The sequence below is a fragment of the Alosa sapidissima genome, chromosome 10, assembly GCF_018492685.1.
Source record: "Alosa sapidissima isolate fAloSap1 chromosome 10, fAloSap1.pri, whole genome shotgun sequence".
NCBI lineage: Eukaryota > Metazoa > Chordata > Actinopteri > Clupeiformes > Clupeidae > Alosa > Alosa sapidissima.
This window is the reverse complement of record NC_055966.1, coordinates 17,344,528-17,412,027: the sequence shown is the minus strand read 5'-3', so window position 1 is coordinate 17,412,027 and position 67,500 is coordinate 17,344,528. Positions and strand designations below refer to the sequence as shown.

The 67,500-nt window shown below is 43.6% G+C and overlaps 2 protein-coding genes and 1 long non-coding RNA gene across 7 annotated transcripts; 2 read left to right on the top strand and 1 right to left on the bottom strand.

Moving 5' to 3' along the window:
* Positions 1-11,584: 11,584 nt before the first annotated feature.
* LOC121720483 (polycomb protein SCMH1-like) lies at positions 11,585-50,797 on the top strand. 5 transcript variants are annotated; one of them, XM_042106584.1, is made up of 17 exons: positions 11,585-11,692; positions 12,322-12,449; positions 13,106-13,167; positions 13,365-13,442; positions 13,810-13,883; positions 21,600-21,834; positions 22,065-22,153; positions 23,097-23,343; positions 38,285-38,538; positions 38,739-38,921; positions 40,453-40,579; positions 41,837-42,037; positions 42,649-42,816; positions 43,078-43,203; positions 46,854-47,003; positions 49,340-49,482; positions 49,762-50,797. In XM_042106584.1, exons 3-17 carry the CDS (start codon positions 13,143-13,145, stop codon positions 49,885-49,887), a joined length of 2,226 nt encoding a protein of 741 aa, XP_041962518.1. In that variant the 5' UTR covers positions 11,585-11,692; positions 12,322-12,449; positions 13,106-13,142; the 3' UTR covers positions 49,888-50,797. The 5 variants fall into 5 exon arrangements, with proteins under 5 accessions (XP_041962518.1, XP_041962519.1, XP_041962520.1 ...); XM_042106585.1 differs by having other exon boundaries at positions 11,591-11,692; positions 12,319-12,449; positions 13,813-13,883; XM_042106586.1 differs by having other exon boundaries at positions 11,591-11,692; positions 12,319-12,449; positions 23,100-23,343.
* LOC121720485 lies at positions 24,394-37,392 on the top strand. Its single transcript, XR_006034565.1, has 3 exons — positions 24,394-24,405; positions 32,419-32,423; positions 37,054-37,392. It is a non-coding gene; the product is annotated as an uncharacterized LOC121720485 (long non-coding RNA).
* Positions 50,798-60,739: 9,942 nt separating the features above from the next.
* Positions 60,740-65,531, bottom strand: cited4b (Cbp/p300-interacting transactivator, with Glu/Asp-rich carboxy-terminal domain, 4b). Its single transcript, XM_042106587.1, has 2 exons — positions 65,309-65,531; positions 60,740-64,170 (listed from the first exon to the last, which is right to left on the bottom strand). The coding sequence occupies exon 2, from the start codon at positions 64,147-64,149 to the stop codon at positions 63,277-63,279; it is 873 nt and encodes a 290-aa protein (XP_041962521.1). The 5' UTR covers positions 64,150-64,170; positions 65,309-65,531; the 3' UTR covers positions 60,740-63,276.
* Positions 65,532-67,500: the final 1,969 nt, after the last annotated feature.

The window sequence follows — 67,500 nt, the reverse complement described above, 5'->3', positions numbered from 1 at the left end:
AGGAAGAGAGAGGGAGAAAGAGAGGAAGAGAGGGAGAAAGAGGAAGAGAGAGGGAGAAAGAGAGGAAGAGAGTGTGAGGGTGAAGAGAAAAAAATCTGAGAATCAGCAGTGGAGATGTTTGAAGCAGGGATCAGTGCAGAGATGCTTTTGAGCGAAGCCTTGGCTAGATGAACAGACCAAACTCATCTCAGATCATCTCCCCCACCCCCCTTCCTCTCTTCTGGACTGTCTCATCCTCTCTCTTTCTCTCTCTCAGTCTCTCTCGCTCTAGCTCTCTTTTCCTCTCTCTCTTTCTATCTCTCCCGAGGGATATCACCTCAAAGTGTCAGCGTCTCTCTTTGAAAAGTTGGTCCACAGCACCCAGCCAGCCATCCCGCCTGTGACCGTTTCCCTCCTCTCCCATGCTGTTTGGACGTGGCAGGAAATGCTAAGTCAGGCAAGACACTTCTGAGAATGTTTCTCAGTTTCTCCTCTCCCTCCCTCTTTCTCTCTCTCTGAAACACATGCTGAACCCCCTGACAGAGGACACTGGACATCTCATACACTTTCTCCTGTTGCCCCCCCCCCCCTCTCTTACCCATTTGTCCCATCACTTTATTCTTCTTTATCTCTGGTGTTCTCTCTCTCTCTCTCTCTCTCTCTCTCTCTCTCTCTTTCTGCTTTCATGAATTCCCTATTCCAAATGCTCAAGTTGTGAATGTGAAGTTTGTAACTCTGCTGCAACTCCAGTGCTCTGTGTCCTTCAGCCGAGTCTTAGGGCCTGTCCACATGGAGACGCTTTTTAGGTTAAACGCAGAGGTTTTGCTTCGTCTTGGCCGAGCGTCCAAACGAATCCTGTAAACGCAGTGCCCGAAACCGCACTTTTCTGAAACCTGGTCCCAGAGTAGAGAAATCTGAAACCGTAGCCCGTTTGAGTTCGTTTAGACAGCGAAACCGCACATCCTGCTTGCGTATCGATGATGTCATCGCCACACCTCAGCTGCCCTGGACTTGCACTTATAGTATTGCCTAACAATACTAGTTTTCATACATGACATTACCTACGATTACACTCCGTTAAGATAAATATCACAACTGATGCTGCGCAGCGCCGATAGCTTATGACTTGGTGGACTGAACACTGTTTTTCCCGGTGTTTTTTTATGCATTCTAGCTACTGTCAGTGACGCGAGAGAACTTAAGTGCCAGTGTCATTCATTTATTTTACATGTCTTACAACATATATACATGCATTCACAGTCGAGTGAAATCAGATATAAGCATACAAAGACGCTTAAAACTCACGTTAAGCCGATGGTAGCACACCGAATGCGAATGCACGATTTGATGCAGGCAAAAGTATTGACTGTTACTAACGAAGGTTTTATAGCAATATTATAAATGTGGCGACAGAATAGCCTAGAACTTGGGTAAGCCTTGCGTTTAGTAGCCTAATTGCGGTGAAGGCCAAAACTAATGTGAATCACGGACTATCCTACAACCAAAGAAAGTAAAGGTGATTAGTAGGCCTACCTGCGTTAGCCAAATAAACGACGGGACTGCACCCTTCACAAACCGTAAAAAAAAAGTTTATTAGTTTTACAGTTGACTACAGTTGACAGGTCACCATCAGTACACACAAACAATTCTGGTTTCCTTGCACTAGCCATTTCGCCATAGCCTATTTTGTCTGTTTTTAAAGCGCAAGTTTTGCAAGTTTTGGTGAATTTCTGTAAAGACACAGTGCCACCTATAGGCCTGGGGTATGAAGTAACGTGTTGAGTCGTGTTGAGATGGATCCGTTTGGACGCAAATATTCTTAATACGGTTCCAGGGAAGACGGAGGAAAAAAAGATCGGTTTGGTACGTGTGGACTAGGCCTTAGTTCTTGCTTGCACCTGTAAATGGCAGAGGACAGGTGGAACAGAGACAGGTTAAGAGTTAAAGGTCATGTGAATGTGAATTCCTGAGCTGTCAAACGTGTGTGTGTGTGTGTGTTTGTGTTGTGCATGTGTGTGTGTCTGTGTGTTTGTATCTGTGTGTGACTACTGTGTAGAGAGCAGAACAGCTATTACGCGATTACAAGGGTGTGGACTACTGAGAAAGAATGAAAGAAAGAAAGAAAGAAAGAAAGGAAAATAAAGAAAGAAATAGAAAGAGATTTTTAAGCAGACCAATAGTCAGTGGTCTTTATGGGCCGCTGACCCCTTCTCGTCCCCTCCAGCTCCACTTCTTCACTCTTCCGTCTCTCACACCCTTTTCCTTTCTTTTTAGTCCTTTACAGCCTTACCTCCCACTTTTGTTAAGATGTCTGTTGACACTGTTGAGATGAGACTGTGTTTTGCCCTCTCTCATGCAGACAGCCTCTTTATATGTTTCCCTCTTCAGTGCTCCTCTCCTGAACCCTGTCAGACTCTGTCTGCTGCTCCCTGTCTCTTCTGATCCAAAGCGAAACATTTAACGTGTGAAAGGTTTAATGGGGGAGTGGAGGTAGACTCAGGAAACTGGTTCACATAAAAAGAAAACCCCCTTTGAAGAATAATTCCTCTCTCAACCTCCCATGGAATATTGTCTTAGCACTGTCCTACCATGCTACTACACCAACGCTCGAATGTTGAGTGCCCTTGGGAGTTCATGACTCTGTGAACTTTGTTGTACATCTGGTATTTGACATTAATGATGATGACAAATAAGTGTGTTGGAGAGGACAAAAATAAAAATGTTCAAAGGTAAAAAATAAAAGAAATACCCAAAAGTTGTGTAATTAAAACCGATGACACATTTCTTGCTAACTTGCTAGCTGCCTGCGACTCCAAAGTTCTTCACCCAGAGATTTTGCCTTTGAAGATATGCATCTGTCTCAGCCAAGCTGGGGTAATGATAGGCTGTCTGCGCTGGAGTTGTAATAACCACAGTTCAAAGGTACGAACAAAATGATGAATTATCCAGGTTTGTTACCTTCAGCTCAACTTGGGAAGGCGTCCCTCAACCACACGGCTGGGAATAGATTCAAACCGACTCGTGACAGTTGCACCTATTATTTGACGATGCTTGGAGGGGCTCTCTGCCGCTCTCAAATTGGATGGCGTCTCTGGGAATGAATTATCAAAGGCGGTGGCGGAGATTAATAAATCATCAGCCAGTTTTCTCAGCTGTGTTATGTTTATTTCACAAACTCTTCTTCTGACTCCTTTTTCTCTCTTCCTTTCTCTCCCTCTCTCCATCTCTCTCTCCCTGTGTCTCTGTATCACCCCATCTCTTAGTGTTTGAGTCTCCTCTATATTCCCTCTGCCCAGATCTCCACTGTCTGAGACAACGATGACGCATGAAAGTATAGGAAGCACTGAGGTAGTAGTTCCCGTGTGTGTGTGTGTGTGTGTGTTAGATGGCATGGGTCCTCCCCCTCCAGACACCACTGCCCTACTGCCACCTTCCTTCCTGTGTGCCTGTGTGCCTGTGTGTGTGTGTGAGTGTGCTAGCCCAACAGCTCCTCTGATTAGCAGTCTGTAATTCCCTCATGGTAAACAAGGTCACTGGAGACTGAAGGTCGATAAAGTGCAGAGAGGGAGAGAGAGAGAGGAAAGGGAGAGAAAGAGAAAGAGAGAGAGAGTTTAATATTCAGACTCACAGTGCATCTTAAATATTTTATTACTTCCAGCTGTTTGATGTTAAGGAGGCTCACTGGAGACGATATACCCCCCCACCACACACACAGACAGACAGACACACACATACATATAAACACAAACAGCCATACACACAAGGAAACACACACACACACACACACACAGAAAGAAACATACCCTTTTGCTGGAGTACTGTGCATGTCTGATTTGAATATATGATTTCTCCTTTCATTATTAACTGTATTTATTTATTAATTTGTTAGCCTCAGAGTTAATTATCTGTGCGGTCTTTATTGCTTGTGTGGCCTGGGTGCTCTTCTCCCTCTCGACCTCACGGGAGCTGAGAGAAGACATTCATCCCTGGGTGAGCGCTGTCCTTCATTTTTTCTTTCTCTGTTCTGCTGTTTATTTATTTGTTTTTTTGTCCCTTTCCATTTTCGTTGTTATTTTCTTTAGTTCTTTCTTCATTCATCCTTTTTTGTCTCCTTATGTATCTATCTGTGCTTGACTCTCTTCTCTCCTCAGAGAGAGAGAGAGAGAGAGAGAGAGAGAGAGAGATGTGGTCAAGAAGATGGGGTCAAAATATGAGAGTGAGAGTGCAAAAGCCTGAATAAATGAACTCCTGAATGATCTGGTCACTCCTCAACACTTAAACACAAGTCCAGATTCTATCCCTCTCAACCTCATCTGAAGTCCTACTCAGCTTCTACCACTCATTCCTGGCATTTCATAAGAAAATGTTTTGCTAATGTTTTTCTAACTCTCTCTTGAACGTGATTGTTATGAGGAGCCCCCTTTCCAAATGTATGGCTCACCACCACACAGCATGTTTGTATAGGCCTACTCCATGTGGCTGCATGTGTGAATGGGCATCTGAATGCGTCGCTACTCAAAGGTCCCTGCTGAGGCCTTTGTGAGGACTCCCTTTAGTAGCGTGCATGAACTCTCCTATAAACCCTGTCTTTGTGAAGGCTCCTTTTGTGTAGAGTGGAAAAATGTGTTTATATGCTCTCCGAATCGCTCCTCCTCAGTTGGAACAGGGCGGGTTTGTGTGACTTGCACTCTTCTCTTCCATCTCTCTCTCATTCTTTCTCTCTCCTCTCCTTCTCTCATCTCCCTCCTTCCTCATTGCCTCTGTCTACCCCAGAAGTTCAATCAGCATCAGAGCTTGCCCAATTAATTCTGTGTGAATGCAGTGTGCGATGACATAATTAACAGTTATTATAAGCTTAAATTAAATATGAATAAATATTCATTGATGATCAGTCAAGAGGAGAGAAGAATAATCCACTTTGGAAGGAAGCGTACTCTTTCACAGTCCATCGCAAGACAAAGCAGCCATTCTTTTGCACCCCCATAATCTTTCCATAATAATTAGACTCTTCTATTTCTCTTATAAACTGTGGGGTATTCAGTTTAGAGGATAGTCTCATAATTAATAAAAACAATGAACATATATTAGTCTCACACTCTTGAAATACTGGCATCTCATTATTGCAAATGGTGGCGATATTAGTGCTAGAGAATTTTCTACCTGTGGATAGTGTGTGTGTGTGTGAGAAAGAGAGAGAGAGAGAGAGAGAGATAAAATGCAAAGATGTCTAATATGTCTAATATGTATGTAGTCTCACAATTGTCCTTTCTCTGTCTACCCCTTACACACATACAGTACACATTTTATTCTCTTGCGTTCACACACACACACATCTATCTATCTATCTATCTATCTATCTATAGATAGCTTAATGAGCACGTGTGTGAAAGTCTGAACACAACAGAGGCAACAAAGGAACTGAATGCCGACTGAGGCTGCCAAAAGTGTAAGTGTAAAAGTGCAGAGGAGCACGGTGTGTAGAGAGGGAAAGACTGATTTAGTGAGAATGATTAGTGGACAGAGAGACTGCATTGAGAGATGGATAGAATAAAAGGGTGTTTGTCAGAGAAAGATAGAAAGAAGTAGGAAGAGGCAGAAGACTGGTTGAAGAGTGGATCATGGTGTCTGGATCAAAACGATATGCATGCATGCACTGCAGACTATGAGGCAGGCTGCCTTCCAACAATGTACTGGAATGTTTGTGTGAGTGTGTACAAGTATATGTGTGTGAGTGAGTGTATGTGTGTGTGAGTGAGTGTATGTGTGAGTGAGTGTATGTGTGTGTGAGTGTGTGTATGTGTGTGTGTGCGTGTGTTTGTGTGTGAGTGAGTGTATGTGTGTATGTGTGTGTGTGAGTGAGTGTATGTGTGTGTGCGTGTGTTTGTGCCTCTCCAGCAGGACCCTAGATCAAAACCATGCCGCCCCTCCTTCTCCCCCTCTCCATGACTTTCTCTCTCCTCCCCCTCTCTCATTAAAATCTGTGGGCTCTGGTTTCTAATTAAATCCCACTTGAAAAGTCTTAAAAGTCAGCCTCAGATTGATTCAATTTGCATTTCTGAACAGGGAACATTGCCTATAAGGATTAATAAATTGGTCGAAAAAATGCCTCTTTCTTCCCCGTGTCATCACAGCTCCTAAGACAACATCCAAGAAAAAATATCCTTGCAACACAGAACACACACATGAACACATGCTTACACACATGCACAGGCACAAAGCCATGAGATGATGCATATACACACACACACACACACTATTGTGTGACTAGTTTGAGTCATGATGGCTCTGCCATACCCTGTTCATTTTTATGCTTCAAGGTACTTGATTGAAAATGATTGCAAAACATGAGTTGTCTTTGAGTTCAGTTAAAATTACTTTTACATCAATCTATTGACAGCCAACCATAAAGAATATTGCAACATTGCTTACAGCTTCGCAGATGTCTCATGTTTGAGATTTTTAGAATGAACAGAATGATTGACACCTCACCATGTGCTTGGTTGTCTATAGCTATGGAGGGAGAAAAAAACGTATGAATGTTTGGGTAACTTACTACCTGTGCTATTTATGGTGCTGCCACATCCCTTCAACCTTTATAAAAATATCTGTGCAAATATTATGGATCAACATTAATTGCCGACTTCATTAATTGCCGTTTCTGAAGCTACACATGCACATACTTTTATGAATTATGCATTTTGTCTCACAATATTATTTTGACTCTTCACAAACAAATATTTCTAGAGGTCTACTGGTACATAAAAACTGTTCTTCAGTACAACAGATGTATTACTGTTATCTTTATTGTATATATGTAACGCCAACATGTGCTGATTGCATTGATTAGATACAGACACACAGACATATGAACATGGAGTGTGTTGCTTTCCATTCAAGCCATGTAGACCAAAGTAAGTGAAACCTGCATGATCTCTCTCTCACTCAAGACTACTGAGAGAAATAAATGTGTACTGTATATCAATTGCACTTCACTTGCAATGCACAGCTGTAGGCCTACTGGAAACAGAACAACACTGACACCCAGTGTAAGTGATGATTACAGCAAAAACAAAGAATATACACCCGTCTCTTCTTTCATTTGACTGAACTGCAATTTTTTATTTTCATTGAAATTTCACTTTGCAAAAAAAAAAATGCTATTCTTCACCACCTTCAGCAGCAACATAGCCTATAGTAGACCCATTTTAGGTCAAACTATTTACATACAATTTATATGTTCAATCAAGCTAATGTTATTAGGACTGGAATACAACTCCACAAAGCAATCACAGGTGCTTGTGTGTTTCTGAGTGTGCTTTGTGTAGGCCTACGTGAGTGACTCCCGCTGGACTGAGGCCTCTTTTGATGCGATGCGGTTCGACAGCCGTGAAGCAGCTCAAATCAAGCGAGTGGGCGGCTGCAATTAACCCCCTCTCGCCGCGTGAGTCCACTCATCATTGCCTGGAGTGGAGGGGGCTGTTTGCCCACACTGGACGTGTCGCGGTCGACCATGTGCTTTCGCTCTGCGGAGTCCCCTCCTCTGCCGTACACTAAGAGGACTCTCAGCGATGCCTTTGTGGAAAATGGGCGTCACCAAACCAATTGGCCTGGGCAGCTCTGATTTCTTCGCTCATTCTCTCCTGATACAGCCTAAACATTCTTGTTATTAAAGAACAGAGACGTGTGTACGATCATTCGTCACTGCCATTTGTGTGGTTACTGTAGCTTGGATCAGAATGTGGCGCCTTACAGCAGGCTCAAACCGCACACGCACAATTTCATGAAGGACGCAGAAGAATTTAGATGCAAGAGTTGTTTGGGAATCAAGTTTTGAATGCATTTGACTAAATACTGGACTGGACGAAACCATGTTTTGCTTATTTCACTGAAATAGGCTATTGTACTCTTTAATTACATTGTAATTGACGGAACATGTTAATGTTGTCAAATGAACAACAGAAATCGTATCTTTCTTCACTGATATTGTACCTCTACAGCTCTGTGGTACCTCCAAATGTTAAATATTTTTAGTTTTACTAAATCAGTGCACTTACCTCGATGGTCATAAGCCATTTTGGCAACTTCATGTCAGTAAGTACTTCAGATTCACTGAGTTTCAAGCAGTTCAGTACTACAGATTCAAGCAGTTTTGGTGCACAAACAGTTTACATACTTTACAGTGTCATTCCTGTCACATCTATCAAATGACAATGGTTTATCTATAAAAACTGTAAAAAAAAAATCTCCAGGAAGAATAGCAGGCCACATATTTCGATTTGTTGCAATAGACAACTTATAAGTGTTGGATCTAACTTCTCTCTCTTACTGTCAACTCGGGACATGTGGGTCAGGTGGCATGGAGCTGAAAATGTAATAGGATAGAGATAAGATGTTCCTCTTGCACATATATACAATTTGGAAGGGTAAAATCATCACCCAGAGATTTATAGTGCAAAACTCTTAAAGGGACACTAGGCAACGTTTTCGTGTTAATTACTCATCTTCGTAAGTCGGTATATGGTTAAATGACTCATTACAGGGCGAATGAAGACTCTCTCGCCCGCCCCTATACTACTTGTAGGAAGAATATCCCGCTTGCAAGTTCAGTTACACATTTCAGTTACACATTTCAACCTTCAGCTTGCTTCTGTATGGAAATCTTATATTACATAACTGCAGAAATGATGAAAATGTTATTGACAAATTATTTTGCTCAAACAAGTCAGCGCTGAAATGTGTGTAAGAGTGTGCGTAAGTTTGTACCTATAAGAACAAATCCCAGATAAGAAAACACTGATGCATGTCAGACTCTTCATGACGGTAGGAGTGGTTGGGGAATTAGGCCCACCGACCCCACACTAGGGGATCAATACAAACCAAGTAGGTGTTACAGTGCAGGCCACAAGCAAGAAAGATAACAACAATGTACACAAACAACAAACAAACAGCATCCAAAAGTACACAACTGTTTTTAAAGCTGCAGTTGGCAAGATTTTTTTGACCATATTCACTGAAACCGACACTATGCTCCGACAGAACAACATAAATCAGCCGGTTTTAGAAAAAAAAACCCGCACTTCTACCTCCACCTAGAGCCTGTTATTTGTTTTGCAAAAATCCATAGCTCCCGGTTCTTCTGGTCCAATCAGAGCAGGGCTGTGTGAGATCTGACTGTCAATCACAGTCTGGTGCAGTCTGGTGCGCACTGACGAGCACAAACTCGATGAGAGGGTGCTCGGTGGTAGTGGGGGAGGGGCATGAGAGTTGTAAACATTCAAAATTTTGGCTAAGTCCCCTCAATCTGTCAGACTTGCCAACTGCAGCTTTAAGAGACAAGTGTACTCGGACGCTAGGGTATCCATACCCATACACAGAACAGTGAAGTGTGGACACATGTTCTGTAATGCATTATTATGACAATCTGCAATGCGTTATTATGACAATGACTCTGGCGCCATCTTCTGGAAGACAACAAGAATCTCCATTCTATTTATTCTATCGTTCCATCCTATCTTTACCCAGTTTGACTAAAGCAGCAGTAGAGTTTTGGCTGCTGCAGACGATGATTGCCCAGGAGAGTGATTATGTGTGATCAGCAGATTAAGTGTGAAAAGGCTTGTAGAGCTGTGACGAAGTGGAGAAAACATTTTGGCAACCACAAGCAGCTTTCTCTACACTTGTGTGCCAAATGACGATGCCAAAAGCTCATCATTCGGTCATTGTGGGAAATGTAATCAGCATATGCAATGCATATACATAAGCAAGGTGCAAAGACATACAGACAAACAAGGAGACACATAATCTTTTAACAGAATCAAATCAAATTTACTGCCTTGCACAACAGACAAGGAAGGAGGAAGTCATTTGTCCCCAGGGCCATTGAACTGTTCAATGCTTCACTTAAGGGAAGAGGAGAGATAGACTTCTCTGCATAGTCTGTCTGCCTCTTCACCCCCTTCATGTTTGAATACTGTCTGTCCACTAGCCGCTTTTTACCACTGTCTTTCTGCCTCACTGTTTGCGTACTATATTAGCACATTAGCACATATGCATAACCCCTCCCTCCATGCCATAGCCAAACTGTGGCCACACGTATACCTTTTCTTAAAATAGTTATATATATATATAGATATATAGACTCTATTCTTGCACTGTTGAACTGTTGGACTTACTCATTTGCACTATCACCATGACCACTATCACCATTGCACTATCACCATGACACTCACTCACACAGAGCACCTACTATGCACAGAGAATCACAGGCTCAGTCCCTGCCTCAGTCATTGCAAGCGCCTCTTGATTGATTAATCACCACTATGTGGATACTGTTTTTAGAATTGATTTAGATTAAGTGTTAGTTAGTATAATTTGTATTTTAGTATATTCTTTATCTTCTACTGTCCTTATTGCTTAGTTGTGTTTTTATATTATATACTTTTAATTACTTTTTCTGCTGTTAGTGAATGTGTGTGTGTTGTCTGTATGCTACTGAGACCTTGAATTTCCCCTGGGGATCAATAAAGTATCTATCTATCTAGGTGTTTTTGAATACATAATTGTTTATGCTCCTTACCAGAGTTCATGGATAGATGAGCTGGGGCCCCCTGTCAGTGCTGGGCCCGCAAAAGTGCCCTTGCTCAACTGTACATCACCCAACAGGAGCAGGATGCACTCTAAATCTAATTCTGTTTCTATTGCATTTCTAATTTGAGCTTGCTTCAGCTTCGGAGAGCAAGCTACACTCTGGGGGCTAGAGTGGGTGCTTTCTTGATCAGCTGGGTGATGCTAGCCTACATGTCCACATGAGGTCACCACTGAGGTGGACACCGAGGTATTTAAAGGTGCTCTCCACCTCACACTCCCAGATTCCTCATATCCACAATCAAGCCTTTCAGTTGGGTTACTACGTCCAGGACGGTACGGTATGGTGGCCAATTCATGTGTGAAAATGCTTCCTTGTCCTCCCTGAAGCACTCTTTCAGTTTGTTAATTAATTAATCAATTAATTAAATTAATCCTGGTGTGGTCATGTTGTCTAATAACTTCGGATTTACTCTATTCCAAAGTGAAGGGCAGGCCAAGAGTATGAAATACATAAAGAGATGCACTCATCATACATAGTGCCCGCTGCACAAGCCTCGGGCAGTTTAATAATCTGGAGTTGTCTCAGCTGGACTAGTGTAGTGGGCCCAGCAAAGTTAGCCTGCCAAATGAAGTCCTACCTGAATTGAATGACCAGGTAATCTCATCAATGGATTTTTGAAAATGTTAAAGAAGTTGAAATGCCTTGATATTTAATTCGAAATGGAGATCATATAGGAGGGTCAAGATATGGTGACCCTCTACCTGATTGGACATTTTTGTTATGTGAGCACACAAACAATCCTATGAGGTGAGGGGGGGGGTAAATCATAGGTCAAGCGTTTGCTATGGCTGAATTATAACAGCCAAAAGTGATACCAAATGAGAGATGTGCTGCGACTTTTTTCTTTGGCCAGGCAGTCTACATGTTCGCCTGTTGGCCGACAGGAGGCATACTTTCCCAACATTTCAGTCTAACCAAATCCCCCCATCTAGCTCCGAGTAGGCTACTGGTTCGTGGCTCGGCTGGCAACCCCATTCGTCTCGTCTCTACACACACAAGCACATTCGAAACATGGCGGATAGGCACTACTAACCCACATCAGAAAATACACAAACCCACCTCAAGGTAAACCCACTTCTGGAGCATGCAAGTGATTATAATCAGTTCCACTCCCAGTCTCTTCGTTGCACATGAACGTTCTGCGTTCTAGGCGATTTCCCGGTGCATGTTTCAAACACGCTGTCACATTTGTTTGGTAGTTCGCAACATTATGGCTCATGGCTAAGAAAACAATGTTAGCTGGGTTCCCGCTATCACGTAGCTTAGCTTATTAAAGCGTAATAGCTGCTGTGAAGCATGCTCGGCGTATTCGTTTTGTGTTGAAGCGCGCCGTTGTATTTATTGTTCTTGGGTGCCCAAGTTATTTACGCACAAACTGAACACGACGCGTGACTCAACCCTCCCTGGTCAGCTCCCCATTATAACATTAGTCCAGTGTTCGGGCTTTGTGTTTTGAAACGGTAGCCTACAGCTCACGCTTTCTTTTAGGTAACCTCAATTCAAAATATTTTTTTATTTTTTTTTATAATTCATGACCTCTTTGATACTACTGTGACTTTTTGTTACCTGCTTCAGGAAATCAGATTGCTGTTCCATCTTAATCTGACGCTAGCTAATCAGTTAGCTGCGAATGGGATAACTGTCCCAGGAATATAACGTTGCTCGCTCCTGTCAATTTTTTTCTTGGGAAGAAGGAAGAGGGAGGGAACTGCTCGCCTATGTTTGGACGCAATCCCTTGAGTTGGCGCAAGAAAAAGGCGCAATTCTTTTGAAAGAAATCACAACTGAAGGCGGCACATTTCAACAGTTATGCAAGATTGAGGTAGGTAACATTTTTTAATCACCGATGTTGTTTGTCTTTCAGTTGTAATTCAGCCTTCAAATGTTGTAAAATAACGTCGTTTTTCATTATTATCCTTCGCCCATGCACGCTTCTTATTTAATCAACTAACGCTACGATTGTTAAAACGGAATCTGTAATCAGATAACATTACTTCTTTCGTATCTCACTGACTGTTCATAATAAACAATCACAGACTAGCCATGTCCCCCCCCCCCCCCCCCCCTTAGCTTCGGTAGTTCGAAGATTTACTCTTCTCCAGACAAAACAAATGTTCCCTCTCGGATGAACTGTCTATGACACCCTCTAATTGTCTGACCTGTTGACCCACACGTCTGAATATAGAATTGAATTGACTGACAATAACTCCTTTGGGGACAGACACACCTCTATCTCCGGTGTGGTGTCGGCATTCCATTGCTTACTAGACCTAAAGAGCGAGAGGGGAAATTAATTTCCATGTTTATTTTTGCTATGCAAATATCTTCTTATGTTCAGCTCTCTTGTATGACTGACCTCCTGTTCACTGGGACAAGAGGGGTTGGGGATGACCAGTGTTTGCCCTTAAGCCTGTGGCTGTGCATTGGCATACGGGGAAAAATCCCCTCATCACTTTCTCTATTGCTTTCTACTCTCAGGGTGCATCTCTGTTCAGGGATTGGTTATAGCTGGACAATGAAGAAGCCAGTACCACAAAAAGGTAAGATCATGCTTACTTTAGTCTAACAAGTTCAACATGAACAAATGTTAATGATGGTGAAATAGTTGTGAATATCTTTCATGTCATACCATCTTTCATCAGATAAGAGATAATAAAAACATCTCTAATTATCAAATGACAGAGAGTTTCTACATTGCATAGTAGGGGTAGACTAAGTTCTCACCATCTCTGCACAGCTATTGAGTGGAAGGATGGAAGACGAATCAAACATCCACGCAGCGGCCGACCGTCGCGGGTGCCATCTCAATACCAAGGTACAAACCACCATAACATAATATCAGTGACAGGCTGGAATCACAAAATATGCTCATCACATTTCCTCTCGACTGCATTCATTTATTGTAAATAAACAAACAGGTTAACTCTCCTGTTTAACAACAGTTTGTGTACTTTTCCCATCAGGAAATATCTCCACTCAAAAAAGCAACCCTTTTTATCAAGTCAGATACAGTAGTCTCTGTCTGTGGATTTTGAGTATGAAACACAAAATGATTAGTGACATGCAGCCATCCAACTTAATTCAGTACCTGAGACAACTAGCTGTGTGTTGGTTACAGACCCTGCAGTTTTGTTCTTGTAAATGGACTGCATTAATTGTCTCTTCTCCTGATGTCCAATCAGCAGGCCACTTTAGCTGGGACAAATACCTGAAGGAGACGGGTGCTACTGCTGCTCCAGCCCACTGCTTCAGACAGGTTAGTGTCAACCACTCGCTACTCACCAAAACCACAGGGTTTCCATGATGCTGTGGACCAAACGTGAAAAGAACTGGAGCCGGTTCCCTGATAACGCTCACTCTTAGCGCGCTAAGAAGACTCGAAAGATATATCTTACCAAAGTTGTTCATGTTCCTAAATGTGTTCCCCGAAGTGTCCCTTAGGAAGCTTCTTAACATGCTGCCTCTTACGTTCGACGTTACAAAGGCGCTGTCCCAAGTGAAGGTGCTGAATTAGTTGGCATCGATTGCTCAGGAGTCGATTTTCCACTTCACGCGAAGGTGCATGATGGCGTTAAGAAAGACAACACGTTCTATGCAAATGAAACATTCCTCAAATTATTCCAGTAACATTTATTTTAACATAGTTTAAGTTATCAGTAAAATATACACTATTAATTAAATTAATTCAATTAAATTGTCAGTAATATGTTCACACGATATGTTGTGACCTGCACGTTTATGGCCGCGTATCCCTTTCGCAATATGTACGCCTGATCAATCACTGATGGATTGGCGATAGGGATGAGTGTGCCATCCACCAGGCCCAAGACTCAGGGGATGCCAGCAATGGCATGACAGCCCTGGTGCACCTCCTGGACCTCCTGACGTGTTGCCAGCAGCCGGATGTAATCCCCGGCATGGCGCAGAAGGGCGTTGGTGACATTGTGGATGCACCTCCACACCGAGGTCTTGCTTAAGCCGTAGCCCTCTCCCACGACCACGATGAAGCTCCCTGTAGCAAAAAACCTTAGCGCTGCAAGCAGCTGGACTTCAGGGCTTAAAGCAAAATTCTGTCGCGTTAGCCTGGCAAGCGCATGTTTGAGAAGGTCCAGCAGCTCCATAATGAGTTGTCTTGGGAGGCGAACATTTTTTAATATAGCCACGGCAGGCAAAATGTCAAAAGGGCTTAAGTTTTGCCGAATAAAACAATTGACATGGACTAAACGGCTCTGCCGGCTCCTTTTTACGTTACTCGTTACTTTTACGTTACGTTGCAGACGTACGTCTGTTCCTAAATGTGTAGGCCTACATAAAGTTCTACTATGGAGGACATAACAGGTATTTCTTTTGTGCTCTTTATTATAAAAAAAATGCCACAAACAGAGCACTTGACAAGAAAACATTGGGCTTATAGGCTTCAACACCACCACTAAAGCCCTATGAAACAATATCAAATAACATAGCCTCGCTACATCTTGGGCATATAGGTGAACACAAAATGTATGAGGGCTTATTTTATAGCCTTATACTCTTTCATTAAACAGGCGCTCCTCCGAAATTTGGTGCAAAGCTAGTGCAAATCGTATCAATAGGCTGGCAGTTGAGTTAACGGCAGAAGACAGAATCAGGGGACCGTGTAGGCTAGGCTACAACTAACACTTACATTCCTCCCCTTAGTTTCAACGAGTTCGAAGTAATGTGAATAGGCTACCTCCATCCCTCAGAAGTTAGCGTTGGCTTCGTCTCGCTTTGTATGATTGCTTTTCATTGCCACCAGCCTCTGTCACGTACCGTGTGGAGATATAATTGCACTTCATGCTACCAGCCTCTGTCACGTAGGCTGCCGTGTGGAGCTTGTGCCTATTGCGCAAGCGTGCAGCTGAGAAAGCAGCGTCGCTGTCAAATCTGTCCCTGGGAAAAGTAACGTTGCACCGATATGAAAAAGGAACTACGTTACGTTACCAAATTTTCAGTAGTAACGGGTTACACAACTTTTTACTCGAAAAAACAGTTACGTTACTGTAACTTGTTACTTTGTAACGCGTTACACACAAGACTGCTTCTGATACAAAATATTGTAAAGTAAACTTCATAAATAGGCCTGTATCTGATTGCAAACATATTTTATTATTAGTCTTATGTCCATAACATAAAATCATCGTTGAGCCACAACATTGTCAACATACCATAGTTTGACTTGTACTGCGCTGCGCTGATTTCTAAAGACTGCTGCACAGTGGCGGCAACTAGCGTCTTGAGCTCAAACAACGCTAAGAGAGACAGGGCTTAAATTTCACTGCGGGATTGCGGGTATTGCGCATAATTTGTTCAAGTCCCGCAACTCTAGCCATCATAATGCGAGAAATTCCCGCATACACTTTTACAGCCTGTCTGATGACGTTAATATAGCCTAATCATTAAGTGGCGAGTTGAATTGAACATAGCCTCATGCAGACGCACACACACACGGAGAGAGAGAGAGAGAGAGAGAGAGAGAGAGAGAGAACCACTTTGCGCTTACGCAAATAGGCTACGCTACCATGGCAAACTTTTACATCTGGAAAGAGCTCCTTGGTAACGATCCTGCTAGCTCAGGTCACGTCAACACTTCATCCCAGAAAGATTGTCTTCGACATGTTAGTTTTTTGAACATTTATTGTATCTAATGACATAGAAAACATAATAATTTGCATACACATACCGCACTATGCACAACTTTTATTCACTAGCGACTATAGCCTAAAACCGTCAGGTTGAAGGGGGGCTAATTACTCCATAGAATTACTCTCACGTATTTTCAGTGAGTAAGTGACAGGCACTCAATTACACCTACTCATCAGCAATGTGCACTCAATTGGACCTACACACCACATTAAAGATATGCCTAAGTGTTATAGGTTAAACGTCAATATGAGGCATTCAAATTACTAAATATGTTTAGCTACTAGTAATTACTAGTAAAATGCTAAATGCATTATTAAATAAATACACTCTATATGAATTCAAAAATATATGATAGAAACATATCACATAAGCTATCATTTTCAGTGTGTGTTTGTGTGTGTGGAGAGAGTCAAGCAGAATCTAGGATGTACACTGTTGTGAATGATCCCACTACAGTATATATTACTGATGACGTCAGGGTGGTGGGGGCCCCAAAATCAAACACTTTTTTTAAAAAAGTATCGAAGTATTGAAATCGCAATTCTTGACTTGGTATCAGAATCGACCCCCCCTCCCCCCCAAATTGTGTAAATCCCCCCTACATGAATAACCTAAGGGGGGAATTCCCCCCCATTTTGAAAAATGAATTTTAAGCCCTGAGAGAGCTTACGAATGGTCCAGACCAACCTTATAAACGTGTGACTTACAGAATATACTGTATACTTTACGTACGAACGCGTACGAACGTGTCGTAAATCGTGCCATAACGTTAAGAGAGAGATTAAGGAATAGGTTAAGAACTACTTAGCGATAAGAACGTTTTGGGGAACCGGCCCCTGATCCATCTTACTATGTTGGTGGACGTGTTCTGTAGAGAGACATCGTTGACTTTGCTGCTCGGGCTGTGATTGGGTCCCTGTAGGCTTAATGATCTGGTGAAATCACACCTGTAAAGGTTTTTAGTTATTGTACAGTATGCCCTTATGTGTTGATAGATAGATAGATAGATACTTTATTGATCCCCAGCCCCCAGGAGAAATTCAAGGTCTCAGTAGCATACAGACATCACACACGCATTCACTAACAGCAGAAAAAAGTAATTAAATGTATATAATATAAAATACACAACTAAGCAATAAGGACAGTAGAAGATAAAGAATATACTAAAATACAAATTATACTAAATAACACTTCATCTAAATCAATTCTAAAAACAGTATCCACATAGTGGGTGATTAATCAAGAGGCGCTTGCAAAGACTGTGATTCTCTGTGCATAGTAAGGTAAGGTAAGGTGCTCCGTGTGAGTGAGTGTCGTGGTGATGGTGCAAATGAGTAAGTCAAACAGTGCAAGAATAAAGTGATAAATAGAGACCAGCATAAAATAAATATGGACATATCAGCGCGTAGGCAAGGTAATATAAGAAAAAAACTATATCTATATATATCTATATATCTATATATATATATATATATATATATATCTACAACCCCAAAACAGAAAAAGTTGGGACATTGTGTAAAATGCAAATAAAAACAGAATGTGGTAATATACAAGTCTTGTAAACCAATATTTATGAGCAAAAAGAACATAGACAATATATCAAATGTTGAAAATGAAAAGTTGGACTATTTCATGGAAAATATATGTTAATTTTGAATTTGATGCCAGCAACATGTTTCAAAAAAAGTTGGGACGGGAGCATGTTTACCACTGTGCTACTTCAACTCTTCAATAAACAAAATTTTGTAAATGTTTAGGAACTGAGGAGACCAGTTGCTAGAGTTTTGAGAATGAAATGTTGTCCCATTACTCCCCGATATAGGATTTCAGTTTCTCAACAGTATGTTGTATTCTAAGTCATGTTTTTCATTCCATTATGCACCTAATTTAACATATCTGGACTGCAGACAGGCCATTTTAGCACCTGGACTCATCATTTATGGAGAAATACTATTTAAATATCTGTAGAATTAATTTTGCTATTTTTTTCCTGAAATATTCAAGGTCTTCCCTGGAACATACATTGCCTGGATGGGAGTATATGTTGCTCAAAACCTGTATACATCATTCAGAATTGATTGTGCTTTGCCAAATGTGCAAGATGCCCATGCTGTACGCACTAATGCTCCTCCACACCATCTTAGATGTTGGGTTTTGAACTGAACACTAAAAGAAGTTGGATAGGTTGTATACTTGGATAGGCCCTCTCCTCTTTAGCCCAGATGAGTCCATGACTTTCAAAAAGAATGGCAAATTTTGATTGGTCTAAACACAGGACCTTTTTCCATGTTACCTCAGTCCATTTTAGGCCCAGATAAGAAGACCACAGCCATCCAATTTGTTTTTCAGCTCTTTCCCTTGTTTGCGAATTTTCTCTGGATTCTCTGAATGTTCTAATAATATTATGTCCTGTAGATGATGAACTGCCCAAATACTTCACAATTGCATCTTAAGAAACATTAAAATTACATTGTTTCATCATTTGTGCACACAGGTTTACACAGAGTGATAAATACCCCTACATCTTTACTTCTAAGAGACCCGGCCTCTCTGGGTTGCTCTTTTTCATACTCAATCGTGTTGCCAGTTACCTTAATTAGTTGTGAAATATTCCTCCTTTTGTTTTATTTATCATTACACAACTTTTCCAGCATTTTGTTAGCCCCGTCCCAACTTTTTTTGAAACATGTTGCTGGTATCAAATTCGAAATTAACATATATTTTCCATGAAATAGTCAAATTTGTCATTTTCAACATTTGATATGTCTATATGAGTTTAAGAAAGTTGCAGATTATTACAATCTGTTTTTATTCACATTTTACACAATGTCCCAACTTTTTCTGTTTTGGGGTTGTATATATATATATATATCACTATATTAAGAAAAGGTATAAGTGTGGCCATAATTCAGCTGTGGCATGGAGGGAGGGGTTGTGCATATGTGCTAATATAGCACGCAAACAGTGAGGCAGAAAAACAGTGGTAAAAAGTGGCTTGAGGACAGACAGTATCCAAACATGGAGGGGGTAAAGAGGCAGACAGACTATGCGGAGAAGTCTATCTCTCCTCTTCCCTTAAGTGAAGCAACGAACAGTTCAATGGCCCTGGGGACAAATTACTTCCTCAGTCTGTCTGTTGTGCAAGGCAGTGAGCGAAGTCTCCAGCTGATCCGGCTCTTCTGGTTTACAATAGTGCTGTGGAGTGGATGACACTCATTGTCCAAGATGTTGATCAGTTTGTTCAGGGTCCTTTTGTCAGATATTGAAGTAATGCAATCCAGTTCAGCTCCCACTACAGAGCCAGCTTTCCTTACCAGCCTGTCAAGTCGCCCCACATCCTTCTTTGTGCTTCCTCCCCAGCATACCACTGCATAGAAGAGGACGCTGGCAACAACAGACTGGTAGAACATCCTGAGGAGCTTGCTGCACACATTGAAGGACCGCAGCCTCCTCATGAAGTACAGCCTGCTCTGCCCTTTCTTGTAGAGTGCGTCAGTGTTGGCTGACCAGTCCAGTTGTCCAGGTGGAGACCCAGATACTTGTAGGTGCTTACCACCTCCACATTGCCCCCATCAATGGAGACTGGTAGCGTGTCAGGGAGACAGTGTCAGGGAGACAGTTCTTCAGTCTGACGAACTGTGGTCGCTCGGTCAGGTAATCTGTAATCCAGGTTACCAGGTGAGCGTCCACACCCATCTGCAAGAGCTTGTCTCCCAGTCTGAGGGGTTGGATGGTGTTAAAAGCACTTGAGCAATCAAAGAACATGATTCTCACAGCACTTTTCCCCTTGTCTAGGTGAGAATGTGTCCTGTGTAGAAGATAAGTGATGGCATCGTCCACGCCCACTTTCTCCTGGTATGCAAACTGTAACGGGTCTAGTGCATGGCGTACCTGGGGTCTGAGCATACCTAACACCAGTCGCTCCATTGTCTTCATCACATGGAATGTTAGAGCGACAGGTCTGTAGCCATTAAGCTCACTAGGGTGTGGCTTCTTAGGGACGGGGTTGAGACATGATGTCTTCCACAATGTTGGAACTAGTCTTGGCGTAGACTCAAATTGAAGATGTGTTTCAGTGGCTCCCCCAGTTCAGCAGCACAGGCCTTGAGTAGCCTTGGACACAGTCTGTCAGGCCCTGCTGCCTTATTGAGGTGAAGTTTAGTTGAGCTCTTACTTGATCTGCTGTGATGATGGGGGGTGTGAGGGGAGGGGGAGGGGTGCATCTGGGATCTGTGTGTCTGATGGCTGTTGACTGAGGTCGTTGTCACCTCTTTGTTCGTGATAGCCATGTGTGTGTGTGTGTGTGTGGGGGGGGGGGGGGGTACGATAGCCAGTGATGGTGGAGGTGAGTGTTGCACTGGTATTGAGGGGGTGTGGGGGCTGGGGGATGACCACCTCCTTGATGTCCCTGTCAAGGCTGCCAGAGTCATGGACACCTCAACAGGCACAGGCAAGGAGGCACAAAGAGTGATGCACTGGCAATGTCGATCAAATCCGCTTATCCTCTCTGATAAGCAAAGAACAAGTGAAATAGGTATAGACTGTCTCTGACTGTGTCTCTGTCTGCTTTCTGTCATGGGATGCCAGTCTCTCTGGCAATATATTGATCCGTTGTCAGGATCATGTATCTTATTTATTACTCTTTATTTTACTTATCAAACATTTCCTGGACGGCAACACAACTGTGTGTGTGTGTGTTTGAACCAAAAGCCAACAGATATGCTAGAATCACAAAGAATTGGATGGGCTGTATCCCTTTAAAGGTGTCTGCCAGGTTTATTGGGTAGACTGTGTCAGATGGTAGAGCCAGTATTCCAAGGAAACCTGTTCAGGGTTTGCTCATGCAGCCAATAGCTTTGAAGGGACTTAATCACACCGAGTCTACACCAGTCATGTAACTAAAGCGTTGCATTCGCAAAGTATCTGCTGCAACAATTTAGACCAGTCTTCTAAAACTGTTTTACGCTCTGCAAATGGAGCGCTTCAGTTGTGGAGCCAGCGTAGCCTGGATGTCAGGGTTTTTCCTTTCTGGAGATGATTAATGAGTTCTAGTCTGTTGAGGAGTGAATTATTTTCCTAGTTATAATTAACTGGAATGCTAACCATACTTTGCTTTTGACTCTTCATTCAACAAAATATTTTAGGTTATAAAACAAATGAAAATGGCATGGACAAAAATGTACCCTTTACCTAATAGTGTGTTGCACAACCTTCAGGGGCGATAGGTAGCTTTTAATGAGACTTCGACATCTGCCAACAGGTAGTTTGGCCCCCCCAATCATCCTTATACCCCCTCTCCCTGCAGAGCACCACCCCTCCGCTGAACGAGTTCAAAGCGGGCATGAAGCTGGAGGCACAGGACCCGCGGAACACCACCTCCACCTGCATCGCCACAGTGGTGGGGCTGACGGGCGCTCGCCTCCGCCTCCGGCTCGATGGCAGCGACAATAAGAACGACTTTTGGCGCCTTGTGGACTCGTCTGAGATCCAGCCCATCGGCAGCTGCGAGAAGAATGGAGGCATGCTTCAGCCCCCTCTGGGTGAGTTCATTTACAACAACAAACATCTCATCGTTTTAAAAAATATTCGTCACTCATGATTTTTTGATTGTGTAGTTTGGGTTATATCACTCCAGTGAGGTCAGAACAGGAGGGAGGTCCTGAGAAATAGGCTCTCAGAAATGTCCTCGAGGTGTCACTCATAAGACATGTATTTTTTGTAAACATGATACACAACAAAGCTGTGTTTGTTTTGAATGTGTTGTGTTTAGGCTTTCGCCTGAACGCCTCGTCGTGGCCCATGTTCCTGCTGAAAACCCTCAATGGAGCTGAGATGGCCCCGGCACGTATCTTTCACAAGGTACCTGTCCCACACACTAATCAACCAGTTCCATTGATAATAGTGTAAGCTAATTATGTACGGGTCAACGGCCGCCATGACGGAGGCAAAGAACTCCATGACGCGTAGCTGAGTCCATTCATTCACTTCTTTATAGCACACAAAGGAAACAAGCGGTTCAGTATAAAAAAGAAGCCGACTTGTTCAGTTTGTTGTTCTTTGGTCCTGATCGTGATAACAGTGGGCGGTTAGCTTGTTTACAGTTGATTCTACTGTTCCGTAACCTGTTTCCAGGTTCAACCATCGTTTACTATGGTTCTTACAGTTACCATTCAAATGAGAATTGATATGAAATGGTGATTCAACTTTTTAACCAGAAGGAACTAATACAGAATTAATAACCACCCTACCAGCCAATATGAAAAGAGTATTTCTTCTCTCTGGGTCTCTGTGAATGGAACGCATCAGTTACGTGCCTGCTGTAGCCTGCCTGTGAGACAGGAATCCAAAGCCTTTGTCTACAAAATTTAGTACCAGAGGCTTCTAGAATTTTATACCAACCATCAAATGCAATGACATGAATCAATTTGATGGGTGATATGTTTTGCATTATTCATTACCATATGATAATATTAATAATAATAATGATAATAGTAGTAGTAATGATAATAAGCTTTATTTGTATAGCACCTTCATACACAGAATGCAGCTTAAAGTGCTTTACATTTGGAGCAAATAACACAATAATAGAGAAAAAGAAAAAAGAAGAAACATAAAATAATAAAACTGTAACAATCAGCTTTTTCAAAAGTGACTATTACTAATAAACACGGGTATTATCCTGATCCTCCTACTGGATTATATTTAAATAAGTTATTGAAAAAAAACAAGTTCTCTCTCTTTCCCCCTCTCTCCTCCTCTTCCACCACCTTCCTCCTCTGTCTCCCGATTGGTTGGTTCCCAGCAGGAGCCGCCCGTCCCAGAGCAGAACTCCTTCCAGGTGGGCATGAAGCTGGAGGCAGTGGACCGCAAGAACCCGCACTTCATCTGCCCCGCCACCGTTGGGGCACTGCGCGGCGTGGAGGTGCTGGTCACCTTCGACGGCTGGCGCGGCGCCTTCGACTACTACTGCCGCTACGACTCACGCGACATCTTCCCTGTGGGCTGGTGCGCCATGACTGGAGACAACCTGCAGCCGCCCGGCACCAAAGGTCAGCCACCCCCCCCCCGCTATCTGCTCCTCATGTTTGTGGATGTGTTTTCTTGGTCTTTGTGTCTTGTCTGTCGCTTACTGTCACTCATATTGAATTAATCAATCAATTGCAATGGCCTTGGTTATGGTAAGTTAAAAAGCCATAGATGTACTTCACTATGGAAAAGACTCTTCTGTACTCAGACTTTGCTCATCAGATCTCTATAGAGATCTGCTCCATTCTCATCTGTCAGAGGTGACTGCTCCTGTACTGAGAATATGTCACCTAAATTGTGGGAGTGACATCACACTTCTTATTGTAATGTAAATAGCGACCCCTGCTGGTGAGTCAGGTTAATACAAGTATTATCAGAGAGGGTACTGTTCTCTGACTCCTGACTCGTCCTCCTCTCTCTGTAGGGTACGTTTGAGTGAGTGCTTGGGCAGAAGCTATACACTGGGAGGACCAACTAGCTAATAAGATGTGATCTCTGGCTCCACAGGGGGCTTGGCATTGTTAAATTGGGGTGTTTGTTTGTTTGTTTAATTGAATTAATTAAGGCAACTAAGGCTATTTAATGGCCAGAGCATTGTGTGTTATAGAAACTTAAATATGTTTCTTAAAATATATGCTAATAACATATTCTAAAACCTTCAAAGGTGGGACCTTACTAAAAGCATCAGCAATAGAATTTTATCTTGAATTTTAATGTTATCTTTTGGTTGTCAAGGCAGGGCAACAGATCAACATATGTCTCACTGACAAGGGCGTCTTGCAAAATTGGCATAATGGAGGATCTTCACCACTCAATAGAAAGCCATGAGTGAATCTTGAATGTCCTATACAGCATCTGGTATAGACTATTTGATCGTGTCTGGATTGAAAAGAAAAAAATAGTCTCTTCCTTACAGTAGGATACATTTAGAATAGCTTGTTGTTGGTACATTGGTCCCATTCAGATTGCCTTAAATTGGGGTGAAAGAAGTTTCTTACTGAGGGTAAAATGTTCCCTGTTTTGTTGTTTAGTTAATTTCTTGGTCTGTAAGACCTCTGGTCGAGGTGTAGGACTACAACACTTAGGTGATAGGGCTCTGTGTGCATGGTATTCAAGGAGCAATGCCAAACCTGCTTCATATAATATTGGTTTAGATGGCAGACTTGAGGGTGAGAAATCGGGGGCCCTTGAGGAGAGGCAATGATAGTGTAAATAAAGTTTGGAAAAGCATGAAATAATTTGAGCGGGAAATGTATAAGGGAGGCAGGTGAGAAGGGAGAGAGAGAAGGAGAAATGGAGAGAAATGGGGTGGAAAAGAGAGGGAGTAGAGAGTTGGGGAGGGAGAGAGAGAGGGTTAAATAGGGAGAGAAGGTGGAAACATAGGGAAAGAGTGGTGGATTTGGGCAGGCTTTTTTTTTTTACAGTTTTGCTTCGTAAGGACCTGGCACCGGACCAGCTGGCATCGCTCTGCCCCGTCACACTCTGTGCTCAGCGATGGGCCTCATACGGGCACTCACACACTCACTCACACTCAAGGGCCATCAGGGGCATGCTGAGAGGTGGAGATGAATGGTGTATTTGTGTGTGTTTCTGTGTGTGAGCAGAAAGACTAAAGCAGGGGTTCTCAATGTTTTTGGTTCCAAGGACCCCTTTTGGAGGGAGAACATTTTCCGAGGACCCCCTCATAACCGTAACATTTAAGTTTGCCATTTGTATTTTCTGAAGTTGTGGCCAGGTCCATTATCCCATGTTTTTTGCCAGATGTGCAACTTCGTCTTTTGTCAGTTTTGGATTTTACGTCACTTTACAACATGGACTGACTCAAACATTTCTACACATTCATCAGCTAGCTGGCTAACAAATAAGCCAAGCTAAGCAGTAGTTGGAATGGTTCTTCATGACCTAAGAAAGGTGAAATGTGGGTAGGAGCAAATAGACACAATTTGCTTGTTTTATGGGTGAAAAGGGGCATTATCTGTAGATATTAATTTTTAAAATAATAAAACTCAACTTTATAATTTTAAGCAAATTATTTTGCGGACCCCCTGGCTATGGGTGGCTATGGGTTTATTGCTTTCTCTAATAGATACGTTGGAAAATGTAATTTTTTATTCAGGCTAATGACATTAATTTCGAGATACCAAAAACTGTGAATGTTTGCCAGACAGACTGTTTTTGTGTGAGTCACGTTGGTGTGGAACTAGATAGGGATGCACAATATTAGAGACACTGATTGAGGGTGATGGAGAGAGTGACTGGGGGAAGGGGGGAGGGAGAGAGAGAGAGACAGAAAGGGAGGGAGAGAGAGATAGTGGTTGAGGGAGAGGGGGAGAGAGAGAAAGAGAGAGAGAGAGAGGAAAGAGTGAAAGGAGGAGCTGTGAGTGTGCGGCGAGGGTAAGCAAAGGACATGAGGACGGGGTGATTCCCAGGACAGCTGGGCCGCAGGAAGACCACTCTCCTCTTCCTCTCCACTGCACGTGGACCGTAGACACAGAGAGAGAGAGAGAGAGAGAGTGTGTGTGAGAGAGAGAGAGGGAAATAAGTAGAAAATGAAAGGAAGGACAGGAGGATGAGTCACTGGAGAAAAGCTTCCATTCTCAAAAGACTGTGAACTGGAGCCTCATCTGAACTTGGTAAGCTTTTTGGTGTGTGTGTGTGTGTGTTTGTTAGATTGTTGTTATAAAGGGTTGTGCATGTTGACCCATTTGTCTCTGAAGAAATGTTAATACGTACAGAAGCTTCAAGTGTTCTCCCTACAAGCTGTGTGTGTGTGTGTTGGTGTATCAAAAAGATGTATGTGTACCTGTAGGAGTATGCAGGGCCGGGCTAGAAATGGTGGCATTATCCACAGGCTCTGAGCTAGTGTGTGCATGTGTCTGTCTCTATGTGCATGCATGTCTTCTATAGCTTTCTGTGCATGCAAGCATGTGTGTGGGTGTGGGTGTCATGCTGTTGTGGTTGCAAGGCCTTCACATGCAAAATCATCAGGGGGCCCTCTCAAGAAAAAGGGGGCATGTAAACTGCAGAGCATGTGCACACACATATACATGCGGTGTGCGCGCACACAAACACACACACACACACACACATTTATATGCACACATTTGTAGACATATTTTTGATTGTTATTTAAAAGCAACCATGTCTGCTTATTATGTGCTGACAATAGTTTTGCTGTGTGATCTGTGAGGTGTGGCGAGAATTTCTAGACATTGTTTTTGAGTCCTCAACTCCACAACTGTGTGAGATACCAAACCACAGGCAGGAAGGAAGCATTGTTAAGGGAAAAAAAGTGACTCGCACTGACTCTCACACGCACACACACAGACCTCCTACTCACACTGAACCGTAGATTGTCCGAGGGTTAGCCTAGAGTGCGTGTGGCTCATCCCTCTCCAACTGACCAAAACTGACCTTTAAAGCCGCAGAGCAGACTGTCCAGCAGCATCCCAGTACCTGCAGGTATTACACTCTTCTGCCTCTATCTGCTTTATTTGTTTATTTATATATTTTGAAAAAGTTCCGTCTCTGAAAGAACTGCTGGAGTAGCTTTCACTCTTGAGTGCAGCAGAGTAAGCTATTGTGTTTTGCTGATCGGATCGCTGTTGGTTATTAGTGTGGATTTCTATAGTAAGAGTAAGCTTTGTTTATCTGGCTCTGTCCTTTTTCTCATCTCGGCGCTTCGCTCTCTCTGTCGACTGAAGCCATCCGTTTAGTGCCCAGCCTGGAGGAATGTGTAACACAAGTTGTCTCTTTGTTGAGAAGTGAAATGGGTCAGTTTGGCTTGGAACAAAAAAAAAAAGCCTACTCAGTCCGCTGTCTGGCCATCTGTGTGCATAGTGTGTGTGTGTGTGTGTGCGCGTGCGTGCGTGTGTGTGTGTGTGAGTGCATGCGTTTGACATTGGGATTAGGAAGACTGTGTGTGAATGCACAGTATACGCTTCTATCTTTGAAGCAATATTGTAGTGACACATACCCATGGACTCGTTAGCAATACTTATCAAGAACAGCTAAATGCTGGCATTCTAGATTTTGTACTGTGTGCAGCCATCATGTCATCGTGTTACCATGTGTTACACCATTACCCATCATGCCTTGTTCAAGCCATTAAGTTCTCTTGGCCATGTACCTATTTCTTTTCTGTCATGGGATTTTTTTAACTGCCATTTGATCAAATGCTTTTGTTTACATTTTGTACATCCAGTCATCATGTTACTATATGTTGGACCTACAGTTTTGTCTGTGGATGCAGTTCCTGAGGTTGATTTGATAGAAGCAGGATACGTACAGATACCCCGAAAGCTTGTTTAGGTGGTATGTGGAAGTTCTATTTGATGTCATCATCCAGCCATCTCTGCAGTGTGGTAGTGTACTTCCGTGGTTTTGTGTTTGCATGTGTGTGTGTGTGTGTTCTTTGATGTGCAGACTACTTTTGGTTTTGTTTGACCTTTAATGCACCGATTGCAATTTTCAGGCCCGATTCCGATTTCCGATTTTTCATAGAGTTTGACCATTTTTTCTAACAACTTTACAGGACACACTAAGATTTATTTTCTATAATTTCTTTAATATAATAATTTAACATAGAAATGTAATTAACTTAACTAAGTAATGGAATGGCTGCAGGCCTCCAGACTAACTTTTTGCACTGGTTGCACTGGTGCGCCTAACTTTTTTTCTTAGGTGCACCAGCACAAAAGTTAGGTGCACCCAAATTTTCAACCACATCGCATTTAACACTGCAGCAGGTTCACTTTTCTTCCTTAGTTACTGTCCTATATAGGTTGTCCTGTGACTTATGATTTACAATTCTACAAGAAAAGTAACTTAATGAAGTGTTGGTGCTTTAAGTGCTTCACTGAGCTGAAATTTAAACTTAAAACATCTCAAGATGAATTAAATAAAAATAACAGTGAGTAAATTAACAGTGCACGTTTTTTAAGGGCTTCAAACTGCACATCTCATGGCTCAATGTCTTACATACTATCCTTCATGATCTTTAGGCCTTGGCTAAACCAGCTCGCCATGCTAGCATCTTCCATAGAAATGTATTTGAGCACAATTTAAAGAGATGTTCCAAGTAGCCTGGGGGATTTTTATGTGATTTTGCAATGATGATTGCAATAATCATTTGACAGCCCCACAATGCAATTTAGTTTTTAATTTTAGTATTTTTAATTTTTCAATAAGAACATCACTATGATTAATGCAGTAACGAAATGGTAGGCCTATTATTATAGGCTATTGCAATGACTTACTATGCTCGATCTAAATGTGTCCATTCAATTCACCGTACACAATGACCACAGTTATACATGCAGGGAATATTCGGTGTCACGCCCGGCTATGCCGTGCTGGGTGTGTCTCTCCCTGACTTGGCCCTGTGTGGGAATCCAGCCTGCATTTCCTACTGCTGCTGTTCTGTCGCCTTTAGGTGGAGCTGTTGCTGTGGGCCGTGCCGCGCTAATTGGTGGGCCGATGAGCGGGTCTTTAAAATCACCGCCTTCCAGTCGGCTCGCTCTCTCTTTCTGCTACCTTGGCCTGACGAGAGGCTGGCTGTGGTCGTCGCTCCTTGCCCGTTCACCTTTTTGCTTTACACTTACATCATACTGATATGCACGACACTTTTGGTTTGCTTACCATTTACTGACTTCGGACAAATCATTCGTTAATAAACTAACATCATATTTAAACATTAAGTTCAGTGTGGTCTCCCCCAGAGGTGGGACCAAGTCACTGTTTGGCAAGTCACAAGTAAGTCCCAAGTCTTAGCAGTCAAGTCCAAGTCAAGTCCCAAGTAAATACAGAGAAGGGCAAGTCGAGTCCAAGTCCAAGTCACATCAAAGCCAAGTCGAGTCCAAGTCCAAGTCCCAATCTTTTTCAAGTCCTGAACAAGTCATCAGGTACTCTTCACTTAATAATGCCATTATTAGACTATCGATCATAATTTTAGCACTTCCATCTAATCCACAGTATTTTTTTTTTATAAATACAGATTACAATATGTTCAATGTTTCTGTCTTGTAATCTTTTACGACATATGCATGTGCATACCTGTGTAATATACACATGTGCATACCTGAGTAATCTGTACAAAACGGATAGCTACATGACACTCAGCACAGCTGCAAATATATATAATGTTTTTCCAAATTGCGGAGCCCACTGTAAGGATGAGTAATAATTTGACTGATGGTATTTCACTGCGCTAGGCCACAGATTTGCCTGCAAACAATTTATTAGGCTGTCTGCCAGTGGTGACTCATAAGGGAAGCCAAGGTCAACACTTTTATATTATTTAAAAGATAATAATGACAGTAATTGTGTTTTAAAGTATTAATTTCTTAAGAAATACTACACATTTGATGCTGTTTATCTAATTTGTAAATTGTGCACTGTCACTTTAAGCCCATTGTGCACTGTCCACACGTTCTCATAATGATCTTTTTTTACCAGCTCCGTTCAAATATAGCCTATGGCTAGTCCACAAACTCAAACATTGTTTGTGCCACATGTATAGCACAATATTAACAATGATAAGCATGATATTAAGTTGGCACAAACAGCTTTCATTCCTTTGGAAAGAGAAACATGTATGACATGATGCTTGCTTGACATTTTCTGTTTGCAATTAAAAGTGAATTATGAGCCTGGTAGCCAGTAGCCACCTAGCTACAGTAGCTGAGTGGAATGCGTTTCAATCGGCATATCATGTGCTTCATGTAAATAAATTATTGAATACTTCAAGACTCACCAGTTCCATTACACAAGGCAAAGACAACTCTTCATAATATTCTTGTCCACTTTCCAAATCACAGTGAGTGCAGCTATGTCATAGTGACCTGGATCTCATAGTTTATAACAGTATAGTAGACTAGTGAGAACCGGATTCACAATCTCCTCTAATCTCGTACTTGTTGCCTCCACGATTTCTTTTTATATGTTTCTTATATTTAAAAGAAGATATCAATCATCATCAACAATGACAAGCCAGCTGGAACCTACTCGTTTTCTCTCCCTCTCGTGCGTGCTTAGATGTGTTCTCAATTAAATGCAGTAGCCTAGCATAAGTTTAAGTTGGATCTTAATGGAGAGGACTCGAAAAGTATCATCTTTATGTAACATGCTGTTGGTGTTTTTTGACAAACGTTCTCTAACAAGAGTGCAAATCAATTTGCAGTAAAGCTACTAGTGATTGGCTAAATGTTGGTCCTTCCTCTGTCTCTTGGTGCCCTACACACAGTGCGTAACGCGTGTGAGGGTAGTGGCAGTAAGCTACTGAACTGTGCTCTGTCCGCTTGTCTCCGCTATTTATTTATTTTTAGTCGCAGGAAAGCGTCTCTGGGTTGACTGGTACACGATCAGGAAATTTAGTTTTTGATTCGAGACATTTCAAGTCATCACAAGTCAAAGAGGCAAAGTCCGAGTCAAGTCTTGAGTGAATAGTATTCAAGTCCAAGTCGAGTCGCAAGTCATGCCGAATTTTATCAAGTCAAGTCTGAAGTCATTAAAATCATGACTCGAGTCTGACTCGAGTCCAAGTCATGTGACTCGAGTCCACATGTCTGGTCTCCCCTATGTCAGCTCTACTTTGAGCCAAGTGGTCCTGACATATGGGGGCTCGATCCGATACATTTTGATCCCGAATATTGGTACGTATAGTCTACTTTGATTCCCACTGTCGGCTATGGCAGCGTAGTGCGGTGTGTAGCTACGTCATCGGCGTGATTTTGTGAATGAAACCAGTGGGCGTAGTTTGAGGCCTACCGGCTTTTCGCCGAATGCTTTGTTTTGGGGAGATCTGCGCTGATCCTTTTGGTTTAACTTTGGATTTGAGGTTAATTGGGTAGCATTACTTTGTAGATTGGAGCATTTAGTGCAGCCACTTTGTTTGTAAGGTGCGATTGCTGTTTATGTAGTGGGGCGACTAATCTTGTGGAGCTATCGTTATCCCCGTGCTAGAGCGCTTCCGCGTTGGGATTTAGGTTGTGTTGTCACTGGAGTCTGGACCAGGGCACCGCCGTAGAGAACCGGCTGAATTGGCTTTGGTCGGGGCAGTACGTCTCTGTCGGTATCGGTGAGTAAATTATCCTGATTCTTGGACTCAGTGTGAAGATAGGTTTGTATAGTTGGGGGGAAAATGTTTAGGGGGAGAGCTCCGTGATTTGTTTGCTCTGCTGCTTGAACTGTTTTTTCACTTTGCAAAATTGTTTGTATGTGGTTGGGTAAGAGTAACTGGAATGCCTATATTTAGTTTGATTTTAATAGTATACATACTGGTGATCGTTTATTGAATAGACTGTATAATGAGCGCGTTGGAGGACTTTTTGGCTGCTCCTTCAGAGAGTTTGTTAGTGGCGCTAACAAAAGAGCAATTAGTGAATGTTGCAGATCATTATGGGATTGAACTGACACTGCCAAAAGCAGCAAAGAAAGATCAATTAATAGATTTTATTTGTGATCGTTTGAAAGAAAATCAGGTGTTGCCTGGGGGTACTCCGGCAGAGCTTACCCCACCAACGACATTTCCAACAGACCCGTCTGTTCCAAGTTCCTCGGCCAAAAGTAATGAATTGACCTATGAGCAACAAAAATTACTTTTGCAGATGCAATTGGATCAAAAGAAATTTGATATAGAGCAAAGGAGATTTGAATTTGAGCAAAAGAAACTGGAAATGGAACAAGAGAGGGAGCAAAAGAAATGGGAGTTAGACCAAGAGTTAGAACGCATGAGAATGGAGTCTATCGAAAGAGAAAAAGATCGTTTGTTTGAAATGGAAAAACTGAAGCGTTTGGAGTATGAACAGGAGCAGGCTCGTGAACTTGAGCGCACCAGGCTTAAGCTGGTGGCCGAAGGTAAAACAGGTGGAAATTCCACCCTGCAATCCGGTTTAGCAAATATGATAAAGTTTCTTCCAAAATTCAACGAACGTGATCCGGACATATTTTTCTCATTGTTTGAAAATGTTGCTGCCGACCAGAATTGGAGCGATGAGGACAAAACGTTGTTGTTACAAACGGTTTTAGTTGGTCGCGCACAAGAGGCATTTGTGGCACTGCCTTTTGTAGAAAGAAAGAGTTACCGATCAGTAAAAGAGGCTGTGTTGAAGTGCTATGAACTAATTCCTGAGGCATATAGACAACGCTTTCGCAATTGGAGAAAGTCGGAAAAACAAACTCACGCTGATGTGGCCAGAGAGCTTAGTAGCTTTTTTCATCGCTGGCGCTCAGCGGAGGGGATTGATTCGTTTAATGACTTGTGCGATTTAGTTATTTTGGAACAGTTTAAGAACATCTTGCCCGAACGGATTGCTACATATTTAAACGAACATCAGGTGAAGACAGCTGCCGAGGCTGCTGTCCTCGCTGATGGATATGTATTGACGCATAGAAATCATATGCGGGACTTTTCTCCGCGTTACGATAATCGCAGGGAAAATCGATCTGTCCGCGTTAATGCTGGTCCTCCTGGGAGGTCCTATCCTGCGCCTCATAACAGAACACGGGAAAGTGATGCCGACAGTCAGTGCAATTATTGTTTTGAATTGGGTCATTGGAAAAATGAATGTCCAGTCTTGAGTGCCCGTAACAAGAGTAAAGTAAGCCATGTCAGAGATGTTGCCTGTGCCTCGTCGATTCCTGCCGTACAGTTGAGGAATGTTAAGTTAAATGGGACTCAAACAGACCCTGAGCATTCTAAAATGTTGTGTGATGAACCTAAAATCTCAGTGTCTGATTACGCTCCTTTCATCACTGAAGGGTTTGTTTCACTGGTAGGAGATGCTCATAGAGTACCAGTTAAAATATTACGTGACACTGGAGCTTCGGAGAGTTTCATTTGCCAATCGGCCCTGCCTTTCTCCGCTTTGTCTCATACTGGGAGTTTTGTGTTAATTCGAGGAATTGGGCTCCAACCGTTTCCAGTGCCATTGCATCAAATTCAGTTGCAGTCTGGGTTTGTGAATGGAGAGGTGACTATAGCTGTACGTCCGACTCTACCTGTTGAAAATATTGACGTGATCATCGGAAATAATTTGGGAGGGGATTGTGTGTGGCCGGAGAGGTTATGTCCGCCTCCCGTGGTCAAAACAGTTCCAACGCCATCAGCTGAGCTGGACAAAAGTCTTAAAGATTTTCCAGAGGTGTTCACTGCCTGCGCGGTGACGCGAGCAATGGCTCGCGCTCAGACAGTGAATCCATCTGACGTATCTAGGGCTAATAGAGTTAAAATGTTTGTCCCAGATTTACCAGCACCGTTATCTCTCAGTGAGGTAATTGAAGCTCAAAAGAATGATTCTACTCTCGAAAAGTATTTCGCTTTGGCCTCTGGCGAGGATAATGTCGATCATGGTTATCTGATCCAAAATGGTTTGTTGCTGCGCAGGTGGTCACCTCTGGCAGACACTGATGTGGCAGATCAGGTGTTGCAGGTGGTGATGCCTGTAAAATACCGAGACTTAGTCTTAAAAACAGCGCACGGGGAAGCGTCTGGCCATTTTGGGGTGAGGAAAACGTACAATCGTGTATTGCAGCATTTCTATTGGCCAAGGATAAGACGGGACATAGCAAGTTTCGTAAAAGGTTGCCATGCTTGTCAAATTGCTGGTAAACCAAATATTTCGATTAAACCTGCGCCGCTACAACCCATTTGGTCCGTGGGCACTCCGTTTGAACATCTGGTCATAGATTGTGTGGGCCCTTTGCCACCGTCAAAGTCTGGCAGTGTTTATCTTTTCACTGTGATGTGCCAAGCGACACGCTACCCTGCGGCATATGCCCTAAGGACTATAACCACGAGATCAATTGTGAAGGCTTTATCTCAGTTTGTATCCATTTTTGGCCTACCAAAAGTAATCCAAAGCGATCGTGGGTCAAATTTTACGTCCAAGACATTTGCGGCAGCGTTAAAAGAACTGCGAGTAAAACATAATTTAAGCAGTGCATATCATGCCCAGAGCCAGGGGGCTCTGGAACGTTTTCATGCCACATTGAAATCGTTGTTGCGTGCTTATTGTGTTGAACTTAAGAGAGATTGGGAAGAGGGCTTACCGTGGCTATTACTGGCGGCCCGTGCGGTAGTACAGGAGAGCACGGGGTTTAGCCCTAACGACTTAGTTTTTGGGCACAAAATGCGCACCTTTCTATCAGTGAGCCATGAGTTAGAAGGTGGTGTGGAGCCACCTGAAGATTTGGCCGATTATGTGTATGGCTTTCGCCGAAGATTGTTTTTGGCTGGGAAATTGGCTAGTGGAAATCTGTGTGTGGCGCGGACAGAGTTGAAGCGACGGTGTGATCTTGCGGCAGGGGTGTTTAGCTCTGGTGGTCGAAGGGTTGCGCCGTTGTCAATTCCGGGTTCTGCATTGGGGGCTGGATGCGCTATTCCATGTGCTGTTGTGCAAGAGGTGTCGGTGGGCGGCTGTGTGGTGTCCATTTCTGAGCGCAGAAGGAAAACACAGAGCTGTCCTGTCGACCTATCAAAATCGTATTGTTCCTCACCATTGCGGGTGGTGGGAGATAAGACTGCTTATAGACCTGTGGGGCTGGCTAGGATGCACCCGACGCTTCTCAGGCGGCGGATGGGGGTGCAGGGTCCAGATGGTGCGGTTCTGCAGCCTTGGCTAAATAATACACAGATGTTGGCTAGTTTGGATAGCATTTTGGGGCATTTGGATGGGGTACAACATACTCATTTAAAGATTTTAATTTCTGATGTTTTGTCTTTACAGTGTCTCATGCAGCCCAATCTACTGTCTAATAGAGTGCCGCTGAGAATGTGTTAGCAGATGCGCTTTCTTGGCCCGGATGAGTTGATATGATGTTGTCCTTTTTCTACCATGTCTTTGTCTCGTCTCTGTCCTCCCTTAATTAGCTATCCTAGGCGCCAGGATTTTGCTGGGTGGTAAGAAACGGTGGAGATCTGGGGTGAGAGTGGTCAGTGTTGTTTATGGGTTGTGACAGTTGTGTTCACACGATAAATGAGTGAATGTGCACGATTAAGTGTGTATGGGTATTCCAGTGTGAATGAGTTTAGTTTAATATTTATTTGTTACTTTGGTGGTTGGGAGTGTTTAATTATGAATCCAGAGTCCCGCTAACGTGGGCCTCTGTTTTTTTGGGGGGGAGTGATGTCACGCCCGGCTATGCCGTGCTGGGTGTGTCTCTCCCTGACTTGGCCCTGTGTGGGAATCCAGCCTGCATTTCCTACTGCTGCTGTTCTGTCGCCTTTAGGTGGAGCTGTTGCTGTGGGCCGTGCCGCGCTAATTGGTGGGCCGATGAGCGGGTCTTTAAAATCACCGCCTTCCAGTCGGCTCGCTCTCTCTTTCTGCTACCTTGGCCTGACGAGAGGCTGGCTGTGGTCGTCGCTCCTTGCCCGTTCACCTTTTTGCTTTACACTTACATCATACTGATATGCACGACACTTTTGGTTTGCTTACCATTTACTGACTTCGGACAAATCATTCGTTAATAAACTAACATCATATTTAAACATTAAGTTCAGTGTGGTCTCCCCTATGTCAGCTCTACTTTGAGCCAAGTGGTCCTGACATCGGGCTTTAAATGTAGCAGCGATATTCGGTTTGCGCCAAATACCGGATTAAATTGATTGATGCCATCAGAATGAGTTTACACAACTCGCGCGCAAAACGGATATTGCTGTTGAAAACCGGGTTACTCCCTGCATGTAACTGCGGTCGATGACTCACTCCTTTTCGGCGATATCTGTATCTCTGTCGTTCGGGAAGGCCTTGTATGCATTGTTCGCAATTTTAAGACGTCTTTTCATCTGCAATGACTATAAATTTGGCGCAAGTGGCATTCCTGTACGTCGGGTTTACGTTCAAACTATTTTTCCGGTGAATAATTATTTCGGACTGAACTTGGTGAAGGGAAGTTTCATTAAGCCTATCGTAGGCAACGATAAACTTGATCATCATCTCGGGCTCGTCTGAACGGTTTGCTGCTGCCAGCCGCCGAAAGGCAGTGGGGAGAGGGGACATTTATTTCGGCCTATGTGACCACACTGTAATGCAACTACATCCACTCTGTTTATCTGACGGGTCTCTGACCTCTCTCTCTCTCTCTCTGCAGCACACATATTTTCAAATTTACACACAGGCACTGGGCCACGGCCAATCAGAGGGGAGGTCCCGCCCTTCACTATCTGTGATTTGTTTAAACCACGATATTGGGCAAATATGTGTCTGTTATTGAACCAAAGGTAGAGTTTCAATGCGGACACTTTTTCCTCTCTCGAATAGCTGGTCGCACCGGTGCGACCTCCGATTTTTTTTTAGTCGCACTTTTGAAAAATTAGGTCGCATATGCGACCAAATTGGTCGCACTCTGGAGCCCTGGGCTGTTAAAAAAATGGAACAGGTGAACAGACAGATTTTTCTTCAAGTCTAACTTCAGCTGCAGTATCAAACTATAATGCTGCCCAGTGTGGGACATTCACGTACTACTAAATAACCTGTGTTATGGAACGACCATTTTCTTCTTCTGACATCCAATATCCAACTAAAAATACAAAAACATGATTTTCATAATACATTTGAACATGCTGCCATGAAATATACTTTCATTGATGCATATGCATTTATGGGAGGGCGAGGGAAAATTGTGAGTATTGCGTAAACACAGGGAAGGATAAATGCTAATAGCGATTGATTAGGTACTCCGCCATATATATGAAAACAGGTGTAATCCAAATTACGGTTAAATGATTCAGTTAGAGAAAGTTTCAGAGACAGCTGAATCAATATTCAGAGCATCAGTTTTTCTTCATTGTAGGCTACTATATCAAAAGCAACTTTAACTTTTGTTTGCCTTTCTAATATCGTATTTTCACTTTCACAACATCCACTTCCCAATCTGCTAAACTAGGGTATTAAGTCATAGCCCTAGTCTACGTGCAGTAAATAGTTTGAGTATTTTATTTAAGTGGAGTAGAACTACTAGGCCTACTCTATGTCACTACTGTTGACATCTTATTATCATGTATGATCGCTAAACTTTGATTCTTTTTAATGTCGCAATCGGTTAACTCCATTCTACTGTGCTTGTGGTTCAGCTGTGGGCACGCAATTTACGTTGATGTTGTCAACGTAATGTTGATGTTGTTTCAAGTGTCTTATCAGATTGGTTGTGCCAAAGGTTTTTGGTGTCGTCCCTCCACGCCCTACTTTTTTCTTGTTCTTTTTTCCATATTGCAAACTTGTTGTCTTCTTCACACACGCTGAAGAATTTCCATACAGCTGACATGTTGCAGGTTAATCCGTGAGATTTCCTACATGTGCATGCCGCGTGCACGTATGCTGCTGATGTTGCGAGATGTTAATCATGCGGCGCACGAGTGCATTTGACCGGCATAAAATCGACATATCTCAGACTGACCGGCCGGTCTCCGGTCATGGCCGATCTCATGAAAATCACGATCAATCAGTGCATCGCTAGTTAAAAACTCATTAAAAGCACGCTTCAGAGAAACATACTTAGGTAGATTGCAGCACCACACCGCAGTCAAATAGGTGGTACTCATATTACTACTGTAGTCATTTCTTAAAATGTCAGGACCTATGTTTGAGCAGAACAGTAATGTAATTATCGTAAAGGCTGATATTGACTGCAGGTGAGATACTCATCCTTACGCAAACAGCATCTCCATATTCATTCCTCTAACCTCTCAAGCCTTTTACTGTTTTTCTTCCATTTCCATCCATCCATCAACCACCCCTTATCATCATCATCATCATCATCATCGTCATCGTCGTCATCATCAACTTTTTTATGTGCTTATTTACTTACTTATGAGGTGTTGTCAGGTTCAGCTTTGCTGGAGTAATTTGCCTAGGTGTCCTAGGTCCACATCAAGACATCAAGAGTTTTAAAAAAATGTCTCTCTCTCTCTCTCTGTCTCTCTCTCTCTGTCTCTCTCTCTTTCTCTGTGTGCCTCTCCCTCTCCAGTGGGTCTGCCTAAATCTCTGGGAGCTCCAACAGACGGCACGGTGGAGGTCACGACAGCATTGGTCCCCACGCCCGGCCGGCCCCCAGGGCAGAGGGGCCGCAAGCCGGGCCGCAAGAAAGCCAAACTGCCCGACGCCTGGCTCCAGAAGGGGGCGCAATTGGGGCCGCAGGCCACCCAGGCACAGGCCACAGAGAAGAGTCTGGAGCCCCCCGTCAAAATCCCCAAGAAGAGAGGCCCCAAGCCCGGCAGCAAGGTGTGCAGTGCGGACACACAGAGGGAGGAGGACGGGGGGGGGGGGGGACGACTGAAGTGCAGCTTAAATGTTTGATCAATATAATAATGATACCATTGTCCAATCTGTTAACTGTGTGTGTGTGTGCTTGGGTATATCTGTGTGTGTGTGTGTGTGTGTGTGTGTGTGTGTGTGTGTATGTCTCTTTCTCTCTTCCACAGCTTGGCTGGGCGAAACGCGCGGCGTGGTTAGACGGAGCAATGGCTGGTCCTGGACGGCCGGCCACCAAACCCCGTGGTCGTGTGCCAGCCAACTGGACCCAGCGGCTGCAGCAGGTGCAGGCGGGCCAGGCTGACGTGCCCATCAAGATCCCAAAGAAGAGAGGCCCCAAACCCGGCAGCAAGGTGACCTCAGCCCAGCTTCATCTCTTTACATGCAAAGAGTCTCTCCCTCAGTGGATGCTGTGGTTTCTTAGTATTTGGTTTAGAACTGGAACGCTTTAAATCCCTTGGTTTAGAAGTGAACTTTAGATCGGTGTACATGCAGTGATTCTCTGTGATTGTCATTTAACTTAAATGAAAGCTTGTTTTGGCATGCATTTTGTTATTGACATCTAAGCAAACACAAACACACATATACAAATACGAACACACACACACACACAAGCAAACATAGGGCTTTCAGACATACGTGTAAGACCGGAGGTTCTGCCGATGTTAAACGGCCGTATATCATAAACAACATAAACGGTCATATGGAAGTCCGAACTTAGCCGGTTGTTCTACTGCTCCCCCCCTAGTATTTCCTCCGGACATTATGTAAATGTACTGTGTCTGAACGAAGTGTAGGACATGCAGTTAAAATTCACACCTAGTGAGAGGGCGTGTTGATGACGTTTCTTTTGTGCGTCTATATGGTGGGGGCACTTAAATCTGACTTAAGGCCATAAATGGCAGTGTCATGATGGAGTGGCATAGTGCTGTCCAGAAAATCTCCGACCTGGAAAGATGCAGACATCATTGTGATAGAACACGTGAAGGGAATGGCAAGAGACATGTTGATGTAGCCTACAACCGCATCGCAAGGCCAAAAGAATTCAAAAGACCAAATCATCATAAGCAGAAGGCGCTGAAAAGGCAGTAGCCTAGTAGCCAGATAGCCTTCTCATGACCTCACTGCTGAGCCCGATATTGTTGAGAATAAATATGCCTAGAGAAAATGAAAACGAAGAAAACCCAACTTTGTTCCAAGCTTACGTAAATGCAATATAGACACATGGGGAGAGGATGCTTTTGGAAAAATAAACCATGAAAAAACGAACCACTTCACTGTTATGTTAGTGTTTTGTTTGTTGTTTAAAAACGTTGTATATGATGGCCTTGAAGTCTTGAGTTAGCCTACTGAATTGGCTGGTACCATAAAGTTTGTGCATGCTCTCTCCAACGCAAACCAGATTTGGGCTCCATAGCCAAGTAATTCCGCTACATAACGTTGAAAACAGATAAATGTGTTTATTTGAAGCACACATGCAAATACTGTAGGTCAGCTTCAAGTAAGTATTAGCCTACGCACAATAGATTTTTCTTCTTTAGCCTACATAATGCATACATTTTGTAAACAAAAACAGCAGCTGTGACAGCAGCCGCATATATTCTGCGTCATATGCGAACTCTGCAAGCTCCCACCCCTCAATCGACAACCACACGGAGATTCTGTAATGTGTGTGTATGTCGTTCACACATAGGTCCGTTTAAGGTCAGTATAAGGTCCGCAGGTTAGCATCATATCTGAATCATCCGAAGGGTAGAACCTCCGTTTGACAAACGTCTGCATATACTCCGGAGGTTATATCTGAAAGCCCTTACACACACACATTCCTCTTCATCTGTTTCCCCTTCTCTATCTGTTTTCTTATCTCTCTCTCTCTCTCTCCAGAGGAAACCGCGGGTGCCCCCCAATCCCATGCCCACGTCCCCCACCTGTAGCACGCCTGAACCTGACACCAGCTCAGTGCCCCTGGATAACGCCACCATCCCCAGTTCAGCCCTGCAGGCCCCTACAGGTACACACACACACACACACCAGCTCACACCAGCTCACTGCCCCTGGATAACGTAGTGTTCATTTCGTCAGACGAGACAAGATGAATATGTTCATCAACGACCTTTTTTTCCATGACTAAGATGAGACTACACCATTGTCCTGAAACACTGACTAAGACTATATTTACATGCATTACTGGTGACGAAAAAAGACAGGACTAAAATGTTTTGCATGAAATAAAAACTAAGATAAAATCTCTTCATTTTCGTCTACACAATGAAAAGACAAAATATATACCTGTTATGCTTTCAAAATATTCCGAATGAGTTCATGTGCAGCAGCTTTCCTATAGGCTAGGCTACGTGCTGTTGCTGCGACCCTGTGGCTGCAACACGAAACTACATGGAGTGAGAAAATCTGAATTTCTGCCATAGTTAGCAAGCTAACTACCTAAGCCTTATGCCACAACGCGACATACTCATAAGTTGCAGCTTCTCATACATATACGAATTAACATCCCACAGAATGTCCATACGAAAATGTTCAGCAAGTAATGTCAACTATTTAACTAGTTACACTGAAGATGAAGATGTAAGCTAATGAAGCTAATATGGAAAGTTTGGGGAATGTGTGGCATTTGGGCGCATGTAATACATACAACTTTGGGCTTTTGTAATACATGATTTCATAAAAGGCCAAATACAAAATAAATGTTAAAAATATTGCCTAGATAACTGTAAATATTAAAACCAGAGTTTTTCAATGTAGTTTCACAAAATGCTAAGCATGCATATATTTAAGTTTCTTAAATAAATGTTAAATATAGCCTTGATACCTGTAAATATTTCAATCTTATGATGTACAGTATAGTTAGATCAAGTTGAATAGTTGGCTTATAGGATGCTCCAGAACTCACACCAACAGAGTCTTAATGGACCCACACCATTTTTATGACAAGACACTATTGGCATATGAATGTGGTTCTATTGACCTTGTTGCTACTATGCTTGGAGGACAGTTGGTAAGTTTAGGGCAAAATTCAGCACATTTTAATCATATTGTGATCATTTTCATTACCATAATCATAATATCACATTTTCATACTGTTTCTCTAGTGGCTGGTAAAAAAGTTGAGTGGCTACTAGATTTTGGAATCCATCAGCCACAATGGCAGGTGGACAAAATATTTAATTTCCATACTTTGCAGTTAGTCAGGCTCTGATTTGTGTGTGTGTGTGTGTGTGTGTGCGTGTGTCCATGCATTGCCCCATGTCAGTGTGTGTGTACCTGAATAAGTACGGGAAGGTCGGTCCTCACCTGGACTCCCGTAAGGTTCTGCAGCTGCCGGACCACTTCGGGCCGGGCCGTGCCTCCTCTGTGCTGCAGCAGTGTGTGCAGGCATGCGTGGACTGTGCCCACAACCAGGGCTCCGTCTTCTCCTGCCTCAAACCTGGCCACGGCGGCGAGGTCATCTCAGGTCAGTAACACACACACACACATATACACACACACGCACACATTTACATTTACATTTATTAATTTAGCAGACGCATAGGTGGGAAATGCTGCTGCATCAGTCAATACTGTTATAGAGGGTAAGAGTGCAGACATAGTACTAGTCGATATGTGGTAGGATAAGAACGTGTTACAAGAAGGGGGGAAGAGAGGGAAGTGCATGGCAGGTGCGTGTTAGGTGCGTTAGATTGTTAGGAGAGGAGGTATCCTTCACTCACACACACACTCACACACACATAGTCTTTGAGCAGCAACATACTACCATGTTATCCTTGCGCATCTATAGTGCATCAATGGGTTACAAGTGTTTTTCAACTGGACGCAACTCGGACGCACCCCAAACGTATGTAATGGTAATCCACACTTTATATGCAGCACCTTAGCCCATAAATGCAAACCCAGTTCTGAGCCCTAGCCTGTAAGCTCTTAAAAGTCATAAAGCAGCTGAAAATGAGATGAAAATGAGATGCCCAATGCCTATTATTAGGGAGGTTGCATTGTGTTAGTCAGTAAAGTGTCACCTAACCAGGCAGCTGGGGCCCCTCCTGCTTTGACGTCTTCTCCCCTGAACAGCGTACTTTGAGCAGCAACACCACACGCTAACGCTGCCCACGGTGAGCAGTGTGACCTACGTGCTGCGCTTCCTGGAGAAGCTCTGCCACAACCTGCACTGTGACCCGCTGTTCGGCAGTCAGCCCGTGCTCCAGGGGGCGCTTCACTACGACAGCCACGCGTACCCAGGTTAGACTTGCACACACACACACACACACACACACACACACACACACATGCACATGCACACACACACACACACACACATGCACACACACACGCACACACACATGCATGCACACACACACACACACACACACACACACACACACACACGGACATACACACTGATGATTACTGATTTTAAGTCCTGAAGTGCAAAATCAGCTTGGAGGATGTTCAGATGAAGTATGATCTGTGATCATCTGCTCATCTCTTGGCTGTCCACAGAGAGGGGCAGTTTTGGGGAGACGCATCCCTCTGGCCCGGGCCGAGGCACCAAGAGGTACCCTCAGGACGCCTACGGCAACAGCCCCGTTCCCCACAAACTTCCTAAGAAGCGCCACTCCTCAGAAGGTAAGGGCAGCCCCCTTCCCCACAAACTTCCCAAGAAGCGCTACTCCTCAGAAGGTAGAAGGCCCCAAGCATTGGCTTTGTGCCACGGGGGGCAGGGAGACTAGACATTGAGAAATGAAGAGGGGCCTCATGGAGACTTGGGCTTCCTCATGCAGACTTGGCCTTTTGTAAAATGGTGTTTTTGCACCAATATTGTGGGGGGGGGGGGGGGGAATGGGGTTACAACTGAGTTTACAAATCACGCGCAGACGCGAACGCATTTTGATGCGTTGTAAGACAAGAGCCCAATTAAAAAAACTTGTCTGATCCAGCAACGATTATGTGAATGCAGCCCCTATGCATTTAGCCTATTTAAACAGCGGAAGCTAAATTTTGCCGCGGATGCAACGCGAACAGAATGCTTGCGCTGGAATAGCCTCCCTGTCTGTGTAACTACAGATGTGTCTAAAATGTCAGCTGGAATGTGAGCCCGGCAAGGAGAGATGCTTATTGATGTCACAGGTGGGCTAGTTGAAACGTTCAACTTCTGTCAGAAAAAGACGTTGAGATTGGTGTAGCAACGTAGCATAGGCTGTTGTTAAATTTAGCGATATTGGACAGAAATATAGACATAACAAGTTCATTTGATAAAGAATACATGCAGTTTGAGCCATCTAGATCGAAAAGGTGAAGCAAATAGGCATACTTTTTCAGTATAGCAAATGCTAATGTGAATAACTAAATAGTTTATTTAAATGCTCCTAAACTGGGCTGGTGCGTTTTGTCGAGTTCAGAGACAAAAACAGTGTTTGACATGGTAATGCCATCTTTTAAGAAACACTCAGTGGCCTGACACACTATCACAATGTCACAATCTGTAAGTAGCCTAGCTGCAGGTTAAAACATTTCAAACCAGTTTTACAAATTAAAGCCTAGTCTACCCTACCCAAGTTTATTTATTACCTGGTTTGGTCCAACAAATATTCAGACTTATTCTAATAGTTCTAAGTGTCCTTTAGGCCTATGAAATGTCTGATAACTTCAGGCACAAATAAATAAATAAGTAAAGAAAACTCATGTAGATTACTGAGGAGGATAGGAGAGCCAGGCTGAAGCATGTTGCCAAACAGCGCAAGTGGGCCCCTAGTCACGGTGCGTCTGTGAATGGAGGTGCGTGTATACAACGGTGTCCACTAAGCATACCATGCTTGTTTCGACCCTCTGCCCAACATAGCTTGGAGGTTGCAGTGGTAATCGTGATGATAGTGTCCGTAATGGATGTGGTACAGACAGCAGGGCTAGTAGAAATAGGGCTCTAAAGTACAAAGTACTTGTACAAAGTCACCCGCAATATGATGCGAACTTCTGGGTACTGCAAATTACCCGCGATAGGAACTGTTTGACCAGAATACTTTATTGTAGGCCTATATTGTAGTAATCTATTACTAAACCACAACATCTTAGGTGTTGGTATACATCTTAGGTGTTTTCCTGTTAATTTGTTATGTGGGTAATATGAAAAAAGGAAAGTAAACCTGCTTAAATATGTTCATCCAGTATTTACTGAAAGGTGCATAATTTGAGGTGCTTGTCATCCAGTGACAAATTAGATGGGTAAATTTACCCCCTTCATAAACTTTTGTTTTACTCAAAGATTTTTACATTTACAGTAGGACTTTATCTCTGACCACTTTCAAGCCATGGCTTTTTTACATTTTTATATAAAAATCCAATGGTGTTGCTTTCTTAACCCTGATGCCTAGTTTGCCAGGTTTAAAAAAGTTATGAGAGGAAATATTTTTATTTGGTGTGAAACACACACACATACCTGTTTTTATGTTTTTCATTTATTTTATAATTTGTATTAATATTTATTTTATCATTATTTTATTTATAAGCTAAGGTTGCTAGCAGGTGTCTAAAACTAGATAAAAACACTTGCACTTTCTGTTTGCAGTTTTGTGTGGTATTTGAAAAAAAGAACATTGCATTTTCAGAAATAGCCGGCCCTCCAATCAGATGACGTTGGCAGAATTGGCCCCCAGCTCATTTGAGTTTGAGACCCCTGCACTATTGGCAACAATGTCACTCGCGCCTGTTTTGCTATGAAACGGCCATTTCCCACTTTGCGCGCCCTTCTCACCTTTTTCACCCCTGACCCGTTTTCATGCCTGTTCTTTCTTTCTTTCTTTCTTTCTTTCTTTCTTTCTTTCTTTCTTTTATTTCTCTCTTTCGTTCTGACTCATTCACTCACTCACTCATATTCTCTCACAACCTCTGTCTTGCTTCTTTTCTACTCTCTTTCTGCTCTCTCTTTCTTCACTCGTTCCGAACTGCAGGCTCCTCTAATTAACCTTTGTCAGAAATAGACGCACTGCAGGTCTTAATGATCGGCTGGCAACACACGTGCGCGTGTGCTCCGTTTGGCACACGTCGTAATTGTAATTAAAAGCCGAGGTGGGCCGTCACAGACACAGACACACACACACACACACACACACACACACACACACACACACACACACACACACGTACACACACACACAGGCAGCCTGACCACAGAGATTCTGAACCCTCCTGAATTATAGAAGTGTGCCAGGAGCCAAGCCAAGATGGAAAATTCCTGAACTTTAGGTTTTTTTAAAAAATACATCCCGTCTATGCCCCCTCTGACCAACATATAGTCCCTGGACAGCACATGTCTGGTCTTTAAAGCTTTGGATCCTGGCATGGCTGACCTTGGTGGTGCGGGGAGTCTGTGGTCCATGCTGAGCATATTGGTCTCATACTTCCACTCCATGACAAGGAGACTTGATTGAGTCATTGTGGCATTGGCTGCTGAAACCCTGAAATAAAACTTCTACTCGAGTATGTGTCTAGCCATTCATATCCTCTCTTTTTCACTACGGTACTCTGCAGTGATCTGTACAGTTTTTATGAAAATAATGTGTGAACCAGAACATGGGCCATGCGGTTGACCATGAAGCCTTTATTTCTTGTAGTTGTTATCCACATGTGCTAGAGATAGTTTAAATAGCCACAACATAAAGGGAAAGCATAGCCTGCTGTTTGTTTTCCCAGTACAGATTATTTCTTGGAAGTTATTTCTCCACTGCACTGATTGATCAAGCCAGTGCTTTCTGTTCATCCTCCGCAAATGCAAAGGTAGTTCGGTAGAGAGCAGTTTGAATAAATGTAGGGTAAGCGATGCTAAACGAAATTGTACAATTTTTGTAACATTCAGCAAATATCTCCACACCTAATGTAAGTTGCTTTGGACAGCCTGTTCTCGTTGATGGTTCTAAGTATGACGATATACTGTACTGAATCCTTTTCGTTTTCTTTCATTTGTCCAGCTAGCTTTAAAATGAGCTATTTATGCTTGGTTACACAGCCTGCGTTCTGAAATGCTGTTTATGATCAAAGCCAATAGAACCAGTCATCACGCAGCCTGAACACTGACAGTGACGGTCCGTTTCTGATGTCAGATTGTTATTGGCACTAGACCCCCCCCCCCCCCCAGGTTCTTTGCTCTGTAAAACAGTTTCACTTAAAACAGTACATAAATTTGACATACATAAAATTGAATTGAATTGTTTCCCCTCGGCCAAATCAAAGATGTGGCTGTGGGGAATGGAGTTTCCCTGAGGAGTTTCCCTTGTTCCCATCAGGCGAGCCCTACCATTTGGAGAACGGAGTGGGGCGGTCGGAACACTCGGAGAAGACGCCTGTGTCCCCGAGCTCAACTGGGAAACCCCTGGCCCTCTGCTCGCTCTCCCAGAGAGGAAGCCCAGGGAAGCTCTTCCGTCTGGGCTCAACAGGTGACACTTAGCACTGACACGTTTTGGCACTAACACACACCAGACACACACAAAACATAAGCACACTTACTCTTCTTTCTTACACACACACACACACACACACACACACACACACACACAAACACTAGCCCACACAAACAGACAAGTACTTTCACATGCTCTCTGCCCGACTCAGGGCTTTTCAGTGCCTCATTCTCACTAAAACCGATAACCGATTGTGTTGCAGTAAAATATTTTACCTGTAAAACGGTACATTGACCAATGAAAATGTTTCAGTGCATTTGAACCACTTGTGGCAACAGATATTAGCTTCAGCTTTGCCAATCAGGAAAGGCTAAGAAACTAACGCTGACAGATTCTGTAACACACATTCTGTCTCTTGCCCTCAAAAACATTTAGAGGTGTCTCCCACCATAGCCTTTGGGCTAAATAAAGCCCTTGGTATGTGCGTCTGGTTGTACGTCTCCAAATTTAGCTTTAAGCCTTGTCAGTCCCAAAGTAGATTCTGGTGTGTAGGTGTGTATTTGCATGAACACACATTATGATGGCAGTCCCTACATTGTCCCGAAAGGGTTTTTTGGGGTGCGGCGAAAGCTTTTTTCCAGCTCTGTAATAATAACACGTGAGTCATAACATGGAGGTGGTGGTGCCCTGTCGCATTGTCCTAGAATGAAACACTGAAGCGCCATCTCCTATTGAACAGGCATATAGGGCCTTGCTTATCTGTCTCCTTAAGATGTTCGGGATTACAAGGTCTTAAATACTACACACACACACACACACAATAATATACAGACATACATGCACACACACACAAAGGCTAAGTCCATATTAGCTCTGATAAGTTTTAATATGTCCACAAAGACCGTATCAGTTTCTAAGTAGATACAAAGTGCATCCTCATTACCACATACGCAAATATCACGACCATTCAGCCTTTGTCAAGTCTCGCATCCCTATGTTAAAACCTGCATTAAAACTCGTAATTCTGATTCTTGAAAATCATGACAAACGTACAGTCAACAAGTATGGATACAAGGGAAGAAATAAGCATCAGATAAAACCTAGCTAAGCTAAGCGCACAAACGGACATAATCCCTCATGTGGTGGACATCATAGAACATTACACAGTGCTTCTGATGATCAAGAGGGATTTATTTGTCACATACACAGTTACAGTATATAATAACCGTATACAACGTTTTTGAATTAAGTTGCATAGGTTATTAATCCGTTTCCATTCATTGCCTGTACTAGTGTTTACTTCCTGAAAAGGAGCACATGGCCATTGTTACGTGAAACGAGCACAACGAATCAGGAAAGGGAACATGGGCTTGTACTTCATCTCTTTCAGATGGTTCTGCAATTCAATCATCCACAATCATGCGCAACGGCTCCAGCTCAAAACTAATACAGGGTCACCTGCAGATCCAAATTTCTCCTCTTTGGGAGCTCGGATACGTGTTAATAATGTAAAAATGTAAATGTAAATACGATGGCGTAATGTGGGATGTGTGTAATGTGGGGGCTATCCGCAAAAAAAGTATTTTGGGTTCAAACGGATCCGACTTAATGTAGACCAGGCCAAAGTCAAAGTGCAGTGAATAGTTTCACTTTGTAGAAGAGCTACATACATAATTGCTTATCCACCATCAGCTTGACCGTAGATTTGATCAAACTGAGAATGTCTAATAAGGGGAGAACTTCCACTCTCGGAAAACTTCCGGTTTCTGAACTGGTTGCAGTTCCTTCTGTGGTTCCACATGAGGGCACTCGCAGGCGAGTCCAGAATGCGTGGAGGTCTATGGAGCTGTACCCCTCAAAATCCACTTTTCTCGGAATATAATTTTTTTTCAAGTAATTTGAATATTGTATTCGAAAGGGGAGGCAAAGACAATACACTTGGTTGAGTATTATATTTTTTAAAGTCACTTAATTGTTCTAAAAAGCCTTTCAAACGTGTCAATGACGTCATTCATTAGCGCAATGCTAGCGTGTTATGGGAAACAACGACCCAACCTGTAAGAAAACGAAAGGACATGACTCCCGGATTATTTCACTTTTGATTGATAATCCATATCCATTTTGCGAAAAATAAAATAAAATCTGAGGGTTTCAGTTGTTAAATAGGTGAAAACAATAAATGTAGCCATGTAGCTCCATAGGACCACATGTATTTTGGACTCGCCCGCGATCGCCATCTAGGTGAACTCTGGTGAACTGCAGCCAAATTCGGTTTGTATGGGATTAATAGAGTGGGGAGGCTCTCCGTAGACGGGCTCTGATCATACCATCAGCAGAGTGTGTGACCCATGACCTTTGCCCTCTCCTGTCAGGGTCGGCTAGCTTTGCGGGGTCCAGAGAGAGCCCAAGGCCCAGCTGCCAGGACCCCAACCTGTGGACGGTGGAGGACGTGATGCAGTTCATCCGCGACATCGACCCCTTGCTTGGGCCGCACGCCGACCTCTTCCGCAAACATGTAAGTGCTCACCCCATTAACGTCACCATCCACACCTACAGCTTACATCAACAAGTTCTCAGGTCAGTCCTAAAAAGTCCGGTAACTAAAGATATATAACCCTTAAGCCAGGCGAAATGATGAATTCAGACGGACTCGTAAGTTGACTCTCTCCTGAAGAATCTTTCCTACATCATGTATCTAAATACCTGTCTGAAATATGCAAATGTTAAAAAGCTTGAATAAACTGGCAACTCCTCCCTCTTCTTCTCTTCTCTCCTCTTGTGTGCTGTGTTCTAGGAGATTGACGGCAAGGCCCTCCTATTATTGCGCAGCGACATGATGATGAAATACATGGGCCTGAAGCTGGGGCCCGCCCTCAAGCTCACCTTCCACATCGATAGGCTGAAGCAAGGTCGTCCCTGAGTGTCCTGCGCCCCTGTCTACCCTGCATTACCAATCTCCAGTCCCCACCCCCTCTCGCCTATCAGAAGGTCAACACATATCATGTAGCACTTCATTCCCAAGCTCTGTTCGAGCTACCCCCCAAAAAAACAAACCCCTTTACTATCAAGTCCACCATTCAAATCAAACTCAGCCACTGTGCTCTACCACACACTGCCCAGTGACGACCACGTTGGGTCTCTTGTCTTGTGTAGAACAGTCCAGTTCATTGGAATCTTGGGAAATAACCCCAGCCATGCCTCAGTCTCCTATGTTCTTCAGAACGTTCAGCACTTACTTACAGATTCACTGATATTCTCCAGTGTTCTCCAGCATTCTCCAGAGTTCTCCAGGCCGTTCAGGGCCCCAACCAAGGACTTGAGTTATGAAGTTACACAGCAAAGGAGGAAGAGCAAAATTGGGCCATTTTCAGGGCCTGTTTTTTTAATACCGTTTTTTTTTTTATAATGTCTTCTATATTTTATATCCCTCTCATAGTAAGGGGCCTGCAATTTGTTATTTGTTCAAGAAGTTTGTACCAGACTGATTTTCTTTTCTGACAAACTTCTTCTAACAGACAAACACTAGGATTCATGATCTACAGCATGTGATCAACTCCAATGTCTCATCATAAGGCACCGTTCTTTTCTCTACACATTAAAACTGCCACCGCGATCATCAGATCAAACAGACCCACAGTACGCACATCACAAAAAAGAGCTGCCGTAACACACCTCTCCTCTCTTTTTATCTTTCTATGAATGTTTACATTGTCCTTTTGTCTTATGTCTTCATTTGTATTTTCAAAATTTTATACTATATTGTTAGAGTTCATACATTTAAAAGTGTTGTCATACTTGTAACTGTTCAATAAAAAAAACAAGTGTTTCTACGATAGTGTTTTTATTAGTGCAAGATACATTTGAGTGTGTGAATCTGCCAGGCCTAAATGTTGTCGTTTAAAAGCGTTGTAGGTGTTTGTTGTCTTCCAGCTCCACATAATCATATCATATGACATCAATCGTATCTGTATGACTAACAATGACATCAGCATGTATCTGATCAATGCCTGTCCTGTGCTCCCAGTATTGATCAATACAGGGGTTTTCCTGATCACAGGCCACAAGGGGGCAGTAGTGTGCTAACACTACATCATCCTTGTCACACTGGCTCTTTGAATGACGTCATGTTCAGTTGGCAGAGATGGTGTTCTGGTATACTGTGCCTATAGATTAGCGAGTCTTCCACTATCAGCACAAAAGAGCACCTCCAGTCTAATATCGAATACAGTGGAACAAACACTCAACCGCTGTTGCAGTCTAGACAGTGTGTGCGCTTGCTTGTGTCTTTGGCGCATGCAGTGGTTGTTTGTAGCGCATGCAGGCAGGGAGTAACGCCAGCCGGACTCATTAACTTCACTGAAGCACCACCAGACTGGCTCTACAACAAGCAGCACATGTTAAAATTTAGCATGGGTGGCTTAGTTGGCAGGAATAACTCCATGCTTGTGTAGAGGGCAAGGTTTTTTAAATGTGTCTGAGCATAAAGAATAGTGTTTTTAGATTAATTTTGGACTGTGGTAAAGTATAGGCTTGTCTGGGTTTGTGTGTGTCTTAAGTGTCTGTTTTCCTCTGTGTGTGTGGGAGGGGATTCTCAGGATAAAGTAGTCACATTACATAAGCCATAGAGAGGATAGGGAAGATTGGTGGCCTTGCTGTAGAGTGAGAGGTGTAGCTTTCTGGAGACTAGTGTGATAAATCCTCTCCTGGGTTAACAGGGTCTGATGGCTTCTTACAATATTTAATGTATGGAACCCATACGCACAGAGGCCATAGGTGAGGCTAACCAAAACAGGCGCTTTTCAGGGTCCACATGTGTTCACATAGCTGTGGGGACATTTTATTTTCTGGCATGTCACTTTCATACCGTCTCTATCTCTGTCTCCTCTCATGCAGCTATCTTATTGCTCTTACCTACTGGAGCATGATGGAGCTCAAATTGCACACAGTATGTAGCTGTTTGTTATGCCCAAGAGCATATGTATAATGTCTTTGAGAGCATTGACAAAATGTGTGTGTGTGTGACCTTACAAGAGGAGTGGGAATACACAGATCTATTGCTACGTATTGTCTCCGGTGGTTTTCACAAGTAAAAGATGCAAGGTGACATACTGTAAATTAAACCACATCCTGACCAACAGTCAACCGGAAAGGAAATACTCATGAATGTTAAATGACCAAAACGGGTGCTCCTCCTGAATATGTCTCTGTACAGATGTGTGTTTGTGTGTGTGAAGGGGGGGGGGGGGGGGGGGTCTGTGAGTGTGTGTGTGTAGGTGGGCGGGTGGGGTATTTGTGAGATAGAATACATGCATGCACACAACAGTGAGAGTGAAAGCATAGCTCTATGTCAGTGTACATCTGTGTAATCAGACCCGAGACTCACTGTTGTGAGAAGGGGAATCCCGTAGGGGTGCCCTCCCGCGATGGCTACAGAGGAGATTAGCAATCTCCAATAAGCTCACAGAGCAACAACACACTCACTCCGTCTGCAATACAACAAGAGAGGACTCCCTCAGTCTCCAATAAACTCACAGAGCAACAACAGACTCACTCTGTCTGCAATACAACAAGAGAGGACTCCCTCAGTCTCCAATAAACTCACAGAGCAACAACAGACTCACTCTGTCTGCAATACAACAAGAGAGGACTCCCTCAGTCTCCAATAAACTCACAGAGCAACAACAGACTCACTCCATCTGCAATACAACAAGAGAGGACTCCCTCAGTCTCCAATTAGCTCAGTGCAACAACAGACTCACTCCGTCTGCAATACAACAAGAGAGGACTCCCTCAGTCTCCAATAAGCTCAGAGCAACAACAGACTCACTCCGTCTGCAATACAACAAGAGAGGACTCCCTCAGTCTCCAATAAACTCACAGAGCAACAACAGACTCATTACGTCTGCAATACAACAAGAGAGGACTCCCTCAGTCTCCAATAAGCTCAGAGCAACAACAGACTCACTCCGTCTGCAATATAACAAGAGAGGACTCCCTCAGTCTCCAATAAGCTCAGAGCAACAACACACTCACTCCGTCTGCAATACAGCAAGAGAGGACTCCCTCAGTCTCCAATAAACTCACAGAGCAACAACAGACTCATTACGTCTGCAATACAGCAAGAGAGGACTCCCTCAGTCTCCAATAAGCTCAGAGCAACAACACACTCACTCCGTCTGCAATACAGCAAGAGAGGACTCCCTCAGTCTCCAATAAACTCACAGAGCAACAACAGACTCATTACGTCTGCAATACAGCAAGAGAGGACTCCCTCAGTCTCCAATAAGCTCAGAGCAACAACAGACTCACTCCGTCTGCAATACAACAAGAAAGGACTCCCTCAGTCTCCAATAAACTCACAGAGCAACAACACACTCACTCCATCTGCAATACAACAAGAGAGGACTCCCTCAGTCTCCAATAAACTCACAGAGCAACAACAGACTCATTACGTCTGCAATACAGCAAGAGAGGACTCCCTCAGTCTCCAATAAGCTCAGAGCAACAACAGACTCATTCTGTCTGCAATATAACAAGAGAGGACTCCCTCAGTCTCCAATAAGCTCAGAGCAACAACACACTCACTCCGTCTGCAATACAGCAAGAGAGGACTCCCTCAGTCTCCAATAAACTCACAGAGCAACAACAGACTCATTATGTCTGCAATACAGCAAGAGAGGACTCCCTCAGTCTCCAATAAGCTCAGAGCAACAACAGACTCACTCCGTCTGCAATACAACAAGAAAGGACTCCCTCAGTCTCCAATAAACTCACAGAGCAACAACAGACTCATTACGTCTGCAATACAGCAAGAGAGGACTCCCTCAGTCTCCAATAAGCTCAGAGCAACAACAGACTCATTCTGTCTGCAATATAACAAGAGAGGACTCCCTCAGTCTCCAATAAGCTCAGAGCAACAACACACTCACTCCGTCTGCAATACAGCAAGAGAGGACTCCCTCAGTCTCCAATAAACTCACAGAGCAACAACAGACTCATTATGTCTGCAATACAGCAAGAGAGGACTCCCTCAGTCTCCAATAAGCTCAGAGCAACAACAGACTCACTCCGTCTGCAATACAACAAGAAAGGACTCCCTCAGTCTCCAATAAACTCACAGAGCAACAACAGACTCATTACGTCTGCAATACAGCAAGAGAGGACTCCCTCATTCTCCAATAAATGTATGGAGCTGCAGAAGACATCCTGTTTCCATTAGACATAGAACAAAAAAAGATCCACTTGATCGCTCATTAACTTCTGAAGCCACAGAAAATATTCTATCTCTCGTACACTTTCTGACTGGCTGTGGTGGGCACCATTGCAACATATATGACCGGGGGAAAGTGTGTGTGTGTGTGTGTGTGTGTGTGTGTGTGCTGACATCAGATCGAAGGAAAAGGTCAGCAGAAACTCCCAACAGAGTCCTGATACTGAGAACTGGGCAAACGGGAAGTTAGTCAGGGCAGAGGGTTTGATCTGAATCACACCCAGAAATGCCCCAGAGCATATAATGGTGGCAGGTGACACATTAAATACTGTATGAGTTGGTTTAGAACAACTGGCGCAACATGAATTGAGCTTTGTTTATAAGCAGGAAGGCTACACACATGGCACAAGTGACATGCACTGTGGTATGCTTATGGCTGCTGTTCATCTCCATACATGCCCATTGAGGGAAATGGTGTTAAACTCAAGTAAAGCCATGACTGCAGATGTAGAGCCATTTGTATCTACACATGTGTATATACCACATACCAGTCAGTGATTTTGAGGATTACTCATGACTTCTAATTTTCTACTGTGAAGTGGCGGGCCCCTCGTTAATCAATTCGAATAAAAAAGTTTTTAAACTGAATGTGAAGACAGAAGGCCGGAGCAATCAAATGTAGAAATTGGAGATTGCCAGTGTTTACACCAAACCACACAGAGCGGCAAGAGCATGTTTCCCACGGAAAAATGCCATAGCCAACTATTCACACTGGCAGCAGTCCCCAAACCTTGCAGAGGTTCCAACTATTTATTTGAGAATGTCAAATAATAATACATAACTTGTTTGGAAGAGAAATAAAACATCAATCGTGTGTACACAAAGACACTCTCACACACACACTGACACACACAGACAGACACACACACGCTGATACACACAGACACACACACACACACACACACACACACACACTGACACACACAGACAGACACACACATTGACACACACAGACACACACACACACACACACACACTGAGTCTAACTAGAGGAATGCCTCTCCTGCACACTCTTCACATTAAAGATACAAATCCCCATGCTCCTTTGCCTGTCAGCAGATTTGCTGGCTGTGTGGAGTTGCTGCAGGGCGCTCATATCATTTGTGCTATTCCAGGAATGTGTGCTATAAGCCGACCAGCCAGCACCTCGGGCCCCGGCTACCTTGTTTCCCTGGGACCGAACTCCAACCCCCCAAATCCCTCCAGAGCCTGTGCCCAGCCTCCTCTCCCTCCACAGATGGTGCTCCCAAACGGGCTAGCATGTGGCGCGGGGAGGGGAATGTTGAGCTCGGCTGTACGTAACCTGCTAGCCTACAGCTAAGCTCCCCAACGGCAGGAACCCCATGGTGATTGGCCAGTCTGCCACGCCATGCCGGTGCCCGCCTGGGCTTGCTGCTGTCGACAGTTACTGTTGGCATTGCCACCGGTGCCTGCTTAGATGCAGGCAGGGCCCAGGAAATACAAGGGTAAACCAAAGCTGAAGGGGGAAAAGCAGCATAATGGCATGGCTCAGTCTGTCTCTGGAGCAATAAAGGGCTTCAGGTCACAGCCTCTGGTCCAGATTAGCACCAAGAGCTTGGCATAGCGCAATGGCACCCTCCTGCTGAGAGAGAGAGAGAGAGAGAGACAGAGAGACAGAGAGAGAGAGAGGAGTATGGGATGGGGAAGAGCCACACACTAGACTAGCCACCAAATGCCTGTTATTCACTCATAGTGCAAACTTTATCATGTCCTGTGCAGGCCTCAAGACACCAGACTTCCGCATCATCAATTGTGCCTACAGGATTAGGATATCACACATACACACACACACACACACACACACACACACACACACAGTCATTAAGTTAATCACGGTGAAAAAGACCAAGCTCTATACTTCAGAGGCAGCAGCCAGGAAAGGGGGAGGAGTGGCGGAGAAAGTTATAGCTTTGCGTTCGCACCTCCCAAACCATGCCCCAACAAGTTGGGTTTTTTTCTGGGGGGAGCAGGAACATGTGGTCATACAACTCCATACATGTGTTGGACTGAGTTTGTCTTTTTTATGTGTGTCAAAAAGGAGTCTTTTTCCCCTGCTTGTAGAGTGACATTTGTTCATATGAGTACTGTGCAAAAGTTTAACCATTTTTAACACACTAATTTCCTGTCTTCTTCCAAATGAAAATATAACAGAATTCCCAAAAGAATTCCCTGTAACATTGTGTCCCAAAATATTATAAAATTCCTTTTTTTTTTTTGTAAGGGATCATTTACATCAAACATTTGCTCAGCACAGCCATATTAACATATTAACCTACTGCACACAGACAATTGCACTGCTCTATCCCACCCATAGTGTTCTATTTATTTATTTACAAATGTATAGCGGTACTGTAACTATACTTACAGCTATATCCTACTGCTCGTCATACTATTCTTACTGTTCTGTTTTTATTCTTTATGTTAAGTGAGTGTTGTACTTTGAAAGCAAAGATTAACCAGAGTCAAATTCCTTGTTTGTTTACGAAAACCTTGCTAATAAAGCTGTTCTGTTCTGATTCTGATATTGTTATTCATACAGCATCCTTACAACTTGTCAGTGCTCAATATTTAACACACTATGGTGGGAACAAAGCACAGCTCATCTCAAACCATAACACAAGATTTAACAGCTCCCAAATCCTATTGGTCTCTAAGCATATGTCTAAGCATATCCAGACGTGGCCTACTGGTTAGCGCTTCGGACTTGTAACCAGAGGGTTGCTGGTTCGAACCCCGACCAGTAGGCACGGCTAAAGTGCCCTTGAACAAGGCACCTAACCCCTCACTGCTCCCCGAGCGCCGCTGTTGTTGCAGGCAGTTCACTGCGCTGGGATTAGTGTGTGCTTCACCTCACTATGTGCTGAGTGTGTTTCACGGATAAAATGCTTTCCTCACGGGATCAAAAGAGTATATATACTCACTTATACTTATACTAACATTGGCAATCATGTAAAAAAAAACATTTGGCAACACTGATAGCTGCTTGATTATCTCAGTACTCTTGCAAAGGCTTATGGGAACACAATGAAGTGGTGGCACCAAGGGATCCCATGTGATCCTTTGCTTTCATGGTTCAGAGTCACTTAGGTGCTTCACATTCATCTTACATGATTCTGTTGGATAGATTCATTGCTGTGGCAAAATATATTAGTTCAACTTTGTGTTTGAAAGGGAAACATGACAGTGTGTGTAATTCCATGTTTTGTGGTTTAGTAACTGTGGCAACCTCTCTTTTCCTTTTTCTTTTTTACATGTTTATACGCTTACCTGATACAATCAGATAAATGGAATGCTTAATTGGAATGACTATTCAAACATAATAATGTTGTGTTTCATACAAAACTAGATTGGTCTATTTCATTGTATCTTACTGTGGTTTCATAAATTGGACAGCCCTGACGTAAGCTTTTTGCAGCTTATAGAAATGTATTCAAAGTGGCATTTTAGCTACATTTGGTTATATTCGGTTACAATCTACTTTATATCACACTAATTTCCATTCATTTAATTTCCATCATTCTTCAATATGCTTGTGTGCTTTCCCTTTGTTTAGATTGTGTACATTGATTTAGTAAAATTTACTAGATTGTTAAGTCATGCAGTGTATCTATTAGCTATCTGATGGGTGGAATCATGATTGCATAGAATGTCAATTATTTTTATTTTTTTTATCACTTACGTGGCTTCAACCCATCTGAACTGTACAACTTTCTTGTACACAGCTCTCCAAGAAAACATTTTGTTTTTATGGAAGACCACCTCATGGCTGAGCACGCAGTATACATTTGGGACATACACACAATGGGCTTTTTATGGGGTCGTGAAAAAGGCATTTCCTTGATGCAGGAACCACAGCGAGTTGTAACAGATGAAGGCACTGAGAGTCACATGTGCTTCAGTGAACAAAGAAAGTGGTTGTAACTACTTTATCTAACATCAAGGAAAAGTTTATTGTTTTGTTGACATGTAAATGTGAATCAGGTTTCTAGGCCAAGTATACTTGCGTATACAAGGAATTTGGTCTCTGCATTTATCCCATCCGTGAATTAGTGAACACATCGAGCACACAGTGAGATGAAACACGCACTAACCCTGCAGCAGTGAGCTGCCTTGCTACAGCGGCGCTCTGGGAGCAGTGAGGGGTGCCTTGCTCAAGGGCACTATAGCCGTTCCCATTCCCAGGGATCGAACTGGCAACCCTTCGGTTCCAAGCCCGGAGCCCTAACCAGTAGGCCACAACAGCCCCCATTGACATTGTTTGTATATAACTTTGTATTTGTATTTAACTTTTTAACTTTGTATTTTAAGTCCACATGTAATGACTCACAAATATTTCACTTTAACTCCTGTGTCTGTGACTCCTGTGATTGCTTGTATGTAAACTAACTAAGTAATACATTTTATCTCATGCATGCATGCTGTATTTACTAGGAATGAGGACGCCATTTGTTGAAATTATCATACCGAAGGGCCCTGGTGATTTTGCATGGATTGACCTCTTGTAAAATTATAAAGAAGACAAGTGAATAACACACTAACGATTGAAAAGACTGAAAATAAAACACAGAGGAACACAGAAACAACATAATTAATAACAGCATTTTGTATTGATAAAATGTTTTTGTAATTATGAAATATATCTGCTCATTTACCCTCTTAAACAATAGAAGTAGGGTAGTTAAATTATCAAAGGAATAGCTTAGTAAAATATTCATTGCAGTAAAATATTCATTGCGCCTTTTATGTAGAACTAACCACAACACAAATGTGGTGATAGCTCCATGTAGTTTGTTTTACACTAAGTGGTACAATACATGATAACATCACCCATACAACCAGTGTATAAATGTGCAGTTTAGATACAAGAAGATAATAATGTCTTGGCTGAATGACTCCATGTGATGTAAGTGAATAAGCATTTGTGGGTTTTTTTCTATTGCGCTGTCCCTTTAAGGCATTATTCTCTGGGATGAGGCAAAAGTGGGTGCCTGCTTGGTCCCCCCCCCCCTTCTCTCTCTCTCTCTGTGCGGCACTAACCCCTGATTAGGCAGATCCGAGGGAGGACTCAGCACCAGCTGCACTGCCTGTAAATAGACAAGCGTGATGGGAAGAGAGATGCTGTGAGGGCTGGCCCTATAGGAGTTCTCTCTCTCTCTCTTTCTCTCTCTCTCGCTCTCTCTCTCTTTGGGTGAACCAGAGAAACTCCTGGGCAAACCCCACCTAGAAGTCCCCACTCAAACAGAAAATAAATTACATGAAAACATAACTGCCTCCTCATTTCAGTGAACAGTTGGTAGCTTTATTTCATCTCATTCTGTTGCATGTCCTGTGTGTTTTGACAAGCTTCTGCATTCCTTCTTTATTTATTTTTTTGCTTGTGGGCTCAGCACATTTGAATTTTATTGAAAAAAAAGAGGGAAGCAGACAGTCAGACGTTCTCTGCGTAGTGTGGTGGTTGTGGGTGGGCTGAACAGAGTAAGAAGAGAAGAGAGAAAACAAGAAAAACCGAAACAACTTTGAGCGTAAACATCTCCCGTCACACCCTGCGAGTGTGTGTGCCTAGACTAGCCCCTCAGAGTAGCATGAGACGTTACAAGGGATTAAGAAGAGAAACAAAAGAGTTTTTGTCACAGTTTGCTATTCTAGGGATTTTTTTTTTTTTTTTCAAAAAAGCTTAACACAGTGTACATATTCCATGGACCCCTCTTATGAGAACTGGCAACTGAAACATATTCTTTTGGGAAATGGGGCTAATTAGTGGAGATCTGTGGATGTTTGCGCTGCCACCAAATTGTGTTTTGATGAACGTAAAGTGGGACGCAGCGGTCGAGTGACACCACTTCCTTGCAGCTTAGTGTGTGTGGCTGCTAATCAGTGCCAGTTGGTGGTTTTTCTAAGGCGGCTTTCTTGAAACTGGCAAGAAACACCCTAACCGTTACAGAGCCTTGTGCCCTGCCAAAAAAAGCCCAGTGCCACACAGCTAGACTCCAACCAAACCGATCAAATGTACACCCCAGTGCAACACACACGCCTCTTTATCTGATGCACAAAAAGGTCGTAGGTTGCTGAGACAAGTGGAAATTCCAATTCTTGAATTTCCCCTGGGGATCAATAAAGTATCTATCTATCTATCTAAATCTCCCACATTTTCCCAGAAAGTACATTATTTTGTTTTGGTGGTAATTTTTACTGCATATCTCACTTAGACCACCACTAGACAACAATCAGATACATACGAAAGAATGCAAGGAAAAGGTCTGTAAAGCCCCTATTGCATCCGGCACTAAGTTCCTAAATGATGCGTATTTATTTTCTTCAGATTATGCATTGCTTATTTTGACACTTCCCTTTTTCAGGCATCATTTGTCAAATCAGCATCAGATATATTTGCCATTTTGAGTGCTTAAAAGCATTGTGTCATTTATCAGATTCAGGACTACTAGGCCCAAGATACCACATTTAGAGAGAACACAGACAAATGAAATGTTTTCATTAAATAAATATTTTATTATTGCTTAAAATAAATACATCATCTTCCAACCAAAAGTAACATAACAAGAGAATATGAACGGCCAGCTGTGTGGTAGTTCCCAAAGCTCTGGCCTTCCTTACGCTGGCTCGCCACCATTTGTAACCCTTCAAGCAGCAAAGATGTCTCAAGACAATCAGGTGAAAGGATAGCAAAAGCCCTCTGCTTCTGCAGTATGCCGACAATCAAGCAAGTCCACACCAGAGGCACAGACAGACACCAAGGCAAGTCTACCGGCTGACCCGACACACTGTACAGCCCTGCCAACCTCTCTACATTGGTGGTGGTGGATGTTCAGTCAGTCAGAAAAAGAGGTCAAGGGGAGAGACAGGGAGTGTGGGTGAGTGAGGGAAAGACTGCGAGAAGCTAATCTGTTTAGTTTTAAAGAGGGTCCGAGTTGCCCTCAGCCATTCTCTACCATTAAACCATTTAGAGTCACGCTCGTGCTTCAAAAGGATCCCATGTTGACTCTGTTCCACGACTTCCTGTATCCACCCACCCAACGCCACAGGAAATGATCAGTGGGGGTGGGGGTGGGTAACAGCTCTGCAGGCATGTCAACCTCCCCCAACCCTCTGGCTTACAAGCCCAGCAAGACTGGGAGGAATGCAGGCCAGATCTCTGCTGAACCTCTGGGCTAAGACTGTGTGTGTTTTTGTGCATGCTTGTGTGTTTTCCAGGTAATAACAGATTAACCCCGGTGTGTATGTGTGTGTGTGTGTGTGTGTGTGTGTGTGTGCACGTATCTCACTTCCCATCCCCCCTCAACTCTCCTTTATTATTACATTAACATGACCAGGACTGTAGGGTTTGTTCATTCAGTAGTCCAGTGTCAGCAACCCTCTGGTCATTCACCATGGCTGAACAAGACATGCACCTCTACATGGCTACACTCAGCACACTAGAGCAGGGCCTGCATATAGAAGGAAGGACCAAATGCACATTGACGTTATCAAGCAGTGTAGTTCTAAAAGAAACAAAATTGGTCATTCCCAGCTTGTCTTAATCTGACTTGAAAGGCTTTTTTTTTTGTCAAAACTGAGCATTGACTGCAACAGACAAAAATGACAACACATCAATATTTCAGTAACTCTACTCTTTCCCCAACCACATTAAAACCAGACTGTGTAAATGAATCTCTTATGAGGATAAATAAAATGAGCCTGTTGTATTTTGATTCCTTGACTTGGACAGTAGGCCAGAGGTTCTGTGTTTGAGAACCTAATAGTGAACCCGAAGTGTGCCCTACTGAAGGAGTGAAGACTGAGTTGAAGGTCCATGCCGTCACTAGTCCTCACTCAATACAGCAAAGAGTCACAATATAAAGCATTTTTCTTTTTTTCTTCACAAGTATATAGGTACTACATCAATAGTTAATCTCAGCATTTGGCATGTTCCACCCTCTTTCCTCAGATAAGGTCTTCGTGATGAATGCAAAACAAGAGGCCATGGTTAAACTAGGCCATCTTTATTGATCACCACATCCTGAAGTCACACATAGATTGAGTCTGGCCATGATCTTAAAGGACCAGGGAGTTCAATAAATAAAAACAGCTGCTCGGTTAGGGCAGATCTGTGGCGCCTTCTCCATCACTGTGAGAGGGAGAGCCCACTACGAACTAGGCCAATCACAGCCATGTTTGTTAACAGGAGGAGCAAGTGGTTGATACTGCCGAGATCAGGTTGGTGGCCCAGTGAGATGACGAGAAGGTAAAGTAATTAGATTTTTTTTTTTGTTTTTTCGCTGTTGGTGCTGCCAATAAAATCTATCCATGACTCAATTTGTCCTTTCAAACACACTTTCACAGCCTAGTCCAAACCAATTTCTTTAAAACCCCAAGAGACCCCTACTCAGGTTTTAAAGTGACATTTCATCAAAATCACTTAAAAACACAGATCTCGTCCATAAACCTTATTTCTTTCAAGTTCTATCATTTGCTTTCTTTTTCTTTGAGTCTCTGGCTTGTCTCACTTTGTGAGTCCGTGAGCGACAGAAATAAATACATTTTATTGTAAAATTGCAGTGAAGACTCGACATCCATAGGAGGTGGACGAGCGGACAGAGTCTTGTCATTGCGTGAAGGGGCATATGGCAACTGCTCCCTTTGTATTTTACATTCATATCCTTCCCGGGAGAAGGCAGGAGAAAGCCATGAGAGGGACGGTTCTCTCCATCCTCAGGCCAGACTTGGAAGAACTGCAGCCTGAGCAAAAAAGAGAGTCCTCCCCGCAGCTATGGGACTTGAAATGGACACGGCCCGGCCCTATGCCCACAACCCTCCTCCTCCTCCGCGGACACTTGACAGGCAGGCCGGGCAGGGCGAGCGTGCCACCAAAACGAGGAGAAGAAACAAACACGGATCCGCCTTTGTTGCCATCCTTTCTGGCGCCCTCTTCTGCGTCTCTTAGTGCCCGTTACCATGCCCACCGCCCTCCTGACGAGGGGGGTCATCCCCCCCTTTCTCCCCATAGCACTAAAACTCCACTTCTCAGCAACTCACCGTGCTCGGCTGCTGTTTGCTCACAAAGTCCGAGAAAAAGTCAAACTCGTTCTGTCCCAGGAAGAGCTCGGGTAGCTCCTGCACGCGGTCCAAGCCCAGCTCCATGACCAGCGACGTCAGGACCTCCTCGTCGATCAGGTCCGCGTCCATGACGCTGAGTCCCAGTGCTGGCCCCGCCATGTGCTGCATGCTTGCCAGCTGGGCCGGGCCCATGCGGAACTGGACCCCGTTGGCCATGTGGTTCCCGTTCATGGGGCCCATAGGGTGACTTTGGTACTGGGTGTTGAGTTTTTGCAGGTGTATGCTGGCCATGAGCTGTGGGGTAGGGATACCCGCGCCCACATACTGTTGCTGCTGCTGCTGCTGTTGTTGTTGGTGCTGCTGCTGCTGTTGGTGGTGGTGGTTAGGGTGGTTCTGTTGCTGCTGCTGCTGTTGATGCTGCTGTTGCTGCTGCTGCATCTGCTGCTGCTGGTGCGGGTGCATGTGATGGTGCTGCTGTTGCTGGTGCTGCTGTTGCTGATGGAGTACCTGCTGTTGTGGGTGATGTGGGTGCTGCTGCTGCGGTGGCTGCCCCTGGCCGCTGTACATCATGTTGCCAGGTGCCATTTGGTGGTGGCCCATGGGAGCACCGTTCATCTGGCCATTCATGGCTCCAACCAGGTTGGGCCTCTGGCGAATGGCAGCCTCCATGTTGGCCTGGGGCCCGCCGCCGTAGTGAATCATCTGCCCGTTGGGGAGGGCCCTCATGCTGGGCTGGCCAGCGTGCTGTGGCTGGGGGCCCGGCTGGAGGCTGCCGTTCATCCCCACGCGGTACCCGTGGATGGCTCCATTGGAGGCGCTGTGGGTCATGGGCATCATCATGCACTCCACAATGGCTTCTCCCTGTGCGCGCAGAGGCAGAGGAGGGGAGGGGGTAATTAGCTGGGTTTGTCAGACAGAGAGGGAGCACAGCCAGGCACCATGAGGGATCTTTCAAGAGCTAAATTGAGACAGGCTCATAAGGAACTGGCCCAGTGAAATGCAGTATTGCTGCAGACACTGTAGGCTACCATTTAGCCTACCATTCTTATTGCACTTCATCAAAAAATGTGCCAAAGATTATATTCTAGGGTTATAGCCTAGTAGTCTGTGGACAAGCGCTCAGATGACCAATAGCCTGTCACAATTCGTTTTGAGGGACTGAAACTGATGAAGCGTTAGGGTATTTTAGCAATACGTTTTCACAATATTTAGAAGACACGTGAGATAATCATAGGCTATATTGACGCCAATATCGTTTTTAACAGCCTTCAGCTATTGTCATTTTACCAGCAGTGTCAATGTAAGCGATCGTCTAGCTCTGACTCAAAATCTGGCATTCCCTTGAGACGGCTGCTTGAAAACAAAGATCTGCAAAATTTGAAGCTTTCCGCTACGTTCTTGTGTGCGAACACTGGTTAGTTTCTCAGTGGCCACTGTGTCTCGCTGTTTCGGTTTGATTTTCTTTGTGCCTTTTATCCACGGTTGACTGAAACTCAGGTGGCCCTTCGCGCAAACAGATAAAAATCATAACGAAGCGCAGGCAGACAACAAAATGGATATGCAGCGATGACATTCATTGGTAATAGCCTAGATATCACTCGCCATGTTCCGTTACAGCCATGGCAAAGACAATCAACCTGCACCTGGTTGTCTTATTTAAATGGTAAGTGCAACAAAGAGGACATATCGCTTTCTGTTCTTCGAACTTACAACGATATTCCAATAGGCTAAGATATTCCTTAAGATCCTCTGTCAAAATGGAGACATTTTAACCTACCATGACAAAGATATCATTAACATAAACGACGGAGAATATAAATCATCAACAGGACAAAGGCTACGTTAAAAATAACGAAAGATTTCCAAAACTACAACTCCCACTCCCTTTCGAAGTAGGATTCACATTGCCCACTAAGTGAGAGGCGAACAATGGGGGCTGCAACCCCAAGCACTTACTGACAACCTCAGTCATTAATGCATCCATGAAAAATATGCTTACCCTTGTTTGTTCTCGCCTGTTAACAAAGTTCAATGACTTTGCCGCAGCTAGTGGAAATAATGTTGCGTTTGTCAATGTGCTGCGAATCTGCCGACGGATCACAGGGTATATTCCAAAAGGTTAAGCTTCATACTAGATCAGGAGCGATGGACAAAAGGCTGCCGCATCAGATCCTAAAACGAGTGCCTGTTTTCTGGGTCAACTCCGGGATTATATACATCTGAAACCCTCAGAGGCAGGCTGTGTGAGCGAGAGAGAGGTGGAGCTACCGTTCTCCCTGCATCCTTTGTTGCGATTGGCCCCAGTTAATATCATTGTGTCGAAAACCCCTAGTGGTTTCTATTAGACAGTAGCTAATTTGTTCAGTCATGTTTATACCGTTCTTGGTTGTGTGATACTTATTTTTAATAATGTAGCCTTAACATGTTATATTTATTTTACCACAAATGTTGAACTTGTCATGTATAGGCTATGTATAATTAGATTGACTAAGGGCTATGCTTACTTAGGCTATAGATAGATAGATAGATAGATAGATAGTTAATTAATATGTACAGTGTTAATGGATACATGTTTATGAGTGTGCAAAAGAAAGAGACATGCATGCAGGAATGTTTATACAATGACAATCTTTTCTGCAGATTTTTTACAAGTGTGTGTGCATGTGTGTGTGTGAGAGAGAGAGAGAGAGAGGGAGATAGAGCGCATGTCTTTGTATTTGGCAAATCACTGGCCACCCATGTGATGCTGTGTGATGGCAGGGTGAGGTGGGGAGGGGAGGGGAATGGAATGGAATGGAATGCCGGTGCTATTCTGGGCCAGTAGCGACTGCTGCAGCAATGGTGGCAGCCACCGTGGAAGAGGAGAGTGGAGAGGATGGAAAAGAAGAGAGATTGGGGGAAGGACATAAAGAAGGAGAACAACTGATGAAGACGGAGGAAGGAGTGAAAGAGAGAGGAAGAAGTAAGAGAGTGCAGGCTGCACATGGCTACCATCAGTGTTATGCCCCCTCCCTATCCCAGTCGGTACACTGAGATAATGAGAGCAAAAAAAACATACAAATGGCTCCACTGCTGTGCGTGATTGCTGTTTGCAGTCGACTTTGTAAACGATCAGGAATAGAGGAACAGACTCCAGTTTTGACCTCGCTTTCTCCCCAGTGAGGCAAGCGGGAAAAAAGAGATCCTTGACTGCCTTCTTCAGCACGTCAGTGACATTCAAATGGAGCGGAATGCCAAACTCCGAGACGAGATTCCTCGCGTCCATGTGAGAAGTGCTGCCATACCCGTGTCCAGCCTCCACACCTCAACGAGGAAAACCGAACCGTGAATGGGCGACATTGTTCCATGGGGCCTGACCAGGACTCATTAGTGAGCCGGCCGTGTGACGGGGGATATGCCCTGGCCTATGCCTTCCTCTTCTTGGGTGTTGGGTCCTATCTCTCGCAGATGCTAAAAGCATGACCCACCTCAAGCACACAAGCCTCCTGAGCCTGAGCCAGTCTGCTTGGTAGTGGTCTTGGGGCAGTAGTGGGGGTTGGCCCTGGCCAATCAACATCCCCTCATTTGACTTGATGGCCCTCTGTTTACTTATTTGTGACCAGTAACACTTCAGAATGGGGATGCCTCCTATGGTAAACTGCTTTATTTGCCAGACCCACATTACCATTTGCATATCATAAGGTTTTTGTTTAAACCATGGCCCCAAAAAAGCCTCTGTCCTAATTTGCATTGTAAGCTGCTGCCAGCGCCCAGTTAATGGGGGTCCTACGCAACAAGCTGCTGTCACTCGCCCTGTTTTTGGACTGTCCTGGATTTGGAGGAAGTAATCTCTCACTCTCACTTTTCTCTCTCTCTCTCTTCTCTCTCTCTCTCTCTCTCTCTCTCTCTCTCTCTCTCTCTCTCTCTCTCTCTCACTTGTCCTCACTCTCTCTCCCCATCTCCAGTGAAATTCTATGTGGCTTTCTAGTACATCTGACACATTATTATTATTATTTTTTGCTTTTTGCTTAAATGATCATGTGGATGGATCTCTTTCCTGGTGCCTGTGCTCACTTGAAAAGCACATTCATTGGTCAGCTAGTAGCTCAGGAGACAGACCATTGTGTAATGATGAATCCATCCACAAGCCCATTTCTAAGAGTCCATAAAAAACCCTGTTCTTGTTGGCCTGTCAGGGGCTCCTCTTTTGCC

Coding starts and splice junctions, on each gene's coding strand:
- cited4b (XM_042106587.1), bottom strand. CDS start 64,149: ATGATGATGCCCATGACCCACAGCGCCTCCAATGGAGCCATCCACGGG.
- LOC121720483 (XM_042106584.1), top strand. CDS start 13,143: ATGAAGAAGCCAGTACCACAAAAAG. Junction 13,884..21,599: donor CAGCCCACTGCTTCAGACAG/GTTAGTGTCAAC, acceptor CTCTCCCTGCAG/AGCACCACCCCTCCGCTGAA. Junction 38,539..38,738: donor GCCCCAAGCCCGGCAGCAAG/GTGTGCAGTGCG, acceptor TCTCTTCCACAG/CTTGGCTGGGCGAAACGCGC.